Source organism: Caenorhabditis remanei, chromosome V (assembly GCF_010183535.1).
Source record: "Caenorhabditis remanei strain PX506 chromosome V, whole genome shotgun sequence".
Lineage (NCBI taxonomy): Eukaryota > Metazoa > Nematoda > Chromadorea > Rhabditida > Rhabditidae > Caenorhabditis > Caenorhabditis remanei.
The window spans coordinates 6,427,839-6,488,786 of record NC_071332.1 but is presented as its reverse complement, the minus strand read 5'-3'; the positions used below and the strand labels follow the sequence as shown (position 1 = coordinate 6,488,786).

At 38.2% G+C, this 60,948-nt stretch overlaps 11 protein-coding genes across 11 annotated transcripts; 3 read left to right on the top strand and 8 right to left on the bottom strand.

Annotated features, from left to right (window-relative positions):
- Positions 1–4,710: 4,710 nt before the first annotated feature.
- Positions 4,711–5,704, bottom strand: GCK72_017721 (uncharacterized protein; the record flags this gene model as incomplete). The annotated part of the gene is made up of 6 exons (XM_003112603.2): positions 4,711–4,857; positions 4,908–4,983; positions 5,033–5,115; positions 5,159–5,308; positions 5,526–5,612; positions 5,660–5,704. 6 exons carry the CDS (start codon positions 5,702–5,704, stop codon positions 4,711–4,713), a joined length of 588 nt encoding a protein of 195 aa, XP_003112651.1.
- Positions 5,705–7,448: 1,744 nt separating this feature from the next.
- GCK72_017720 (uncharacterized protein) lies at positions 7,449–8,746 on the bottom strand (the record flags this gene model as incomplete). The annotated part of the gene is made up of 5 exons (XM_003112411.2): positions 7,449–7,598; positions 7,649–7,741; positions 8,418–8,515; positions 8,569–8,620; positions 8,666–8,746. 5 exons carry the CDS (start codon positions 8,744–8,746, stop codon positions 7,449–7,451), a joined length of 474 nt encoding a protein of 157 aa, XP_003112459.2.
- A 6,189-nt stretch (positions 8,747–14,935) lies between these two features.
- GCK72_017719 (uncharacterized protein) lies at positions 14,936–15,938 on the top strand (the record flags this gene model as incomplete). Its single annotated transcript, XM_003112428.2, has 2 exons — positions 14,936–15,151; positions 15,201–15,938. 2 exons carry the CDS (start codon positions 14,936–14,938, stop codon positions 15,936–15,938), a joined length of 954 nt encoding a protein of 317 aa, XP_003112476.2.
- Positions 15,939–19,126: 3,188 nt separating this feature from the next.
- Positions 19,127–27,872, top strand: GCK72_017718 (uncharacterized protein; the record flags this gene model as incomplete). Its single annotated transcript, XM_053732225.1, has 25 exons — positions 19,127–19,228; positions 19,281–19,424; positions 20,272–20,355; positions 21,352–21,450; positions 21,493–21,551; positions 22,026–22,200; positions 22,292–22,444; positions 22,499–22,582; positions 22,625–22,759; positions 23,372–23,515; positions 23,559–23,682; positions 23,728–23,809; positions 23,902–24,076; positions 24,120–24,272; positions 24,319–24,402; positions 25,021–25,164; positions 25,473–25,596; positions 25,647–25,776; positions 25,822–25,996; positions 26,048–26,200; positions 26,246–26,329; positions 26,376–26,495; positions 27,346–27,489; positions 27,533–27,656; positions 27,703–27,872. 25 exons carry the CDS (start codon positions 19,127–19,129, stop codon positions 27,870–27,872), a joined length of 3,165 nt encoding a protein of 1,054 aa, XP_053581138.1.
- A 1,341-nt stretch (positions 27,873–29,213) lies between these two features.
- Positions 29,214–31,797, top strand: GCK72_017717 (uncharacterized protein; the record flags this gene model as incomplete). The annotated part of the gene is made up of 10 exons (XM_053732224.1): positions 29,214–29,288; positions 29,339–29,482; positions 29,615–29,738; positions 29,785–29,914; positions 29,963–30,149; positions 30,204–30,356; positions 30,405–30,488; positions 31,198–31,341; positions 31,458–31,581; positions 31,628–31,797. The coding sequence occupies 10 exons, from the start codon at positions 29,214–29,216 to the stop codon at positions 31,795–31,797; spliced, it is 1,335 nt and encodes a 444-aa protein (XP_053581137.1).
- A 1,013-nt stretch (positions 31,798–32,810) lies between these two features.
- On the bottom strand, positions 32,811–33,342 carry GCK72_017716 (uncharacterized protein; the record flags this gene model as incomplete). The annotated part of the gene is made up of 3 exons (XM_003112698.2): positions 32,811–32,841; positions 32,888–33,213; positions 33,262–33,342. The coding sequence occupies 3 exons, from the start codon at positions 33,340–33,342 to the stop codon at positions 32,811–32,813; spliced, it is 438 nt and encodes a 145-aa protein (XP_003112746.2).
- A 341-nt stretch (positions 33,343–33,683) lies between these two features.
- Positions 33,684–36,900, bottom strand: GCK72_017715 (uncharacterized protein; the record flags this gene model as incomplete). The annotated part of the gene is made up of 9 exons (XM_003112665.2): positions 33,684–33,944; positions 33,992–34,828; positions 34,877–35,056; positions 35,113–35,573; positions 35,618–36,011; positions 36,059–36,172; positions 36,222–36,662; positions 36,711–36,806; positions 36,862–36,900. 9 exons carry the CDS (start codon positions 36,898–36,900, stop codon positions 33,684–33,686), a joined length of 2,823 nt encoding a protein of 940 aa, XP_003112713.2.
- Positions 36,901–40,517: 3,617 nt separating this feature from the next.
- Positions 40,518–42,604, bottom strand: GCK72_017714 (uncharacterized protein; the record flags this gene model as incomplete). Its single annotated transcript, XM_053732223.1, has 7 exons — positions 40,518–40,649; positions 40,701–41,051; positions 41,108–41,181; positions 41,236–41,751; positions 41,961–42,083; positions 42,138–42,291; positions 42,377–42,604. The coding sequence occupies 7 exons, from the start codon at positions 42,602–42,604 to the stop codon at positions 40,518–40,520; spliced, it is 1,578 nt and encodes a 525-aa protein (XP_053581136.1).
- Positions 42,605–43,868: 1,264 nt separating this feature from the next.
- On the bottom strand, positions 43,869–52,092 carry GCK72_017713 (uncharacterized protein; the record flags this gene model as incomplete). The annotated part of the gene is made up of 6 exons (XM_053732222.1): positions 43,869–43,940; positions 47,300–47,387; positions 50,078–50,249; positions 50,872–51,103; positions 51,287–51,432; positions 51,858–52,092. The coding sequence occupies 6 exons, from the start codon at positions 52,090–52,092 to the stop codon at positions 43,869–43,871; spliced, it is 945 nt and encodes a 314-aa protein (XP_053581135.1).
- A 4,463-nt stretch (positions 52,093–56,555) lies between these two features.
- Positions 56,556–57,325, bottom strand: GCK72_017712 (uncharacterized protein; the record flags this gene model as incomplete). Its single annotated transcript, XM_053732221.1, has 2 exons — positions 56,556–57,050; positions 57,101–57,325. The coding sequence occupies 2 exons, from the start codon at positions 57,323–57,325 to the stop codon at positions 56,556–56,558; spliced, it is 720 nt and encodes a 239-aa protein (XP_053581134.1).
- Positions 57,326–57,359: 34 nt separating this feature from the next.
- GCK72_017711 (uncharacterized protein) lies at positions 57,360–59,670 on the bottom strand (the record flags this gene model as incomplete). Its single annotated transcript, XM_003112305.2, has 7 exons — positions 57,360–57,418; positions 58,606–58,703; positions 58,755–58,852; positions 58,911–59,000; positions 59,096–59,271; positions 59,316–59,454; positions 59,503–59,670. The coding sequence occupies 7 exons, from the start codon at positions 59,668–59,670 to the stop codon at positions 57,360–57,362; spliced, it is 828 nt and encodes a 275-aa protein (XP_003112353.2).
- Positions 59,671–60,948: the final 1,278 nt, after the last annotated feature.

Sequence of the window (60,948 nt, the reverse complement as noted above, 5' to 3'; positions counted from 1 at the left end):
CTGCTAAACCCGCCAGACATTTCGCGAATTCCCAGTTAACTCTTTTCTGATAACACATTCCATATTCTAATTCCCCAATGACTGAGATCTCTGAGACCGTGACGTTTTTGGAAATCTGAAACTTCTGAAAACATGAGATACAACTTCTTTCGTCTCGTTCTCGTTTTTCTTGCTGTCATCCACGAATGTTTTCTTCGTTAAACGTTTAGAGCAACAACGCAGAACGCAAAACTTTTCAAGCACATCAGAAGAGCACGAAAACTGGAAAAACACGACGACGATGGAGGAGAAGAAGGGGAAATGTTGAGTGACATGAACAGATTGAAGAAACTTTTGTGAGGATGAATGTTGAAAACATCCATGTGTTGCGAAAAGAAGAAGGAGAAGAAAAGAACAGCTGGGTGGGTAGGGTAGCGTGCCAAATAGTACGAGAAACACGTCTGAAATTGAGTTTGGTTAGAGAAAAAGAAGAGAAGAGGGTCCAACAAAAAAGATGAGAATAGAGAACACGGAACACAATTTTTTCGAGTGAGAGGAGGTCTTGAGAAAAATTGAGAAAAGGAAAAGAGGGGAGAGAAAAATACAGCTGTTTCATTATAGTTGTGCAACTTTAAAAGATGTTTTTCACCCGAAGCACACGACGACAATTGGCTAGGGACTGAAATGTGTTTTTGTTGGAAAGGAAAGAAAAAGAGAAGAGCAAACATATACTTAAATCTTTTTGGCTGAAACAGTTTTGAAGAATTAGGGGTTAACCAGGCTGAACGAAAGCTTCCTGTAATCTCAATGGAATCAAATTTTACTGTGGCAACAGTAGGAGGCATCCAGAAAGGAAATTACATTGAGATCACATTTTGTCTGGAATTCTACAGTAACCCTACGATAGCCTGACTTTTGAACGATATGATAACCCACACACTCAGAAACCTTTCAATACGGGATTACGGTAGTTATCCCTATCCTACTGTACTTTGCCCTCTACACCGTTGCAAATTGTTTCTTTCATTGCTCTCGAGTTGTTTTTATTAGTCCCTTCCCTCCGTCCTGTCATCCATCTTAAATGGGTACTTACTCTCCTAAAATAGAAGAACACTCTCTCCTCTTTATTTTCATCTAAAAGTGTTTTCTGAAACAAAATTGTTTCCCTGTTTCCTCCATCCGTTTCGAGACCCTCCAAAAATAAATCTTCTGAAATGTTTTTCAGGGATTTTACTTACTGATACGTTGTTCGTAATCTACTTTCTTATTTGGAGCACATCGAAAATAGTCGATGTTTACACTTTTTTATCACAAGTCACAGAAAACTGGAACACTTTCAGTGTGATTTTCCAGGAAAAGACTAAAAGTGGATTGGAATGTATTTTCTGTTGTTTTGATAACACTACCTGAAAACATGGCTTGGATAATCAACTGTACTATAAATGGTGGGCGCTGGAAAATTACATATTCTTGAAAGAACAACATTTTCTGAGGTATCGGATAATCTGAATGTCTGGAAAAACAACTGTTGCGAGAGATGTTTCACTGATCAGAATGATTCAGAGACACGAATTGGATTCTTAGCGAAAATTAATATTTTGTAGGTTGATTCAGATTATCAAATGAATCAGTATGTGACAACATTAAAGATATGAAATTTCAGTCAAAATTATATAGATCAAAAATGAGTTTAGGGTTACTGTAGCTTTAAAACAAAACAAATGTTCATTTATATTGTAAACTACAATGCATAATATTCACTTCCGCATCTCATTTGTTTTTATTGAATTCCGATATACTTCTAAAATTGTGAAAACACTGGCAACTTATGCTCACTTCAGGTCCTTCTGTACTCTCCTTCCCGTGTTTTTCCTGTTTTCTCGTCATTCCAAATTCATTTTCTGGATATATACCTCCGTGTTCGAGAATGAATTATTGAACAGGCTTGCGTAATAAGGTGTCAACTCCACGTTTCCTTGTTTTTCAAGTTTTCTTTTTTGTCGTCAACTCGATTGGATTGTGTTTGGTATTATACGTGTCAGCAGACATCACCTTCCTCTTTCTCTCCTGGAAGATTTTTGATCGAGGCCGTTCACTATTTCTTTCGAGACTAGGAAGTGTTTTCAGAAGTGTTTTCAGAAAGTTGGTATAGCTCACTGCTGACGATTGAGACAATTAACAGGAACGAACAAAAAGAAAAAAAAAGAAGAAAGAAAAGAAAAAGCAGCTGACGTTTGTTTCAGATTGGCTGGAAATCAGTTGTGTGTGTGCACAAACTTTTTGAACAAAGAAGAATCTTCTTCAACTGTTTGTCGCCCTGAGACGAAAAGGATCACATGTCAAACTGGAAAACTCTCATCAGATATATATCAGTTTAAGTATCCAACTGACAGACTTTCAGACGGAATGTCTAGGAATGTTGAGCTGAAACTGATACACAAGAAACTCTGGAAATGTATTGGAAATCAGGAGAGGGGTTGTTTGGTTTTCAGTCATAAGATAGAAGTTACACCGAGTGACAATCTGAAAACAAACGTTCAGTAATTTCGACGTTTTAAACGTCGAAGGCGGTTTTAGAACATACAGAAACAAAATTTCCTGAAACTGGCGAGTATTGGCAACCAGACAATTAAAGCCGGTAGTTTGGATTCCAAAAATAGGAAAAGGTATTATTTCTGAACCTCCAAAACTTCTGATAGCAAGATTCATTGGTTCCGAGAAGATAAGGTGTTGAACTAGCTGATTTCAGAACTTTTTAACTAGACGACTTTCGATGTAAAATTCTCAGGTCCTCTAACTCACCAACTATTAAAATGTTTCCTCCGTTTTCAGAACCATTTTACTACTACAGCATCTGTAATAGCCCAGTCTCGTAAATCTTCGCATCTCCGCTTTAGGTGTCTTTGTTGTATAGTTTTCAGAATTCTTTATGTTTTCTCAAGTTGTGAAATATTGTTTTCTGATTCCGTAAAATGCTGAAATTCTTCGATACAAGTGAAAACAAAAGTGAAAACACACGCTTCACTAGTCATTTTCGAACAATGAAAATTCGGTTTACACACATCAAACTAAAAAAACCAAATTGTTTTGAACACACACCGTGTGTGGCTGCCAATTTCGTATAACATTTGAATATGTATTCGATTGTGGGCTTCATTTCAAAAACAATGCTGCTGTCTCTTGTCACAATCGAATTTTTGTGTCGTTTGTCGGATACGACGAACGGGATGGAAGAGAAGGGAAGGCAACACAAAATTTGGTGTTGGAGGTGGAGTGGCGGAGAGGAAAAACGAAGAGAAAGGAGCCTTGTAATTCCAATTTTCGACGTCCACTTTATATGTATAGTAAGTCGAAAACACGACTACGGTAGATGGCCAAACACTCTGAAATTCGCTTTCTATTTTTCCATGTGTCGGATGGAACATCGTGGGCATAATAGCGGAAGAGTCATTGAGCAAATTGAAAACATGACTGAATGTGAATGACAATTCAATGGTATTAGATGAGACAAAAGGAATGAGGTTTTGAGAATTCGTTCTGGAAAAAAGGGATGTTCCTGGGATCCGAGTGGAAGCTGTTTGATCTCTTTCCAAAAACTTCTGATTCAAAGAATGGTCATTATGTTTGAGTTGTAAATATCCAATGAACTTTTAGGGTATATGAAGAAAACCAAAAGTTTCCAACCACATCAAAGTTCACATCGTAATCCCCATGTTGGCACTCTCTTATCAATTCGTTACACACTTCTATGAAGCATGAGGCGATTTTACAGTTTCTTTCCTTCCAACTAGACTATTTCTGCTGCTTTTCGTAACGCTTTGATCAATGATTCATGTCTTAAAATTCCAGAAAACTAGTGAGGCACGCTATGAATCAGCTATCGAAAGTCGAGTTCAAACTTGTAAAAAAATCATTCGAAATAACTATTTTAAACGAATTTGATAACTGCAACTGAATATTACACCCTCAACATACAAAGTCAGATGTACCATCATTACATTCCTGAACAACCGATAACATGAGTGAAAACTGTTGAATTTCTTATTTAGTTTTAAATCATGAAACGTCATTGAATGAGCGAAGCGAACCGAAAATTCTTGTTATACGGAATTTCATTTCGAAGCTGGGTTACTGTATTCAGGTGATTGATAGGACAAACCCAGGTTAAACTCAAGTGACGCTTGAAGAGCAATCGGAGATCGAATGATGAGAAAACCAAATAAATAAGGTTAGGAGAAAGATGATCTGAGTATACCGTCTGAAGACATCAACAAATGAAAGTCCTGAACTTAAGTTCGTTAGAATTTCTGTTCAGTTCTGGATAATAATAATTGGGCAATTGGAGATTAACAAAGTATGAAGTCTAGATAGGTGGTCGTTTTCAGTAGGCACTCTGAAATAAATCCACTGATGAGATTTTGCATGTACTATTGCATAGCATACTTGTGATTTTGACTATGGTCAAAGGCTTCTAAACCGTTCAGATTTTTACTATTATAGATCTTTTGATCCCAAAATTACATCGTTATTCTGGAACCTTGATATAATATTTTTTGTTCAGAAGTATGTTTATCTGAATAAGTGACTATATTTGATATAAAGATAAGATGCAATTTATTGACTGTCCATCAATAGTGTGAATATTACAGAGATCTTGATATGATTAAAAGAAAACAGTCAGACAAATATAAGTTATGCTATAATGATAATGATAATGAAAGTGAAAGAATTTCAAGCAAAATATGTAGTTCTTTCGACAAGATCTGGATGGGTTGGCTTCTCGGACAACTGGACGAAAGTACGATACTTGCAGCTAATTCCCAAATATAATACAGACACGATAGTTCCATTTAGAAGTGCTTGAACTATGGAGATGACCTGGAAACGTCGTATTAGCTTCCTTGCTTTGAGGTGAACAATAAAATTACCACAAGTGCTCGAAGTCTAGTGTAGTACCAGAAAGAAGCTTGTTGGAATTGTGCTGGAGTGGCGAAGAAGGCATATCTGAAATGTTTTAATGTTCTCTCCAGTTATTCACAATTGTTTCTCGTACCCAGAAATATCGTTAGCATTTTGAATACAAACGAAACTGACATATGCGGAGAGTGCTGCTGCAAGGCCCATGATTGCGGCGTGCTGAAAAAGTGCTTGTATTGTTTTATTGAGTCATAGTACTCACAAAGAATGAGAGAATCATTTGGTTGTCCACCGCAAATTTGATAATTCTCTGGCCAGCTGATAGGAAAATTAGTGAAAGGAAGGCAATCAGTAGGGAGAGAGTTGATGACGGAAAGAGTAGAAAAGCCAATCGGGGGCTTATAAGAACCTTCTGTAAATGTAAGAACTGTGATTGACGAGCAATTTGTTTGAATGAAGTTTTTATCACGAGTGACAAGTTTCACTAATTTGCAGCTATGGAACTTTCAACTCTAATTACTGTGTAAAACCGACATGCTTTCATGAGATTTTTCGGTGTAGAATTAAAAAAGGAATTTAAATTTCAATAGATGTTTCTAATCTGCTTCCACTTTTCCATTTAAACTCACATGATCTGGAACTGTATAATATAATTTAGAAACAACAATGAAATCGAAGATAGATGAGGTCAAACAAAGCCCAGCAATTGAGACTATCTGAAATTTTCTTTTTATTTAATGCTAATTTTGTTGAAAATGCTTACCACAAGAGCAATGTTGCAGACAAAAATCAATGTTGAGGTTCGCATTCCGTCGTCTGAAATAGATTTTTCTCTGACAAGAATTCCAAAATAGTTGAAGCAAGAGAAGAAAGCAAAGAAATAGCAAAAAGAAACTGTGTCTCTGAAAGCAAGGATAGAAAAGAAGTCGCACTTTTTCCATGTCATAATCTTCTATAGTTCTCATATTTTAGTATTCATGTTCTTTTTTCAAATCATTTTACGCAATCTTGCCATTTTAATAGCGTCAAAAGAAATAGGTTAATTAGAAAAAGCAAAAAATGCATAGGAACTTTTATTCTTTCCAAAGAAGTTGTCAGGGATAGAAACCTTACAAAAATCAATTCGTTGTCAAATATTTTAGAGTTGGTTTTGATATATAAAATGATCGTGATGTTTATGCAAATGTTTGTTTTCTCCAACCTTATCAAGCAGGGGTATTACTATAGAAAATTCTTTAAGTGATATGGAAAGTTTCAGGTGTCGCAGTTTGCTATTTATGATGATCAGCAACATATTCCTTGCTGAATTGAATTGAAAACATATAACTGAAACAGAGCCAATCAATCGGAAAACTTTGACATCAACTAGCTCATTTCCAACAGAAAAGGAATGAAAAATTGCCGAAATGCCAAAAGTTTTTTCACCAGAGGCTCCGTTACCAGGAGACGGGAAAGAATGAAAGCTCAGAGCTGAGTCTCGTGCCCCTTTTTGGTGCTGATCTTTTATGTTTGTTTGAGCAGAAGACGAGAAGAAGAGAAGGGAAAGAAGGCAATGTTTCACGGGAACTGAAATCACTAGATGGGTTCTCTTATCATTGAGGTCAGAAAGAGGTTTAGTTGTACTTGAGAATAAGTGAGAAGGGAGCAAAAGAGAGCACTTTTTGATACTACCTTTAAATGTATACATTTTGTTATCTGAAACATTTGGGGTGGAAACGACGAGGAAATAAAGTCATAACGCTTCCGCAGTGTTTCAAAATAATATTTTCTGTTATTTTCAATTGAAAACAATGGGGATATTTATGGAAAAATTTGGAACACCAATCAGCATATTTATGCATATTTAGTTTTTTGTTTTCCAGGGAAGACCAGAAAACAGAGAACTAGAACAAATCAGAATATGGACATGATCTATGGTATCATAACTGCCTTCTCAAAAATGGCAATGTATATAGAAAAGAGAATAAGACGGTATCATAGTGCAATGAAACGGAAAGAGAAGGGGGAGAAAGGTATCCAAAATAAAGGACTTGTCATAAGCGGTAGTGCATAGGTAAATAGTTAAATAACGGGCGTGACTTCTGTTACCTGACAAACATTGTTCTCCTCTACTCCAACAGGCACCTGCTCTCTACCGGGGGAGATGATGGTACCGCCCGTTGGGTGGCCCCCGTAGTGACACTGAATGCACTCAACAAACACGGTTCGGTTTGCGTAAATACTCAAAATATGGCATCTGGTAACTTTTGGAGAGAAGAAGATTGTTGATGGGTTGGAACTGTAGTTATAAAGTGAGAGTGTCTGTCCAAAAAGAAGATCCGATTGACTGGTGCTCAGTTCGTAATGATGAATGATGCTCTATAAAAACATGTATCATGTTTCATATTTGTCTGAAAAAGAATTTCAATAAAGCAATCCGAAATAAAAGTTTTTTATTGCAAATAAAGTCATGATCTACACATTGTTATACCCATAGAAAACAAAAATGTTTACACATCATAAATATATTAAAACGGTCGTGGCAAGACTGCTGATTCTCAATGCAGATTTATTCAGAAATGTTGCTCCAGGTATTCGATTTCCGTATCCTCGCCGCCTTGTCCCCATTCGGAAATGAACAGATTGCTCACGTTGTTGTACGTTTCACGCCAAGCCCAAAATGCGGAAAATATCCAAATGGAGAGGGTGAGAATATGTGTCAGCTGGAAATTAATATAGTTAGGAGATGAAAAAACAATAAGAAATTTCTCACCGATTGCATCGAAGCTGGCTCTAGAGTAGTGACGAAGCTCGTGGATATTGAAGCGAGTGATAGGAGAATTCCAATCATATTGAAGACTGATTCCTGAAGAAGGGAGATGTTTTCAAGTTTTTGAAACATAATTTTTATCAGTCAGAAAACCAATTTGCGTATTTTAACGAATAAAAGGGGAAGTATCATGTTTTCATTGTCAGATCATAATACTATAGGATTACTGTAGCCGACACGAAGTTGGGAACTATAATTCATGGCTTGCAAAATTGAACGTGTGTTACGACAAAAATTTTTCAAAAGAAGAAAGATGCGCACATCTAGCGTTCACGAAAGCGTCTAACTTTGGCTGAGCCTAAAGCTAGAAATTCTCTCGCAAAAAACACTCAAATTCAAATTTGTTACAGACTGATCAGAATCAGGAACGGTGCAAATGAACGGAAAGACAAAAAATACAGTACTATGTATAATGATCCAAATCTGAAACGTTTAGAAGAGCTCAAAGCTCTCAACATATTTCTTCCGACGAGAAGATGCCCCATTGCCATAAATGGAACAACATTACGACGAGACATTTGCACTTCGAGATCTCATAATTCATTTCAGATTGATCGATTTGAACCAAAAAATTTTTTTTGGATTACCGCTTTCCGTTTTCAACTACCGTTTAGATTTAGACAGTTCCGAGGTTTTCCAGAAAACATATAATTTTTTGCTCTGCTCACATCCGGAAGCAACCATAAACAAACCGGAAAGTTTAAAAACTCACCACTTTCAACCAATAAAACTTTTGTACAATAAACCAAAGTGAAATCGATGCCACCCCGATTTCTAGAATATCATAAATTGCCAGGAGAAAATTGCTACCTGAAATCGAAATCGAAATTCAAAAACTCTCCGTATTTTTCCATTTACAGTACCTGAAGTTCTCTGTTTGACATCCCATCCATATAACGATAATATTAGAAGAATCTGAAAGGGAATTTGCAGTTTCCAACTCTGTGAATAACCACTTACAATCACAGTAATCTTTGAAATTGAGAGAACATTGAAGGGATAAACTACAAAATATTTGTAGAATTTGTTATCTCCTGGCATCACATTCCAATCGTTTCTGAAAAATAATAAAGAATGATGCGAAAATTGCAAAAAACGCGACGAAGGCAATTTAATAAATGTGTGAGAAGAAAATGAGACATACTACATCTTTATAAATGTCTTACGAGAAGAAGATGAAGCAAGAATTGGTCAAATTATTCAGAGAGACTCTCAACTTGTGTGTAATTGATTCCTTTTTCTATGTTTTGTTTCTGTCTGACTTTCTTCTTTTTCATTATAATAAGATTGAGAAAAGGAAATGAAAATGGAACATGAGAATTTTTTATTGTTTTCTTGAGACACTTCTGTATTATTTTGTGTCGTCAGTTCCAATTCTTCACAAGTAAACGGGAAGACGGTGAAGCTAGAAAAAAGAAAGGAAATCGAAAACTTAAAATTAATGGAGTCAATATAAGGTTGAAATGTGTGGGAATTTCATAAACTTCGCGAATGAATTTTGCATGGTTCTCACTAGACGGTGCTCTAAAAATTACGAATGAGAACTACGGGAATCTGAGACGAATGCTGAAAACATGAATCTGATCATTGGAAACTGGAGATAATTTCTGAAAGTGAAAATAATACGCGTCAGTTTTTCAGGGTCAATATGCTTTTTGAGTTTCAGAAAAACTGATTTATAGTGTCTTGTTTGAAAATGACTATTTGAAAATCACTAAACTTTGTAATTTGACTAAAACGATATTCTGAAACCTCACGACGACAGTTTCCAATAATTGAAAAATCTGTAGCAGCTCAGATATCTAAATAAATTCTGATAGGATTGAAGGATTAAACTTTCTAGGCGACTAGGCATGCCAAAGTTTTTCTCAAAAATGAAACATTAGCTCGGCACAGTTTTTACACTCCACCGGAATGCACTTGAAAAATGTATATTTTCTCTCTGTCTCAGACTCACAGTTCCGCACACTATTTTCTTTGGTTACGGTAGAGCGCGGTTGTAAGAACCGTGTCCTGCTAATAGAAAACCAGTGATTTCCACAGAAGAGAAAGTACAAAACAACAAAATAATTGTTCAGCAGAAATCAGAGACGGCTCCAAAGAACACTTTTTGTGATGTAGGTCCTCCTCTTCCTGACGCCTTTTCGATTAATGACTCTCTGGCGAGAAAATTGGCGGAAACGAGTAGAAAAGTGAATGGACCCTCCTTCTTCCATCTCCTTTCTTCACATAGAAGAAAGAAGTTCCCTTCTAAAGCTCTTCATCCCCAAAGTTGTATTTCTCTGGTTCTCAAAGAGGAGAAAAAAGAAAAAAGCGAGAAAAAAGTGCTCAACAATTTATCATTTGTGGCAAAAAGATGCGACGCTTCTCGACCTCTTCTCCACTTTAACCAACGACTTTTTATTGCACAAAAAAAGAAGAGGGATTGCTCTTTGGGACAGACAAAAAAAGAAAAAGGGAGAGGAACATAGAAAACTTTCACCTCTGTTGTCTTTTTCTTTTCTCAGCTTTTTCTTCCCTATTCTTTTGTATTTTGGATTTTTGAAAATGAGGATGACGATGCGTGGGAGAGGGGGATGCAGAAATAGAAGGTTTTGGAATAGTTTTTTTGGGAACTGGTTGGTATGATTATGACTGTGACAGAAAAATTAACTGTAATCTTGAAATTAATCATATGAGCTATTAGATGAAACGTAATCATAAACTTTATTGTTTGGAGGTCAGAAAAATCACAGCTACAAGAATCGGAGGTATCCAGGAAGGGCTATTAGGAAAACGTAGTAAACTAGAAAACTGAAGATCTAGAATTTAATTAAAAATTGAATATAGTGAGATCATCCTACAGACGATAGCTTCGAACTCAAATCATCGTCACTATGTTGATCTTCACTGAGCGCTAACGATTTTTGAAAATCTTCACGAAAGTCTATTTCTGATTTCAGGAAGTTCAATGACTTCCTGTTATCAGAACTGGTTTCAATATAATGTTGGAATTTTAAAAAAAACTGTTTTTTTAATTTCTATTGAAAAATAAAACATCTTCGAGTACCGATAACTGTCCAGAAACTTCAACAAACTTAATTGAGATGATTCTCACATTAGAATATTTTACCGTTCAGGAACCGCTCCTATGATTTTAAAACTAGCCCTAGTTACAATCTCATGAAAACTCAAAAACTTTGATTAACAGGGCATTTTAAAACGATCACGTGACGAAAAATGATGTTACAAACGAAACTAATAATTACTTTCTACCACGAAAACGAAAACAATAAACCTACGCATTGGCGAGAATACAATGTATGTCCTCCTAACCAATATAAGGTGGAGATCTTATCTGATTCGATCATCGCCGAGAAATTGTCACATGAATATGGGAGAATTTGAAAACAAAAAAGGTTTGTTGGGGAAGATATTAAAAAACCAATTCCAGATGGCCTGTTGCCTGGGGCGACCTTATGAATTCGCTCATTTCAGAAGAACCAGGAATTTCAGAGTCTTTTTTGACAATTCACTTCCTACTCACCAAGACTCAACAATCCTGTTTCCAAAAATGTGACTCAAAGAGATACCAAGGTCCCCGCCCCACTCGAAAATATTTCAGGAGCAGGTTGACAATTGGAGCTGTGAAGCGGAAGAAAAGAACGCCAAGGGTTGGTGGTATGCTTTTTGAGAGGATAGAAAAAAAGAAGTTGCTTCGAAGTGAAGGGAATAAAAATGAAATAAAATTTGGTGGTTCTCCAACTCTCCGAAATCCAAGACGAAGTGGCACATTTAAGGGAGTGAAATTCTATTTTTGAGTGATGATGACAGCGGGTTGAATGGGAAATTGAGTAGGCGAGAAAACAAGACGATGTTAGATTATATAGAGACAACGAGACTTTTTGACGATGACACAAACGACTAAAAGAGTGCTCACTTAGGGTTACGAGATTCGAAATGACAGAGTTTTGAAGTGGAGAAAGAGCATGTGATATTTGGAATCAACTCGAAGGAAAGTACATATTAGTTTAGAGAAAGACATGGATAATTTTCGAGTTTTGGTTAAGAATTTGGAGACAAGTGGTTTTCAGACATTCAGAAATCTGATGTTTCTGATTCGATCTGGCAGGTTTTGGAGAAATTGTGAAGAAGGAAAAAGGGGAATTGGGTATGGAGAAGTGGTTAAGATGGTTAGGGATCTAAAAGGAGAAAGTTCTTTTTTGATCATTATGAAAATAAGGCAGCCCTGGTCTTGCAATATTGCTCTACCGGACTTGTTTTTTGAAAATCAGCTGAAAAGATCTAATTTTTCTTTTCTATCAGAAAACAAAAAATATTAGTTTCAGATCGAATTAGAATTTTCTATCAGCAACTTTTAAAAATATATAACTTTCAGATGTAAAAAGACTATCCTAACTCTGATCTCGGGGTAAGCAGGATACGGAAATTGAAAAAATATCGGAAATATTCTAAAAATTGTATTTTGTGGAGTAAAAGCACTTGAAACCCTTGTTTTCAGAATTTAAACTATACAAAAAGCTAGTTTCCGAACCAGAAGCATTCAAGAATAATCTGAACCTCCCGACTAAAAATAAACTGAAACTGAAACCACATGCATTTCTACTATACTCATTTCTTCTCTACATCATTGAATTTTTCACAAAAAAAAGGAAAATTTATTACCTTGTTACATGAACTGGATGGCAGCTACTGCATGAATATTACATGTGGAACTAGACTAGCAACACAAAAAATTCAATTAGTTTGACTGACTCGAGAGAATTTTTTTGAAATAAAGAAACGGTGATGGAATGAGAAAATGAGAAAAGAAAAGTAGATCATCGAAATGGTTATTGGCAAGCTGCCAGAAGTGGAAGAAGAAAAGAAGAGTGAGTGGGGGAGTGCGTACCTCAATTACTTTTGCTCAGCATTCATCAGATGTGTGGTTGGAAGGAAAACGAGGAGAAAAAAGGAAGAAAACGAGAAGAGATTCACGACGATACACGTGAGCAAAAAGGGGTTTCTCAAGTACTCTTTCGGACAGAGATTCACAAAGAACTTCCGACAAATTTCCGAAGAAGAAACCAAGAAAGCAACAAAGAGAAGGAAAGAAATACAATGAGAATCAGACGACCCCCTATCTTCTATGGATGAAAAATAGGGGAAAAAGTTCCAGAGAAAATAGAAAAAGGCGTCGATTTTGTCGTTGGTTGGAAGCAGAAGCAGAAGAAGGCAGTGGAAGAAAAAAGAAGAAGACGAACACACTTTGTGCGAGAAAAAACAACAAAAAACAGGCGAATAATATGACAAGTTTTGGGAGAAGTGGTGGTCGGGAATGAGAGAGTTTTATTTGTTGCAGACCCTTTTTGAAATCTAGTTTCAGGCAGATTTACATGACAAAAATATTGTTGTTCGATAGATACACAATGCATTGTCCGTTTTTTTCCGTTGAAATAATAATAACTATTCAAACAAAAATCGTGTTGGAAGAGAGAGAGAGAGAAAGGAGTCGATCGATAAAATATAGAAAAGAGAAAAGAGGAGAAGCAAACAATACGCTTTGGTTGGAAGCATGAAAAAGTTGAAGAAGAAAGAGTTGACCTTTGGGACCTTCTTGTCAATAAATTCTGCATCTCTTTTTTTGCTCTGTTGAATATTTTTCTCATTGAGCATGAATTGAATTTTTGAAACGACGAAAGCTGGGTGGTAAGGAGATCTTTAGGTTTTTTATACGAGAAGAAATTGGTTTCGTTTTATCTGGAAAATCTTGAAGGCACCAATTGAAAAATGAGGAACATTCTTCGTAGAATTCGTAACGAGCGCTCTCAATTTGTTTAGTTTTTCAGTATAGTTTTTAAATGAAATATTTAAAAAAATATATTAGTGAAAAATTTAATGATTCAGGTATTCTAATCTACTCTGATTCTCTCAAAAACCGTCTGAGATTTTTATAAATCTGAAAGCTTTCGAGAGACTTTTGTATCTTGTGAAGTTATCTTTACAAATATGCATATGTTTTATGTTGCTGGTTTAGGTTCAGGAGGTTTTCAGCAAATCCCTGTCTTTGCTTTCTAGAAAACCTTACCGCCTATGAAGAATCGGCTGAAAGTTATTCAATTAACATACATTCCACCATGCTCAATTCTTTTAAGCTGAGCAGCACTGCTCACTATCTGGAGCTCTCAGTGTGTCATTGAGTTGGAATTATATACTCTCAACAAGTTTTTACAAAACTGTTTTGTTTCAGAAAGTTCATTATGATGATAATTACAGTACCATCCAAAAAAGTGTCCATTTTCTGTTATTTTCACAAGGAATAGAAAACTTTGAATGTGGAAATCTTGACAGTCGCGTCACTGATTCTTTCATTGTTTTTTTTGCTGTTAAATAATATGTACGCCAAACGTAGACATCCGCTTTTGTATTTGACAACTTTTTGAATCTTCTCAAAAGTTTGTCATTTCTGAATATTACCAAAACAATGTGTTCTGATTTGAGGTCTTACCAATTTTTTCTGCTCAATTACCCTAACCCAATTACCTGTAACCCCCAATGTACTTCCTTTTTGAAAACTGATCAAGATTCCACCGGTCACTAACTTCGTGTCTCCGATCTATCTTCCTTGAAACTAATTGACACTGAACACTTGAACACTCATGTTGTTTACCACGGATCTGCCAATATATCTGCAGAAACCTTCACAGAATAGTTCCGTTTTTCATCAGATTACTTTCTTACTACTTTCTTTCCGTTATCATTCATCTCTCTATTTACCGCGAGAGAGAATCGAAAAACACTTCCTTCTTTCTGCCTTGTTACCTCATCTTCTCTCTTCTTTCCATCTTCACAATTTCCAATTTTCACTGTCACTTCTCATCTATCCCTTCTTACTTTTTTATCACTTTTCCAAACGGTTTTTTCGTCTCTCTTCTACACATAAATATCATTTTCTTCTCTGTCTCTTTGCTGCCGTATTTCGAGGTCAAACTGAGATAGAAATGGCAGAACACAGAGGGGACACAGACAAAGCAGTAGAGAGATGAGAGAAGCGAAATGGTTCCTGGTTTGAGTTTGTTGGCATCCGCCTTACCGTACTGCATGCTATCAAGGTATTACACCTCGAAAAGTATAAAAAGGTAGACGATGCGATGGTCAAATCACTTGACTACTCGGTCCAGTCCCTTTAGTCATTGTAAGTTTTCATAAAACTTTCATTATTGATATGGTTTCAAGTTCTTTTATTTCTAGATGTCGTCCGAGGATCCAAAACAGATCGCTTACGAGACTGAGTCTCTCCGCAAGGTTGCATTCTTTGGAATTGCCGTTTCCACCATTGCCACTTTGACCGCCATCGTTGCTGTCCCAATGCTTTACAACTACATGCAACACGTTCAATCTTCCCTTCAATCCGAAGTTGAATTCTGTGCCCACAGATCCAACGGACTCTGGGACGAGTACCAAAGAGTGAGTTGAAACCCGACGAACCTAGAATCTGCTAAACTTATGATTTCAGTTCGAGGGAGTCAGCGGAGTCGCCGGAAGAATCAAGCGTGAATCATACCACCGTTCCGTCGGAGGAGCTCGCAGAGCCTCCAAGGTCCGCAGACAATCATACGGTGGAGACGCCGCTGTCGGAGGATTCGGAGGATCTGCCGGAGGATCATGCTGCTCTTGTGGAGTTGGAGCTGCTGGACCAGCTGGATCTCCAGGACAAGACGGAGCCCCAGGAAACGACGGAGCCCCAGGAGCCCCAGGAAACCCAGGACAAGATGCCTCTGAAGACTCTGTTGCCGGACCAGACAGCTTCTGCTTCGACTGCCCAGCTGGACCACCAGGACCAGCCGGAGCCCCAGGACAAAAGGGACCATCAGGAGCCCCAGGAGCCCCAGGACAATCTGGAGGAGCTGCTCTTCCAGGACCACCAGGACCAGCCGGACCACCAGGACCATCCGGACAACCAGGATCCAACGGAAACGCCGGAGCTCCAGGAGCCCCAGGACAAGTCGTCGATGTTCCAGGCACCCCAGGACCAGCTGGACCACCAGGACCACCAGGACCAGCCGGAGCCCCAGGACAACCAGGACAATCCGGATCCGCTCAACCAGGAGGCCCAGGACCACAAGGAGATGCTGGAGCACCAGGAGCCCCAGGACAACCAGGACAAGCCGGAGCCCCAGGACAAGACGGAGACTCTGGATCCGAGGGAGCTTGCGATCACTGCCCACCACCACGTACTGCCCCAGGATATTAATTCTATCCAAATTGATATTGACATCAATTTTCTTTCTTCCATTATCTTGCTTTATTTCTTCACAACCCCGATTGTGAACACTAGCACCATGTAGAAATAAAAAAACTCAAGCATTCAATTTGTCTGTCTTCTGCATCTGAAAAAACAATACTACAAAGAACTAGACGAAACGGTTACAACAATTCATTTCCTCTATGTCGTCAAGAGTCTGTTGTTCTTCACATTAAGGGGAAACTTCCAATCAAGGCCATTAGGATCCAAGTTGTCTACTGTCCTCTCTCTTCAGTAGTTTTTTTACTTTGTTTTTGAAAATCAGAAATCGACAGTGAGAAACTTAATAAGTAAGTCAAGTCATAAGAAAACAAGGTCAAATTTTATAAATACGAAAACTGAAAATCATGAAAAAACTGAAATGAAGCGGAAGGGTCAGCTGAATTGAACTACCTTGGTCTGTCGGAGAAACCCATTGTTTATAAAGTTTTTAATTGTGTTTTAGTAGTATTTTCCGTCATTTCAGTTTTGATTATTATCAAACTCTGATGTACAAATCAAAGTATTTAATTTTCCACGTAGTTTTCATTTTCGAGAGATTCTTTTCTAAAAGAAAAGAAAATTGTTGAGGTGTTTCCCTTTATCTTATCAACACTGCAATTTTCTCTTTTTTCGGACAAACAACTACCAACTTTCATTACTGTGAGACAGTTCAGCATTATCAGATCGTAAAAGGAAGTAAGAATGGCAGGGTTTCGAGAAGATCTTCAATTTCGACTGCGAGAGGGATCTGGGAGAAAATTGATGTGAAGGAGGACACAGGGGATGAGATAATCTGAAAATCTGAAAACAAATATGAGTTATGTCTGCCAGAATCAGAATAAAAATATTTATCGATGAAGTTGGAAATCATGCGAACAGGTGAATTGAAATTCAGAGTGACATGTAAATTTGTTTGCCAGTAGGTTTAGAAACCAAGCACATAAAGTGTACTGGATATTATATTTCTTAAAATGCTGGGAATTTGGTGGTTTTGACTAGAAATGTATTACAAAACGTGGTGAAATCATCAAACTTTAGCTCACAGCGCACAGAATGCAGTTGGAGCACACAGATAGACATTCTTTCAGAATCAAAGTCATGTACGAAGGATTGTTCTAGTAAAGTATCTCTATAATATCATGGAGTTATCGGTTTTCTGCAGAAGGCGCTGATTATATTTAACATTACGTCTGGAACTGTTTCAATTAGATCACAAATATTATGGAGACTGTGATGTCAAAAATCCGAGTAACTGCAAACATACTCTTTATTTTCAGCTTCTCGATTCAAAATGTTTCATAGTTTTTCACTGAAATTTTTCATCGAATATGTCTAAAAATCCAAAACATTTTCTCATAAATCACCTGTGTGACTTCACACAGCACAGCGTCAATGACCCTCGTCTATATCCGTTTCCAATTCAAATCAACATATCTAATACACATACAAACATCCCACAGACCCTGTCACCTCGAAAGAGAACCTTCAGTAGCACGAGCTAGTAATAAACCAGGAAATGAAACGACGACGAAGAAAATAACTAGAGAAGGGACGACCTTCTAGATTTTCACATCCTTCCCCCTAACCGTACACTATCAAAAGGTATTACACCCCGAATCGTAGTATATAAACGGACGGCGTACGCTTAATGGCACTTGACTTCCCGGTCCAGTCTATTTCACTAATGTAAGTTTTAAACTATTCTGAAGACATTGGGTCAATATTCCTATTCTTTATTTTCCAGATGTCGTCTGAGGATCCAAAGCAAATCGCCTATGAGACTGAGTCTCTCCGCAAGGTTGCATTCTTCGGAATTGCCGTTTCCACCATTGCCACTTTGACCGCCATCGTTGCTGTCCCAATGCTCTATAACTACATGCAACACGTTCAATCTTCCCTTCAAGCCGAAGTTGAATTCTGTGCCCACAGATCCAACGGACTCTGGGACGAGTACCAAAGAGTGAGTACTTTCCTATTAGTTTTCTAAAGTAAAGTTTCCATTTTCAGTTCGAGGGAGTCAGCGGAGTCGCCGGAAGAATCAAGCGTGATACCTACCACCGCGCTGTTGGAGGAGCCCGCAGAGCCTCCAAGGTCCGCAGACAATCATACGGAGGAGACGCCGCTGTCGGAGGATTCGGAGGATCAGCCGGAGGATCATGCTGCTCTTGCGGAGTTGGAGCTGCTGGACCAGCTGGATCTCCAGGACAAGACGGAGCCCCAGGAAACGACGGAGCTCCAGGAGCCCCAGGAAACCCAGGACAAGATGCCTCTGAAGACTCTGTTGCCGGACCAGACAGCTTCTGCTTCGACTGCCCAGCTGGACCACCAGGACCATCGGGAGCTCCAGGACAAAAGGGACCATCAGGAGCCCCAGGAGCCCCAGGACAATCCGGAGGAGCTGCTCTTCCTGGACCACCAGGACCAGCTGGACCACCAGGACCATCCGGACAACCAGGATCCAACGGAAACGCCGGAGCTCCAGGAGCCCCAGGACAAGTCGTCGATGTTCCAGGCACCCCAGGACCAGCTGGACCACCAGGACCACCAGGACCAGCCGGAGCCCCAGGACAACCAGGACAATCCGGATCCGCTCAACCAGGAGGCCCAGGACCACAAGGAGATGCTGGAGCACCAGGAGCCCCAGGACAACCAGGACAAGCCGGAGCCCCAGGACAAGACGGAGACTCTGGATCCGAGGGAGCTTGCGATCACTGCCCACCACCACGTACTGCCCCAGGATATTAATTCTATCCTATTTTTCATTCATAACGCTTTATTTTTCACAACGTCACTCAAAAGTAGACTAGAATAAACATGACGGTTTTTTATTTCCTTTTACAAAGAATATTACAACGCATTCTAATGAACAGCTATTGTCTCCAGAAGAAGGTCATTAAGATGACCTTTCGAGTGTTCTTCAAAAGCTTCACGACGTGACAATATAGCAATTCGTCAACTTCTTTTCTTGTTATGACACAAACAAAATGAATAAAAAACGAGCAAACGTCAGTCGAGTTCCTCCGATTTTAGGGGCCAATAACACTTTGACACAAACCAATCAGCCTCTCAATATTCACCTGCTCTTTCAGAAATCACGAATTCATTTTTCTCCATCTTCTAATATTCAAGTCTTGATTTTTCTAATCTACCAACTTATGTTCTTTCTGTTGTTTTTGTTTTTTCTTGTTCAAATCTTCAATGCTCATCTGATTAAAAATGGAGAGCCTGAACCAATCAAGACCTCGCCTTTAGAAGAAGTGAGTCATCCTCCATGAATATATATTTTCAAATATTGTCTATCATTTTCAGATTGATGCTGAGATTCCCCCAGAACAGAAAAATGCATTATACTATTTTGTCATTTTAATGTTTGTCACATCAACCATCGTTTCAACTCTCCTAACTGGTGCCTTCCTCGTAGCTTCCATTTTCCTATGGAGACGTTTTAAGCACGTGAGTATTTAATTTTCAGCTATATTGAGTCATACTAGTCTGATTAATTTGGTTCAGCAAAACCTTTTGAACTTCAGATGAAATTTTTCTGGTTCCTTTCCATACTCACTCTATCCATATTTGTCTTGTCTATACTCAACCTATTGATCAATGTCCCAGCAACATTATTTTCTCTTCTCACTAAAGATTTCGTCAAATCAGGTCTGTTTTTTTGCAATTTTCATTCCATCATCTCTTTTTTTCCAGACGTTTTTCTTTTTATGTCCTACATTATAGACATCTGCCATTACACTATCCTCTTTTGCAATTTGGTGATCGCAATTCAACGATGTTTCGTCTTCTTTTTTCGAAATATAGCTGATAGGGTTTTTGAAACGTATCATTCAAAAGAGAGAAAACGAAGGAAACATGTTTAAATTTTCAGACCATTTATATATTTATGGATGATTTCCATATTTGTGTTATCACTTTTAGTGGTTTATGCAATGATGTATAACAATTGCAGATATAAATATACTATGGCAGATGAACATTATATTCTAAACTGCCAGACAGTTACTGTAGTCAATTTACCGCCACCAAAGGGCATTCAAATTGTAACTACTTTTTATAAAGTGCCAGAACTATCTATTGAATTTTCAGATGGAAATAGCACTTCAATTTTTGCTACCTTGTATAATTTGTGGCATTTATATCGCCCTATCTATAAAAATAATGGTTATGAAAAAGTCACCGATGAAGAAAACAGAAATCACAATTTTGAAGCAAGCGTTTTTTATCTTCTTCTGTTTCCAAGTAATCAAGTTCTTCTCAACTTTCTCTCTTTCTAATCATCTCAATTTCCCAGATATCTTCTGTCGTTTTTCTTCTCTGTCAAACTGTGAAATTCGGCGTTGCCACTGCATTTCTTATCAAACGAGTTATCAATACGGTAACCGAAAATTTATGAAATAACGGAGAGAGTGACCATTTGATTTTCATTTCAGATGGAGATATTCGCCGGCGCTGCAACTCCTTCTTTCTTCTTTTTCACATCAACAGAAATCAGAAAAATGGTTTCTGTGAAATCATCGGTTGCTGGGTCACAAGCGAATTCAAACAGTCGACTACCTAAAAGAAGTTTATCGAATCTTGGATCTGTGGCACCATGAGACGATATAAATTTGAAATGTTGAACAAAACGGGATTTTTTATTTATTTTACATGAAAATGAATCATCATTCCATTCTGAACTTACCAAAGTAACTGATAAATTTTGCTAGAAGACAGAAACCAATAACCTTTTTTAATTAATTGTTAAAAAATTTTCGTTTTTTGAATTCTAGGTTTCATGTCAACACAAGCCACAAGTTTTTCAAAGCAATTATACGACATGTGACACCGAAACTTTCCGTTTTCGCTGAAAGAAAAGAAAACAACCTGGTTTGGGTCAAAGCAGTAGTCTAAAAAATGTAGTTCACGTGGTGTTTGGTCGCCAAGACTGAAACTTCAATTTGGATGCATATAAAAATAATATTCCCTGCAGCAGTTTGCAAATCGAAAAGATCATTTTTTGGTCTACAACGACATGGATTTTAGGAGAAATCAAGTGGTTCAGCTGCCTGTTTCAGAGAATATTTGAAGAAACATCATGTTCAAGAACTTCTGAAATAGAATCGAGTTGAAATGGCGGGGGTTTACACAAAGATAAAGAATATTCGAATCATGAACTCGTTTCTTTTTCTAGAATAATTGAAAACATATCTGAAAAATGACATCAAAGTAACATTAATCATGCGTTGGAAATTTTCAATTAATTTGGAAACCGAGAGTTTCCGATTTCAGCTGTTCTCGCCCGAAACAAATCATAATCGTGGTTTTTCAAAGTTTATTTGGTTTATTGGACTAAATGCTTTCGCTACTTTGTATTTTAATTTTCATTAATCAGATTTTTGGAGATGAACCTTTATGTATTAACGGTATTGACGCAGTAATTTGTACACCTTTCTTCAAGAAGAATGACTCGAAAGAAACATCTCTCTCTGAAGTAAGCAGATTTCATGAATCGGAAAAATTAATAATTTTTCAGGTCTCTGCGGAGATTCCCCCTGAAGATAAAGACGGAGTTTACTACTTCATTGTCACTCTGTTTGTATTTGCAACATTTGCTTCCACTCTTATGACTGGCGCCTTTTTAGCCATGTCTATAGCTTTATGGGGACATTTCAAACAGGCATGGAAGAAGTTTCATTTAAACGTTCATTCTCAAATTCTCAGATGAAATTTTTCTGGTTTCTGACTCAATTAACAATAGCTGTATTCATTATGTCCTCCCTTAACTTTCTCATCAATGTCCCTGCAACTTTATTCTCTTTGATTACTAAAGAATTCGTAAAATCAGGTAATTGAAAAAGCGAAATGCAACTCCTTCAGAAAATAAAACTTCAGATGCATTTTTCTTAATGTCAAATGTGATTGACTTCTGTCATAATGCAGTTCTTTTTTCTAACTTATTGATTGCAATCCACAGGTTTTCTGTCTTCTTTTCTGTGAAAATCACTGGAAAGTTGTTCGAAAAGTAATTGCTTTGAAACGAAACCCACCTAATTAAAAACCTTTCAGACCGTTAGTTTATATCTGGATGATACTTGTCTGGATACTTTCGGGAGCTGTCGTTTTATCCATGATGAGCAAAAACTGTAGATACGAGTATGACATGGCTGTATTCGAACACTACGTTCTGAAGTGTCGTACTGAAAGTGGCATCGCAATAAGTCCATCGTCGGTGATTCAAATGGTAGAATCTTTGCAAATATATAAAAAATATTATAGATATGCAATATTATAGATTGCAAATATTATAGAAATTAATGAAAGATATTTTCCAGATAGAGATTGCAATGCAATTTGTTATTCCTGTGTTCATATTGGCAGTTTATATCGCTCTAGTTGCTAAAATTTGTACAATAAAACAAGGCGCTCAAAATAATTATGAATCGACCATTCTAAAACAAGCAGTTTTTATTTTTGCTCTATTTCAGGTAATACTTTCTTTCCTTGTTAAATCAGCATTAATCTGTATTCCTTATTTTTAGATATCTTCTATCGTGTTTCTTCTCTGTCAAACGCTGAAATTCAAAGTAGCAACTGCATTTCTGATAAAACGAGTCATCAATACGGTGAGTCGATGTATGAGTAATTATCATTCGTTTGAAATTCAGACTGAAATATTTGCTGGAGCCGCTACTCCATGTTTTTTCTTCTTCACATCGAAGGACATCAGGAAACTTGTAACTGTGAAAGTTTCAGCTACAAGTTCACAAAATAATTCTAATAGTCAGCAGAGAAGATTGACTGTAAGGTCCCGCTGATTATTAGGAATTATGTCAACTTCATTTTTTGATCCTACATGAATTCCACGAAATTCCACGAAAACAGATTTCTCAGCTGTTCGACTTAAAAATTTAAAATGCACGTCATGTTCTTGAATATTCTAAAATAGAATAAAGTTTTGGTGACGAGAAAGTTTCATTTACAGATTGGAGCATACTGCAGATGGAGACTGTTCACTCAGAATATCTTTTTTTTTCTTTTACAGATTACTTCTAAAGCTTTCCTACCTGAAATCAAAAATCATTGGAACCAGTTCCTCATATGCGTCAAAGCTTTTCAATTTACTTAGAAACTGATAATTTTTTATTTCAGCTGCTCTCCCACTAAAACAAATTTTAGTTGTAGTTTCAAGTTTATTCCATTCATTGAAATAAATGCTCTCGCTATTTTGTATTTTTATTTTTGTAAAAGAGATCTTTGGAAACAATATCTTTGGAAAAACTGAAACTTTATGTGTTACTCTTTCAACTGGCGAATATATTTGTATTCCTGCCGACAAGATCAATGACTTCAAAGATACATCTTTAGCTGAAGTAAGAGGCTTTCATGAATACGAACTTAGATATTTTTTATAGATCACCGCTGTTATCCCACCTAAAGATAAGGATGCAATCTACTATATCATTGTTTCTCTGTTTGTGTCTGCAACATTCGCTTCAACTCTTCTCACTGGCGCTTTTCTAGTCATGTCTATGATTTTTTGGAAGAACTTCAAACAGGTTTAGAAGATGGTATCATTATTCTTTTTACTAAGACTTTCAGATGAAATTCTTCTGGTTTCTGACTCAATTAACGATTGCTGTATTCCTTATGTCTTCCCTTAACTTTCTCATCAATGTCCCTGCAACTCTGTTCTCTTTGATTACTAAAGAATTTGTGCAAACAGGTAGATTTTAAAGATCGAATTCAGCTCTTTCACTGAGTCTTTCAGATGCATTCTTCTTAATGTCAAATGTCATCGACTTCTGTCATAATGCTGTTCTTTTTTCCAATTTATTGATTGCAATCCACAGGTTTTTCGTTTTCTTTTCCGAGAATATAGCTGAAAAACTATTTGAAAAGTAATTGCTTTGAAACAAATTCCACCTAATTGAAAATCTTTCAGAACGTGCGTATATTTTTGGATGCTCCTCGTATGGATTCTTTCTGGAGTTGTAGTTATATCAATGATGATTAACAAATGTAGATACGAGTATGACAGCCGTGTTTTTAAACATTATGAACTGTTATGTCTCTCTGAAAAAGATACTGTAACAGGTCCACCGTCGGGAATTCAAATGGTGAATTGAAAGTCGTATAAAAAAAAGCAAGTCAATGTTTCAGATGGAGATTACAATGCAATTTGTGATACCAATATTCATATTTGTTGTCTATATCGCTCTAGTGATCAAAATTTTCACAATGACAAAGGCAACACAAAACAAATATGAAATTACTATTCTAAAACAGACAATTTTCATTTTTGTTCTATTTGAGGTGATATTTTTTCGATTAAACATTCCTTAACATTTTCGCACTTCAGATCAGTCCAATCGTGTTTATTTTATGCCAGACGGTAGAGTTCGAGACTGCAACTGCATTTCTAATAAAACGAATCATCAATACGGTGAGTTAATAAATGAGGAATCATCATTCAAGTTGAATTTAGACTGAAATATTCGCTGGAGCTGCTACGCCGTGCTTTTTCTTCTTCACTTCAAGGGAAATAAGGAAACTGTTAACTGTGAAAATTTCAGTCACAAGTTCGCAGAATATCTCAAACAGTGTACCGAGGAGACCAATTTTATGACCTCATTAACTTTTTTGTGTAATTTCTAATGCGCTGAATCTCCCTGGAACTAACGAACTTTGTGCACCCAACGTTCCCTCTTTCAGTTCAACTTTTCCCAATCTTTTACCTCCGTAGACAGCTGATTATGCCAGCTTCAATTCCTCTAAATAGAGTTCTTAACACTCTTTTTTCTTCTTGTGTGTGAGGGAGAAAATATTAATCAAATCCTGGAAAATTGCAGTTTTTCACACATAAAACACGTAGATTGAGTGAGTAACGAGTTCCCTCAAATTGACTTTTATTCAATACTATAATATACTTCTCGTTATGTTTCGTGTTCTTTGTTTTCTCTTCTCGATAATTATAACGATTACGGTAGCAGCGGATGGTGGGAATTCACCAATCTTCGAGGTAAGATTGCGACGATTTCAATTATGTAATGGAGAATTTCAGCTAATTGAAAATGTTCCACCAGAAGAGAAGGATTGGATCTATTATCTGGTTATAACGACATTTGTGCTTTTCACAGTTCTATCGACTTTACTCACAGGAACATTTCTACTGTCTTCCGTATACTTCTGGTCCAGTTTCAAAGCAGTAAGTGGGACTTTTGAAAAAGGTGTTTTGGAGATTCTGAGTCAGTTTTAAACATTTCTTCTGATATTCACACTGAATGAGTTATGAAACTTTTGAAAGATATTCCTGTATACTAGTTACGGTTTGAAACTTCTCACGCCTTCATAGTTTTCTACTTAATCTCCAGAAACGTCACAAATCAGAATTAATACTTTCCAAAATTCACAAAAAAACCAGGTATTACACCTTCACAATCCTTGTTGGTACATTTATTATTCGCACCGTTTCGACTTTAGTGATCTTGTGTGTAACCCCGCATCAATTTCCAGATGAAATTCTTCTGGTTCCTGACCCAACTCACTCTTTCTGTATTTATTTTATCTACTCTCAACTTGGTCATCAATGTTCCAGCAACTCTATTCGCTTATCTCACTCAAGACTTCACCAAATCAGGTAGTTCAGATAGTAATTCGTCACCATTCACTCATTCCTAGTTTTTCCAGTTTTCTATATTGCAATGTCTTACATTATTGACTTCTGTCATTATACAATTCTGATATCCAATCTCGTTATTGCAATCCAACGATTTTTCGTTTTCTTCTTCAGACACTTGACGTATAGAGTTTTCGACTCGTAAGTGGTAACAACAAAGTTTCAGTAATAATTATAAAATTCCAGACTGATCATTTTCGGATGGTTACTATCAGTATGGTCTGTATCTGGAACTGTTACTATAATTATGGCAATGAACAACTGTAAATACAACTATAAGAAAACTCTTAAACATTATGTGTTAAACTGTCAACCATTAAAAAGTGTTGTGGATTTACCACCACCAAAATGGATTCAGATGGTGAGGAAGTCACTTGAAAAGTGATTTTTATAGAAAGTATTATAATTTCAGCTGGAACTAATTCTCCAATTCGGAATCCCATGTCTCATTTTAGTCATGTACGTTGCGGTGGTCATTAAGATTTCAATAATGAAGAAGACTTCACTTAACAAAAATGAAATCAGAGTCTTGATTCAAGCCATTATTATTTTCATTCTTTTCCAGGTGATTTAAATGATTTAAAATCTTTTTTGAGGTTTCTATTTCCAGACTTCATCGTGTGTTTTCTTATTTTGTCAAACTCTCGAATTCAACAGTGCCACTGCATTCATCATAAAACGACTCATTAATACAGTAAGTGTCTCGAACGCGATTCAAAGTATCCATGAATCATTTTCAGATAGAAATATTTGCCGGTGCTGCAACTCCATGCTTCTTTTTCTTCACTTCCAAGGAGATCCGGAAACTTCTTTCAACCAAGATTTCAGCTGTCAGCTCACAAGGAAACTCACATGTGAATGTTAGAAAACGCACTTTAGTTGAAATAAATAATTGAACTTTGTTATTTTTATAATTGTCACGTTTTGGAGATGAATCAGATTTGAGAAGAAGAACATTTGGATTTTTGAAAAGCTGTATAAAAATTTCAATATGTAACGATGACAAACAGGAAATGCACAGAGAGATATGTAACATTGACTCAGAATGAATTCATTTTGCCCCCATATCAGCAGAAACTCGTGTCTACAAGAGATTACTGTGATTCAGAAAGAAACTTCCAGCTTTACCTGTCTCTCAACCCATTTTTTTCCCAAGCAGACTCATTCCAAAGTCAGCTCCTTTCAATTTAGTGAAAACTGAAATTCCTGTCCATCTTTTCAGATACTAAGAGTCTCACACCAGAAAAAGTTTAACCTACTGCAATTACATACTGCAATTCTGGCGTTTTCTTTACCGCTCAAATTTATTTTTCCTTTCCTAAACCGTTGAAAACGGAGCTTGACTATTTTTGTGTTCAATCGAAAACATTCTCTATTCTTTGCTCTCACCAACGTACTCACTTTTTCGTCTTCTCTTCTGACATATAAGTATCCCATAAAACATTTAATCCGCACTCGTTCCCTCCTACTTCTGGATACCAATTCCAATCAACTCGGCCATAAATATTTTGATTTTCATCTTGTTTCCGCACAAAATCTGCTGTAAAATCGTCATATTTTGTGATTTTATACTTTCGATGAGAATGTTTCAAATTTTTTTATGCGTCTTGTTTCTTCAAAATTCTGTATTTGCTTATAGTCTGACTAAAGACAGACTATTTGCGGTGAGAAATTAGCTCATTTAGCATTTCTCAATGTTTGAAAGTTTAGCTTGATGCGGAGGTGCCTCCGAATGAGAAAGGGTCAATCTACTATCTGGTGATTACGCTATTCGTGGTGTCTATCATCGCATCCACTCTTCTTACTGGAGCATTCGTGGTGGTGCTTATTCTTCTATGGGGGCATTTCAAAACAGTTAGTTCGATTTGAGCGAGAGACCATTATTTCTAATTTTCAGCTCAAATACTTCTGGTTTCTATCCCAACTCACTCTATCTGTATTCATCCTATCTGCATTGAATCTGATTATTAACGTCCCAGCTACGTTATTCTCATTGATCACTAAGGATTTCGTATCTTCAGGTTTCCATCATAGTGTTTCTATGCATCTCAACTTTTCTTCTTCCAGATATCTTCACCATTTTATCGTATACAATTGACTATCTTCATTATACAATTCTGATATCTAACCTCGTCATTGCACTCCAACGATTTTCAGTTTTCTTCTTCAGACAACTGACGTACCGAGTATTTGATTCGTATGCCAATCAGCATAAACCACAGAAAAAAAGAGATTAAAATTCCAGATATGTGGTTTACATCTGGCTACTAATGATATGGATTCTTCCTTGTTCGGTTATGTTTGTGATGGTTCTCAACAACTGCAGATATCTTTACACACTCTCTTATAGATCTTTTCACGGTCATTTCCTACTGGATTGTCATATACCGAACAGCTATGTAGATAATCCTCCACCTGTATTGATACAAATCGTGAGTTCCATTATGGATTCTCACATTTCTTTACCGAAGGTTCAGATGGAGTTAACACTGCAGTTCGGAATTCCTGTGTTCATTCTTGCTATGTATATTTCCGTCGTTATGAAGATCATTACAATGAAAAAAGCATCTTTGAACAGACACGAGATGAGAGTTTTGATTCAAGCCATTATTATATTCTTCCTGTTTCAAGTATTACTACAAGAAGTTTTACATTTATCAATCAAGTTTTCAGACAGCTTCCATTGTTTTTCTATATTGTCAAACTTTTGATTTTACTGTTTCGACTGCTTTCCTCATTAAGCGGATCATCAACACAGTTTGTGAAAAGTAGAAAGTCTCAAATAGAAATTTACCACTTTTCAGCTTGAAATAATGGCGGGAGCTGCAACTCCTTGTTTCTCATTTTTCACATCAAAAGAGATTCGGAAAATGCTTTCAGCAAAGATAGCAACAATCAGTTCGCAAGGAAGCTCTCATGTCGTTGTACGGAAGCCAACACTGGTCGGTGTGGATAATTGACCCGAAGGACGGAAAACAGAAGTCATAAGTAACGGTTTGTTGGAAGGCGTCGAAAATCGAAAATAAATAGTGGTAAAATGTAGATTCATGCAACTTTCGATGACATCAGTCGTTTTATGAATATTCTCTCTATTTCATTCCGATGTGCTCATATTGGTTCTAATTACAATAAAATAAAGATATTTCGAAATTTAGTGTTCTCACAAATCAAAAGGTTCACAATAAGGAATCGCTGAAATCTCTTAATTTGAGTTGGGTTTTATAAATCACCTGGGAAACAAAGTTTAAAGAAATTCGGGACAACTTTCGAAGTTGTCGGATCAAACCTACTACTTTCTCTGGAGTTTTAAAAAACGGATGATATCTCCTTCCATCAAAACCAACTATATTCTTTAGCTTTTTCTTCAATCCCCAAACTCATTTTGTAGTTTTTACACTCTCATTTTCAATCTATAATTATTCTTCAGCTACTTGATCTTTCAATTCGCACTCTTTCTTTCTCTCTGTTCTCCTGGATACCAATTCCAATCAACTCGCATAAAAATTGTTTGATTTTCTTCTTGTCTGCCCAACTGATGTAAGTTCGTCATATTACCTTATCGAAAACCTTCGAAAATCATGTTTATCACTGTTTTCTTCTTCTTCATCCTTCAAACTTCGGTATTTTCTGACAATGAAGTTAAACTACTTGCGGTGAGTAATTAACTCTGTGAGTATTATGTAGTACAGTTTCAAAATTTCAGCTAACAGCTGAAGTGCCTCCAAATGATAAAGGATCAATCTACTATCTAGTGATCTCTCTGTTTGTAATGTCAGTCTTTGCATCAACACTTCTTACTGGAGCATTCCTGGGAATACTTATTCTTCTATGGGGACATTTCAAAACGGTGAGGAAAAATCATCAATTAATTCAAGCAAATGTGTAGCGTCTCGAAAGAAAAGATACAGGCATTGTAGTCCTATAAAATGCCGATTAACATTTAAAAAGTTCTAGAACATCCAATTTTTTTTATTTTCAGTTCAAGTACTTCTGGTTTCTCTCCCAACTCACTATTTTTGTATTCATCCTATCTGCATTGAATTTGATTATCAACGTCCCAGCGACTTTATTCTCATTGATAACTATAGATTTCGTATCTTCAGGTTTCCATCATAGTGTTTCTATGCATCTCAACTTTTCTTCTTCCAGATATCTTCACCATTTTATCGTATACAATTGACTATCTCCATTATACAATTCTGATATCTAACCTCGTCATTGCACTCCAACGATTTTCAGTTTTCTTCTTCAGACACATGACGTACAGAGTATTTGATTCGTAAGCGAATGCGCATAAACCACAGAAAAAAAGAAATTAAAATTCCAGATATGTGATTTACATCTGGTTACTAATGATATGGATTCTTCCGTGTTCGGTTATGTTTGTGATGGTTCACAACAACTGCAGGTATCTGTACATGCTCTCTCCTAGAAAAGTGAATGGGCATTACAATCTGTATTGTCCAACACAAAACAGCCTAGTTGACACTGCTCCGCCAGAGTTGGTACGGATTGTGAGTCTCGATAAGCGATGAGAACACGAATTTAGATCCAAATTTTCATTTCAGATGGAGTTAACACTGCAGTTCGGAATTCCTGTATTCATTCTTGCTATGTATATAGCCATTATTATGAAGATCATCACGATGAAAAAGGCGTCTTTGAACAGACACGAGACGAGAGTTTTGATTCAAGCCATTATCATCTTTGTTCTTTTCCAGGTAATAATTTCAGAGAATTTTCAGTATTCTCAATCGATTTATTTCCAGGCATCTTCTGTTGTTTTTCTATATTGTCAAACTTTTGATTTTACTGTTCCAACGGCTTTTCTCATCAAGCGAATCATTAACACAGTTTGTGAAAAGTAGACAGTCTCAAATAGCCACTTATAACTTTTTAGCTTGAAATAATGGCGGGAGCTGCAACTCCTTGTTTCTCATTTTTCACATCAAAAGAGATCCGGAAAATGCTTTCAGCAAAGATAGCAACATTCAGCTCACAGGGAAGTTCGCATGTTATCGTACGAAAACCAACACTAGTCGAAGTGGAGAGTTGAATGGATTTCATTCCTGTTTGAATATATAATAAAGTATTTCGAATAAACTACCAAAACTAAAGAATCTCATAATCCATTTATCGTTTTGTCTTGATTCTTGAATTAATGATTACTTTGATTTGTCAGTTCGGAATGAAAACAATATCCTAAAGTGCCAGTCGGTTCTTTCATCCCCAAACTCAATTTCCAGTTATCACACCTCTAATCTATAAATACCCATGTGCTAGTTGATCTTTCAATTCGCACTCTTTCTCTCCCTCGTTTCTCCTGGATACCAATTCCAATCAACTCGCACATAAATTTTTTGATTTTCTTCTTGTTTTCACATTAAACCAGTCTGCCCAACTGGTGTAAGTTCGTCATATTTCCTGATCGAAAACCTTGGGGAAACATGTTTATCACTGTTTTCTTCTTTTTCTACCTTCCAACTTTGGTATTATCTGACAACAGAATAATTGCGGTGAGAAACTATCCCAATAAGCCTTATGTGAATATTTAAGTTTTAGTTGGAAGCAGAGGTGCCTCCAAGTGAAAAAGGTTCAATCTACTATCTGGTGATTACGCTATTCGTAATGTCAATCATCGCATCCACTCTTCTCACTGGAGCATTTCTGATTCTACTTATTCTTTTATGGGGAAATTTCAAAACGGTGAGAAACAAACTTTGAAAGGCTCGAGCACGAGTTTCGGAAGTGAAGATACATTCATAAAAGCATCTGAAACCTATCAAAACATCCTGATCATATTTGGATTTCTTTATTTTCAGTTCAAATACTTCTGGTTTCTCACTCAACTCACTCTATCTGTATTCATCCTATCTGCATTGAATCTGATTATTAACGTCCCAGCTACGTTATTCTCATTGATCACTAAGGATTTCGTAATTTCAGGTTTCCATCATAGTGTTTCTATGCATCTCAACTTTTCTTCTTCCAGATATCTTCACCATTTTATCGTATACAATTGACTATCTTCATTATACAATTCTGATATCTAACCTCGTCATTGCACTCCAACGATTTTCAGTTTTCTTCTTCAGACAGCTGACGTACAGAGTATTTGATTCGTATGCCAATCCGCATAAACCACAGAAAAAAGGAGATTAATATTCCAGATATGTGGTTTACATCTGGCTACTAATGATATGGATTCTTCCTTGTTCGGTTATTTTTGTGATGGTTCACAACAATTGTAGGTATACCTACATGCTCTCTTATAGATCTTCAATAGGACATTATGTTCTTGATTGTCCGGCCCCACATAGCATTCTTGACACGCCTCCGCCCAAATCGATTCAAATCGTGAGTTTCGTTGTGGGCTCTACCCTTCATTTACCGAAGGTTCAGATGGAATTAATTCTGCAATTCGGACTACCTGTGTTCATTCTTGCTATGTATATTGCAGTCATCACGAAGATCCTCACAATGAAAAAAACGTCTTTGAACAAACAGGAGACGCGCGTTTTGGTTCAAGCCGTTGTCATATTTTTCTTATTTCAGGTATTACAATAATTTTTACATTTATCAATCTATGTTTTTCAGACATCTTCTGTTGTTTTTCTATACTGTCAAACTTTTGATTTTACTGTTTCGACTGCTTTTCTCATTAAACGAATCATCAACACAGTTTGTGAAAAGTATAGTCTCAAACGGTCACTTATAACTTTTCAGCTTGAAATAATGGCGGGTGCGGCAACTCCTTGTTTCTCATTTTTCACATCAAAAGAGATTCGGAAAATGCTTTCAGCAAAGATAGCAACGATCAGTTCGCAAGGAAGCTCTCATGTCGTTGTACGGAAGCCTACACTGGTAGATGTTGATTGAATTATTTTTAAATTATTATTTCAAAATGAACCGGTTCGATTTTCTCCGCTATTGAGTTCAGTTTTACTTGAACTTTTATCGAAAGAAAGTGATTTATTAACTGAAATGGGTACACACTGGAGAGCTGCACAAGTAGATTACAAAAACCAAAAGAGTGAAATTTTGAAGAAAGTGTACAAACCGTACTGTGTGATTCAATAAATAGTATGGCCTTTAGAAAAAAAAGACAAGGATACGATTTGGTGATGGGAAATTCAAGATCGTTGTAGACTTCAAATTTGGTCTATACCGCTTCTTTAGTTTGCGGTGACGAGGGTGTAGATCATGCTGAAATATAACATTTGAAAAGATTATCAGAACATACTAAACTTACGCGTAGAGGTAATAGAAGAATGAGATAAGGTAGAAAGCCAATTTGATCCAGGAGATGCGAAGTGTTGATGAAAGAGTGGAACGGTTGAGAATGGTAGTTGGATCGTAGATTCCTGGACCAGACATGACCGGACGGTTGACATAGGTGTAGATGTGATAGAATGCGAGAGGAAGGTTTGCAAGAATTGAAATGAGTTGCCAGCTGAAAATGAAGAGTACGGTGAACGTTCCATGAATGAGGTATTCAGGGAGGATGAGCTGATTCAGATTACGGCATTGTTCGATCGGATTCTTGTAGTCCGTGCGTAACTCGTCAACGCAGATAACCTGAAAACAAAGAGGGAGACTAATTTTAAAATCATTTCAGATGCTTACCGTGTATATCGCGAAGAAAATACAGAACCCAACGGCGATGAGGGCTAGAAGATAGCAAAAGGCGGCGAATGTAAACGCCATCTGGAACATAAAATGTATATGCAATCACCACATGTAAAAGATAAAGCTTTGGAATGAAATAAATAGTGTCGGAGTGAATTATTACACAACCGCTTATCACAAATGCAAAAAAGAGGGCTATGATCGGAGTGTGGAAACAACGCAACGTATTTATTCGGCAGATTGTGTATTTTATTGGGATGGAGTGAAGAGTAACAGAGAAACAAAAGGATATAATGAAACAGTTTGTAATTGAATATAAAAAGTTTGTAGCAAACTGCCCAACAAGACCCAGTAAGACGAATACCGGTTTTAAAAATTTCAACAGATAAACTACGATCAAAAAATTCAAAAAGAAGAGGTCATTCTTCTTCACCTATAACAACTTCATCTTCTACGATTAGCCCTTCGTGGTGTTCCAAATGATGATCATTTTCATATATAATGCAGTCCTCTTGAACAACTTCTCCATCATTCGGATCTCCCACTTCCACATCGTCCAACTCTTCCGGCTCGTATATGTTTGGCATATCGTCATAGAATCCCCTTTCATGACTCTTTCGTCTTGTATCTCTTCGAACCACAGGTTCTGTTCGTCCATGATAGTTCAATTCATTTTCAATCTGAATAAGTTATTTAAATTTCCCTTCTATGAATGTTCGCAACAAACCTCAAGCATTCTATCTGGACCCAAGAAACCGAGAACGTCATCGTAATCCAAAGGTCCGAAACCATCAACATCAAAAGCTTCAAGTATCAGTGGATGATAGAGTGGTTGGGCTTTACTCAAATCCCAAACTTCTTGTCGTTCTTCTTCAGTTGTACACGAGAGAACAGGACAAGCTGATGCTTTTCTCCAGAGGCCAAGGCCAGAATGGTATCGAAGTGAGTTTCGATTGAAATGTGACGCGCACAAGTAGTGTCTTCCAGGTTTCTCGAGACGTGTAGTCAGATACCGATAGATCCACGGTTCACGACACATCGAGTTTATCCATTTTGTACGTAGCCTCTGATCTTCCAAACCCGGGAACGGTATCATGGCCGTGCAGTCGTTGGCATGACCACACAACACACATTCAGTTTGTACTCCGTACATGATTCGTCGCTCCGCGATGATGCTGAACGGATCCATACCATCTGGGAAATGAATGTTGCAAATGAGTGCGGTGCGATTAGCTTTTGCAATGGAGCTTAGCGCTTTCTTGATAATCAGTTTTTCAGAATGAATAAGAGTGTCGACGAGGAAAGTTCTTTCGGCATCAGAGTTTGGGTTTCGAAGAGGTACCATATGTTCTACTTTCTTCCAGTCATCACACAAAATGCATTTGCACACAGAATTTGGTCCTCGTGGTGTTAAATCAAAGTCATCTGAGTCCATTGACAGAGGTAACGCTTTCTCATCGAGCACTACTTTTCCTTCCTCATTCACCAAGAATGCTGCCCTATTGAAGTGATAAACGCAGATACGGTATCGAGTGGGTTTCGGTCGCATGAACCGACGACGGAGCTGAAAACAGTAATCTAATAAATATTCTGTTTCTATGAATATTCTCACCCAGACTACTTTCTTAACATGAAACTTGCTGGATTCTTCATCAGGAAACAGACTGTCCACCCATTTTCTTCGCGTTTCCAAATTGTGTGGTATTGGCACCAGAAGATTTTTATCACTCATACACGAATCACATAGAACACAAAACGTTCGGTGCCATTCTTCCATTCTTTCTGGCAGTTGCTGAAATTACATAGAGAAAATACATTTACTGTCATTATTTGAAATTTCCGACTTACTCTGTAATCTAGATGAGCTTGACAAACATTGATCGGACAGAAATGATAGGCTTCGGATAGAGAACCTTCCGTCTTTCTCTTCTGCCACAACGTCTTCATTGATTCTTCAAATTCAGGGGGCCAATCCATGATTTCCAACCATTTTCTATGACGATACTCGTCAAACGGCCACGTTCTGATTGTGAATTTGAACGGGAAGATTGGTGGATACTCGTTTCCGATCGGCTCCACTGCACTGCAAACTTGGCAGAGGCGTTTTGAGTAAGGAATATCTCCTAATTTCTCAATCATTTCGTTTTCTTCGTCTGAATCATCCGAATATTCGATTTGATCATCAATTAGGTTGTTTAGTGGCTTAATATCGGTTACAGAAGACGAGGTAGATGGTTCCATCTGTGGGACTGAATTGCTGATTTCAGTGTCAATTTTGCTAACGGGCATTAGGACTGGAGGCACAGACACTGCAAAAATAAATCATTTGACAGTTAGCTTGATATGAACTTACTCAAATCGTCTTCGGGATGTTGTACAGGGTTTTGCATATAGTGGATGCTCTCTTCTTGAATAGCTTCATCTTGTTCTTCATCTCCGGTACCCAATTGACTCAACAAGTCAGCATTTTTCCACATTTCTCTCTGCCAAAACAACTCATCACGGCATTTGTCTACCAAATATTTCCGTTCTCCTCTTTTGTCGGATGCCACAAGTCTTGGATCAGGTAATGCGTTACGAAGAAGACGCCATTCGCCAAATCCATTAATTTCAAAACTACTGTCAGATATGTGATAGTCGCATAAAAATTGCGTGACCCCTCCTCGTAAAGCAGCCGTCAGCCTTCCTTTATAGGCTTCGTTACCAGCGGATAAGACATCGATCCAGCGACTTCTCTTACATCGATTCTGAAAATTTCACAAATAAAACTACCGAAACTAGCTGAAAATCATACTCGTATGAATGGTAGCATTGTGGCGAGAGGCCCATTTCTTCCACAAAACACACACTGCAGATGTATAGCATCAAAATCAAATTGAATATCTTCTATGACCGAGTGTCTCCCTTCCTATAAGATAAAAATAGTGAAGGAGTGAGGGGAAAAAACAATAACGAACCACTGGACGAACATCAAGAGGAAGAAGTTGGTTTCCTTTCAAGTGCTGACAGCCGGGCGGGAAGTGTGATTCACAGAATTCGCCTCCGTGCGATCCTTCACACGCCATCTCTCTTAACCACAACTCCGCAGACCGTTCTTCGTCAAGATTCGAACGAAGAATCCATACTTTTCTCATTCTGAGATCTCCAGGTAGAACACGAAGCTTTCCGACTGTCTTTTTTCGACAAACGTGACAATATTTCATGTAATCGTTGCGACGTGTATAATCTTGTTGCTTATAACGATCATAGTATCTTGGCTGGGCGGTATCGACGTAGCCAGCGGGCTGCGGTTGAGTACGAGCTCTTTTTCTACTAAATAATTCTTTCATGGTCATATCCGGGTTGTGATGTTCCAGAAATTCCAGATGATTCGTCAAGAACGGCGTTCGGCACGACGTCTGAAAAAATATTAACTTTTAATCAATATGTGAATACGTTTTGCTTACTCCTTGCTCACTTTCTTCGTCGAATTGTGTTTCAAAGTCGTTCGGGTCCTCATCTGCCATTTTATCACGTTGTTCATCGACAATATTATCTTCATCCTGAAATCTTTCCCGAATTTGACTGAGTTGTGACAACATTCTCGATTATTCTCACCTCTTCCGGATGTGTTGATGTACTCGGTCGTTTAGACATCTGAAATACGAATTAATTAATACATTTCCTTCTTGTTAACTCAAAAAGAAATGTAAAAAAAAGCTTAAACACTGCAATTGAGAAATCATCAAATGTTCCCACAGAGAATTGCGTTGTTTGTGGTGTGTTGGGAAAGCAGTCAAGACTCCGCCCCTTTGCAACACGGGCACGCGCTTTCCGCAATATGCGCGCAGTTTTATCGATCTTTTCTTTTTTAGAAGGCAGCATCGGAAAACCCAGTAAATTTTAGACTAGTTTTTGAGTCTTTTCTGAATGTAAATCTGTTTATAAAAAATCAGCTCCAAATTATATGTTTATACAACTAATTTCAGGCCTATTTTACAGACAATTTTCAATAAACGGAGGGAAATTTGCATTCTCAAGCATTTCTAAATATAATATTAAAATAATTTTTAATTCCAAACTTGTTACGGTCCGGGACGGGCAGAAGACAAAATTATTTTCTGCCCGGCTCGTTTTGGTGTACATGTATTTAATCGAAAAGGGGCATGAGGGTGTGAAAGCAGAAATACGTGAACTCTTGTTTACAGGAGTTTTTTCACAGCATGTTTGAAAGGCCACGCACAGTCATTCAAAGTGATAATGCGCACAACAGACATAGCTGGCGCGCTTCCCGTTTTTTAAAGTTTTGCGTCGCCTCCCTTTAAATTCTACCGTAACCCGAAATTCAATTAATTGAGCTTGCGAGCAAAATTACCGAGTTCTATGATAAAACGAGTGAATTAGTCGAAAAAAAAGGTGTAGAAGTGAATATGTGCCCATCAAACCATGATATACAGCTTTTCAACGCCAAAAAGTCAGTTTTATTTTTTTTTGGAGAAACAAAAAACTCTCGAATTTTCAATAAAAAGTGCATTTCTCCTGCTAATTAAGTATTTCCAGTTGCTGTTATGCTATTTTGAATCCTTTCAAGTACTTCTAGACCGAAAAATTAACAAAAAACTGAATTTTTTGAAAAAAGTTGAACTTAAAAATTGTTTCAATAATTCCAGTTCTGAATATTATAACACGTATTTAGGCTTAAAATGTTCGCAAAAGTCATCTTCATAAATGTTACTTAACGAGAACAAATGAAATCACTCAATTTTTTCGTATTTCTTCTGAAAGTGGCAAAAAATGGTTTTTTCAGTTGATTTTCTTTAAAGTCTTTCAACTTTTTTATTTTTCGACAATGTGAGAGAAGGTTACACTCAAACGATGTATTTTTGTCCGCAGAACATTTGTTACTTCTTTTGAACCAGCGAAAATGCTGAAATTTCGAGAAATCGGTATATAATCGGTTTTAAGCTGAAAAACGAGAATCGCGCCAGCGATCGTCGCAATCGCGCTCTGTCGCGGATTATCACTTTGAAGGACTGTGCACGTGTTTCACATTCTTCATTTCCCATAAAACGTTTGTAATTTTGTGGCGATTGAATTTTGCCTACAGAGAATTCACTGATGACCAAGCTGGTTTTTTAAGCTATCCAGCTGGAATCGTTCACATGGTACAAGAAATGGTTGTATCTAAAACTAGCAAGCAGAACGAAGCAAAATACGGAATTCTTGTTTAAACTTTTTTCAGAAAAATTTTTCTTTCACCTAACACTACATCGACTACTCAATTGAAGAAAGAAGCACAGAGAACATTGCATATTTTTGTTTTATAAAAGAGTGAAAGTGTCAATCATTATTCTATCGTTTTACATAATTGATTATTTCAAAACATGGACGCCTTCTAGAAGTAGTGATCTAGAAGTAGTGATTACTTTAAAACAGGGACACCCTGGAGCTTGCTCTGAGTCCGCCCCTTGGCCCTGCACACTAGAAGTAGTGATTACCTTAAAATAGGAACGCCCTGGAGCTTGCTCTGACTCCGCCCCTTGGCTCAGCGCCCTGGAAGTAGTGATTACCTTAAAATAGGAACGCCCTGGAGCTTGCTCTGAGTCCGCCCCTTGGCCCTGCACACTAGAAGTAGTGATTACCTTAAAATAGGAACGCCCTGGAGCTTGCTCTGAGTCCGCCCCTTGGCCCTGCACACTAGAAGTAGTGATTACCTTAAAATAGGAACGCCCTGGAGCTTGCTCTGACTCCGCCCCTTGGCCCTGCACACTAGAAGTAGTGATTACCTTAAAACAGGGACGCCCTGGAGCTTGCTCTCACGCCACCTGTAGGCTTAATCAACTTTTAATTCATTTCAGCAAAGCCCTCGGGGGTTACCGCCTTATGCTGCGTTCAAACTATTTTTTTCCGCGCGGAAAAGGTTTCCTAATCAACTCTTTTTTTTTCCTCGCTTTCCTCTGCTCCTTTGAAATAATCAGGGGCGACCTGAGCATTTCTTTGGAGGAATTCTAATTAAAAATTTAGCTCTCCCTCCCAAAAATGCTCATGTTCTCAATGATCATTTCTATCGCTAGAAATAAATTTGCATGAAAATTTCGAATTTTTCTACTGCCAACGAACCCTCTGGTTGATTCGATCATTCGGGTTTCTTATATTCAATTACACGAAATACGAATTTTAAATATCGAAAATGACGTGAAGTTATTATAATCATGATTAAGATATTTAAACGTGTCCACTTGGAATAGTGGTTAGTGCTGACGGTGCGAATCAAAAGGTTCTTGGTTCGATTCCTGTCCAAAACATGCGTGTTTTGTATGATGCTCAAAATCGGCATCATACACCCTCATGCCCCCTCGAAAAATACCCCAAGCCCCAAATCGGGGGGATACAGGCGCGCCTCGTTTTGAACCAAATTTCGAATTTTTTTCTAAATGTTTTGCTTTTTTTCTTGACTAAGTCTAGTTTTTGACTAAAAATTCGATTTCCGTCAAAAGATGAATATATTTGGTAGTTTTGGAATTTTCACTCTGAATTTTCGAAAAATTTCGAGAGAAAGTTCAACCTGGGCCGATTTTTGACAAATCCCTTTGATTCTAATTCTAAAAAAAATCATGAACATTTCATTCATGAAGAACTTCTGGATTTCTCTTCGATTCGATGTACAAGATTTCAGGCTGATTCGTTCACAACCATGGCTACTGGAACCTTTCTCATTCTTTGCTATGTAGTGTAAAACGATTAAAAAATGTATTTCACATTCATTTCAATTCCAAACTTATTCGACAGAAAATTTGATCTTCAGTAACGATATGGAAGTTGATAGAAATGATAGGAAGAAACGTTGACATGGAAATATGCAGTCAGAGGAGAGCTTTTGCGTTAGTAAAACAACAAAGTTCTGCTTGGAAATAGGGTAAAAACGGAAGAACATTTGATGGATGAATGGGAGTGGAGATACCGCGTAATAGGAAATGGGGGTCGAAAGTATAGATGGATGCAGTTGTGGGTTGATGAACGTGAGATTCCAGAATTTGAGTGAAAATGCACATGTGAAGAGCACTGACCTCGTACTTCTGATAATCAACACGCCATCACACAGAATGCATTTGACAGTTTTTAATTACACGATTGCAAGGATAATTGATACTTACAAAGTTATTAATTGAAGGAGATGGGATTGAGAGGAGAAATGGGCGGATTGAGAACTATGGTACAATTGAATACGAGCAAAACATGATTAAATAGTAGACGAATAGGATGCCAATAGTTTGCTACTGTACTCGACACACTTCACGATCGCCCTCTCCTTCTGCACTCGTTTGACCATGCCAATCGGCTAGTTGGCATCGGATTGTGTCAAGGTCTTTGTCGAGATCAGCCAATTTTGTACATTGCTTTGCGAGCTGAAAATAGAAATATAAATATAGTAAGTGATAATTTGTTAAGTTTCTTACCGCTGATTCAGCAGACATCATCGAGAATGGTTTCGATTCATCAGCCTCGAAATCTTCATCATCGTCCATCTCACTTTCCGACATCACATTCAGCTTGACACCAAGAAGACGAGCAACATCTGGATTCTCTCCACGAGCCATTCGATCAACCGTATCTTTTAGGCAGACAACCATTGCTCGGCACATAGTGATATGACGATTCTGTTCACGAATCGATCGACTCATCATCGGTGTGATATCGTCACGTTGTTTGGACGAGTTGAGGGCAAAGTTCGAGAAACTTTTGGTGAGACCACTAGATTTCGAATGAGATAATGGTGACATGTTGTGCGATCCCAACGTAGAATGAGCCTGAAATTTAGATAGATTTACTAGAGTTCATTCTTTCAAAAAAAAAAGTTACTCACTTTCGTGTACGGTCTAGCCAAAGAGGGTCTTATGTCTGACATCGTCTCCATCTCGTCAGCCAGTGGTGTTGATCCTGAAGAGCACGATTGCTGACAAATAGTTTGTTCAAGCCTGAGTGTCGACACACTTCTTTCCAACTCCTCGACCGCTCGCTTCTTCGCTTCCAGCTTCTTATTCAAATTCTCATTCTTCAACTCGAGATATCCTTTCTCTGATCTCATTCTCTCGAATTCAGCTTCTTTTTCACGTAAGCGAGTCAACAACGTCCGGCTCTCCTGAAGTTCTCGCTCTTGTTTCCAGATCTTATCACGAAGATCATGATACTCCTGCTCGTTGGCATGATCTCCATTCTGAGCAGCAGCTCGTGTCTCGTCTAATTCTCCTTCTAATAGCTGAATCTTATCGAGACACCGTGACAAATCATCTCTTGCTCTTTCCGAATCGTACATTAGTCCCTTGATTCTCCCATTGTAATCCTCATTGAGACGTTCAATTTTCTGATACGCTTTCAGCAGTTTCGATTCAAGGGATGTCACTTTTCGCTCCTTCGTCGCCAACTCTTCACTCATCTCCTGCACTCGAAGCTGTTCACTTGTCGACATATTTGTGCTTCCATTGAAGTGAGACGATTTGGACGACGAATCTGCAACAATTGCATTCTCTCATAATTCTATTATCAAATCAATGTCATGTTATCCATCTTATGCGATTAGAAGCGATTATCTCACTACTTTCACCTAATCGGCGGCATCCCTTTATCAGTTCAACATTTATTGTCTCCAGTGACCTCCCACTGTTTCCCAGGATAATTTTAAATTTTTTCCGTAACAATCATTATTTTAGAAGACTTACGTCTTGACTGATTCGGCGTGGAATTCGAGCTCTGTTGTTCCTTCTGTGACATCTCTAGCTCTCTGATTTTCTTCTCCAAGTAGGCGATCCGTGCATCACTGGCAGTTGTGACTGGACCATCAACTGGAATACCTCAACAAATGTTTTAGTAAAGCTGAAATAAATTTCAGAACATACCAAGGCGTTCTTCTCCTGGATGTCTCATTAAAAAGTTAGTGTAGGCTGGAAGATTAATCTGTCCACCACCACCACTGCCACGTCGCTCGGTGCGCATTTCATCTCGAGATTCGCTCAAATGTCGACTTTTGTGAGCCAATGGAGCAACTGCGACCTGGAAAATATCAACTTGAATTGAGAATATTTCAAAGCAAAAAATAATTCTTTCATTTGAAGCCATCTACCACAATCCTATATACCTCTGGTCTCTTTTTTCTATTCAGTGCAGGACTGCCTGATTGAGCTCGTAATTTCGACGAGCCACTGATCGTCTCAATTTGATGATGAGACGAGTGATGACGTGGCGCTGGAGGAAGATGACTATTCCCATTCTGATCGGACGTTGGCGACGTTGAGCCACCCGTCAACCGTTCTATCATTTTTGTATAGAATCTGCCCATTGCTCCACCACAACAACAAATGTTCATCCGCCACACAAATAATTACGATATTTCATCAAAACTGTTTTTTTCGGAAATAAATTTTCGACGAAGATGCGAAAATTATTATGCGTTTTCTGTCGTTTTTCCTATATATTTGTATCTACACGTAGGTATGAGGTTCGTTTCGCTGGAAAAAAAGTGAAATGGAATTCAGGGAATGAAATATTTCAAGATGAAAAAGGAGAAGGGGAAGAGAAACGAAAACGGGGAAAAGAGTGAGCGGCGGACATTAAAGACATAAAAATAAAAGCAGAGGAAGAAGTAAAAGAAGCCACGACGATCGCCTGGAAAAACGAACGGAATGAATTGATCGAGGACTGATAGGGAAACTGACGGAATACATTTGAGAAATGAAGGCGGCGCCAGCCAAAGAAGTGACCATGGTGGCCATAAATTCTCCCAATTGCTAACTGGTCCACCAGATGAGATAGAGGTTGAATGACCCGAAATGTTGTGGGAATTATCACAAAACTTCTTCTTTTTTCACTGATCATTTCGATCGTGTGTGGGTGGAGGCGCTGGGAAAACGAAGAGCGAGAGAATCCTTGAAATTCATTTCATAAATGTGTGAGATTATTAGAAGAACACTGAGAAAAAACTGGTGATCTGAATAGCAATGAAGTAATGGAGAATGGATATGTGAAAAGTTGAATTGAACTGCGAGAAAGAAAAAAGCCTTCTCCGATTTCGAATTGCAACCAAGATAAGAATCAGTAGCAGCTAAATGTGTGTGGGAAGGACGACGGAGACAACTACTAGTTGATGGCAAGAAGGATGCATGTGAAATGGAAGAGCGAGTTCTTCCCCTTTTTTGTGTTCAATTGAATGGAAATTTATTTAAAAAAAAAGAACAAGAGCCGCGCGTGCATACTTCAAGTAATGCTTTTCAAAACATTTTTCTCTCAAAATGGAGAATCGGAAACGGAGAAAACAATAGGAGCGTCTGGTACATGAGTCATGAGTTACGAACAGTTTCAAAACGATGTCTGATTGTGTCATTTCTTTCGAACATTGGAATACAAAAAGGCCCTATTATCCTTGATTTCTAGGTCAGTATCACACAACTTGAAAACAATTTGAGTAATCGGAAGACGGAGAAACAATGAAACGAGTGACATTGGAAGCAGAAAAAGAATGGTAATAACATTAAAACTTCGGGGAAGAGTCTCGGATAATCCAGAGAGGACTACCTGTCAAAAAAGTTGAAGTTTTTGGGGAAATAAGATCGCAGAAAGAGCAGAAAGAGACTCTACGCGCAGAGAAGCGTGGATATCATGAGTAGCTCTGTGGCAGTGCGGAAGTCTACAGGTAGCGAATCAACCTGGAACAAAGATTGACGGCCGGAAAGAAAGAACAGAGATTCACAGATCGAGAAAATTTTCGAAAGAAAAAAGACTGTGTGTATTGGTAGAAACAACAGAGTGGAAAACGACACCACACATACGTTCTCTCTCGTTTTTATGCTTATGATGATGATGGGCATATAGTGAGGTGCAACGCACCGCGTGCGCGGAAAAAAAGACAAACAATCTTCTAGGCAATGATGCTTCTGCAAGATGGACAGACAATCGAATGACCGTACGGCTCTTGAGCTAATACAGAGAAAAAAACAAGGATGGGCAATCGAAAATGTGATAACCAGGAAGATCTATTGCGGAAGAGCGATAGATGGTGGCACGGGGAGCGGCAACATTTTCCCTAAAGTGTTGCCAGTAGAGTCAAAATGTTTCGAAACAAAAAAGAGGACCCGTCATTCCAGAAATATCTAGAAACATTTACTACCGAATACTATGGAAAAAGTGTGAAACAACAATCACTAGGCGGGTAGTAAATGAGGCATGAACTAAACTAACAGAGATAATTAAACGAGTGATAGAATAAGTCGAGCGTGTTCTTACAAAGTGATTACAAGTTTTTGAAAAGAAGACCATGAAAAAAAGTATTGTGTGTTTTATAATTGCAACAAAAGCAGTAAAAATGGGCATTCTAGTAGGGCGAGGAGGAAGGAAACGTCGAGAAATTAGCATATTGAAGAAATAGATGAACTCGATTTGAAATCGAAAAAAAGGTGGATTCTACCAGAGACCGAGACGAAGAGAGTGTGGAAGAATTAGAGGAAGAGGGATTGTGGAAAGGGTGTGGTATAAAGGGCGAGGAGGAAAATCGAATTATTCGAACCGGGTCTCCACAATTCCACACATTTTTTCCCCTTCTTCCATATCCTCCAAAAAAACAAAGAAGCGGTATGTATTTTTTCGGAAGCTTCATGTTGAGACTCTAATTATAAAGTTTAGCAAGGAGGAGGAGACGGCAAAAGGAGATAATTATCCGCGGCGGTAGCGGTGAAAAATGAAAAGAAGTGGAAGACAATAAAGGAAATGCAGAAAGAAGAAGAAGAAAAAGACATAAAACCGTTTGACGGAATGAAATTGAAGACCGGGAGAACGGATATGTCAGTCATATGGGCAGCCAGGACATCATCGATAAGGATCAACAGGCATGGAAATGTTATGAGGTTGGGATTTGAGTGACAATCGCCAGAAACTAGAAGCTTCTAATTTTTTGAGAAGTATTATGCACAATGTGCACAAGCCGCCGTGGTGGTGTGTAACTCGACACCTTTTGGCCCACTTCGATCGAAGAGGTGACACATTTAACGATTCATATATCTGTGCATAGGGGTTATGTGTTCATTGCGCACTAGGGCAAACCCAAACCACCACAGTCGCCACATGTTTCAATGTATCGCTCTCTTTCTCTCTTTGTTAAGAAATGACATAGATTATATCGTTTCGATCAGTAGGGCAAATAGTTTAGTATCAAAATTGAGGAGAGGAGAAAAATTAGAAAAGAAGAAGAGCCAACGAGGGACAACAATAGTGATGGCGCCGCCACCATCACGGACAACAGTGGAACCCGGCCAAAAAAACTTGACACTATTTACCCAACGATGGAAGCAAAAAAAGAGTTTTCGTGATTGCCGAAAGAGAATTGAAAAGGGGGATTGTGTGTTTGTATTTTTCTTCTTTTCTTCGTGTTAGAAAAGATGATGACTAGGCTGAAATTGAAAAAGAAGAAAAAGAGAATAGCAACGAAGAAAGAAGAAAGATGGAAGTAAAGAAACACTCATCAATCAGAACGCGAGGTATACATACATAATCTAGTTGTTCTAATTAATGGGGAAAATGTGGAAAAAAGTGGTGACTGTTTCTCTCTCTGACCACGTTTTCCAATAAAACTGAAATTTCGAAGGATCACATGACAGTATAACTCGTCATCTACAGGAATAGACAACAGGAATCTGAGGTTGGTTGAGAAGGGACGCGTCAGAAAGAGTAAGTATCTGGCGACATCTGCTTCGAATGTTTTCCTCAACACACCGACGTCCTCATACTCAAAATCTATGGAAACGTATAAAATCAAAAGAGAAATAAAGGAGTAGTGGCCACACATTTTGTCACCGTCTGCCTCTATTGTCATATGGCTCTTACGATTAGTTGTCTGCTAAGACGGTGGAAAGCTCTGATGTCTACAATAGAATCAACACAAAAGGGGGGGGGGGGTGAGTTTTACTCAATAGAAGCAAAAAGGTTTCTATTTGAACCCGAGCTTCGTATGAAAACAAAATATGCAACTTCTGAAAATATATAACTGCTGAAAAAGATTCTGTTTCGAACTATAAATAGTGTAATTATGATTGAAGATTCCACAGTTAATTTAGATTAGAACTCGATTATTTTTAATGATTGCGAAAATTCCAAAAAGTGAGTGTTTTGGGAAAACAATGTGATCGAATCAGAAAAAAAAACAAGAGGTGACAAGAGAATTTATCTGGAGAGAGAAATGAAATGAGATATAACTAGAAACGGAGAGACGCAGATAGTCAAAGAGTAGAACTAACTAGGAGATGAAATGCATAGAACTACACAGAGTGTGAGAGAAAGGAAACATAGGAATGAACAAAAAGAGGAAAGAAGTGGAAGAGGTGCGTTCATTTTCAATCCACAACTATGTACCATGCGTTTCCGAACAGTAATTGGCGTTGAATAGAAAAAGAAATGGGTGTGGAGAGGTGGGGAGGAATAATAAAGGTTCGGATTCAGGTAAACACTCGGTTCCTATAATACAATGGATACAAATGTTTACCGCGTTTTGTAGAAGAGAAAATGTTTATACATTTTGGAAAAAGAAGCATCTTTTGTTATTTATACTGACTTTTATGACTCAACTATGAGACTAAACTCTAGAATATAGATACAAGCGGCCTCAGATTCTGATTTCGAGCGAAAGTCGGAAATAAAATGTTTGACACTCCTTGAGACAAGGAGATTATGCCCTAGTCAACCCTCCGATTAACACCAAAAAGAACATAAAAAGTGGCCACCCCGTCGTCGCAGTCACCAAATTAGAGATTGCTTTTGCCTATCGGTCGGTCGGAAACTGGGTTTTTTTTGCAGCAAGTGAGTGAACAGTCGAGGACAAATGAGGCGTTCAGTCGGCATGTATAAAAAGAAAGTGTGTAAAAATAGTCAGCGATTCAAACCAACCGAAAAAAACTTTGACACCTACAAGGGCAATGTTCAATTTCAATGTGAAGAAGAGGTGACCTCTGGTTCTTTTTATAGATCCTATGGTAGATGGCTTCAGTTGAATAATTTTGAAATTTAAAAAAGAACTAACCTGATTTTTCGGAGTCGACGTGTTTTTTATTCCTTCCACAAACGAATTTCGGACTGGATTTGCAATGTTGTGGACGCTTCGACGCTGACTGAAATTTATGAGAATTAGAATTTTCATTTCATTATTCTATTATTTTTAGTTCTAGTTTTTCATCAAAATAACCTCCTTTTCCAGTTATGCCGATCTTTGTGTCGCATATCTGCTTCTATTTCCGAGCATTCTGTGTCGGATATAGTGAACAGTGAGTCATTACAGGAACATGATGGACGGATGGACCACCGTGCCGAATTCTCCGTTTTTCCGGACACTAATGACATGGTATCATTGGAACTCTAGAAGCAGTGACGAGATGATTTCAGTTTAAAAACGAAGAATCTCGAGGAGAAATATTCAAAATGAAGGTTTCAAGTAAAGAAAAGAGAAAAGAAAAGAGATCGAAGAATGATGAAAGAAAAGAAAAAGGAGAGAAAACATTCCTGTCTGCAAGTTTGCATTCGAAAAAAGGTTCAAGGTTACATTTTTGATATTCAAAAAGTTCCCGTTCTTACACTTTCTCTCTCGACGAAGAAGCTCAACGGAAGTTGGTGGGAATTCTTTCGAAAAATAGAAAAAAAAACTACTGCGAAGTAAAAGAAGAAGAAGAAGATGAGACAAAAAGAAGAGCCGAGCAGCAAAAAATAAATGAAAGAAGGGAAATAATGTCGGAGGGAATGACCACTTATACTAAAGTTTTTGCAGTGTCCAGACGAAAAGTCAGTTGGTCAACAGTGTGTGATCTTGGAAACTCGAAGAACACACAGGAAAAAACTAAATCGATTCGTGTGGGAAGGGAATGGATGGGAGCCAATTTGGGACAGGCCCGTGTCTTCTTCTTCTCCTTTTCCTTCTTCTACTCGTGCTTTCATTCCGGACGAAAACGTGACGGCTGGCGGTGGAGGAGATGGTTAGAGCCAACAGACAAGACGAGCGCACACATGAATTAACTGGGATTTAGATGTGTAAGGGCACCATCTATCTTATTTTCTGAACGTTCGTGTCGTGAGAAATGTGGTGAATCTAGAATTATTTCCTACTTCTCAAAACTTCAATAAGAATTTTCAAATTCTAAAAGAGACATGAACGAAATGAGAAAAGTGATGACGTTGGGCAAACAAATATCGGCGTTGGGCGGTTGTGTGAATCAGTTAAGAAAAATGTCGAAGAAAAAAGTGTCGTAGAAGTAAAAAAAGAAGGGAACATACGGTCTTTGGGGACCTCGTCTCCTGACGAATCATCAGTACCGTCACCTTCTTTTACGACATGTCTCAGTATCCCGTTGTGTCCGCACTCTTCAGGATGAATGTCGTCGTTTGTAAATGTGCATGCAACATGCGCATTTTATATCGGTTTACTAACCCGAAATGGGAAAAGATGGTTCTTCTTTTACCACAGCCGCTCATCTAATTCATAACATTTCGGTGAGGGAACTACGAGAACAGATGTGGAAAACTGACTAATTTTCAGAATAAAAATTGAAAAAGAATGAGATGAACAGAACACATTGTTCATATCATTTGATCTGAATGAATTCCGAAAGATAAATTGGACAGGAAATAAAACAAATATCAATCTCAATGACGCGAGATGAATCCTAACAACAAACATGAAAGAAGGCTGACAGGAACTGTGTGAACGTTCAGTGTCTTTCGAGGCTCTTGGATTAAACAATGCTTTTGACACCATGATAGAAAAAGATGTGCACTTCTTGACCGAGAAGAGGTTCATTGAAGGAGGAGGAGAAGACGATATATGAATAATGAGGACAAGAAGAGTCCCAATTAGATGTAGCTCGAGGGCGAGACCCATTCTCTCACATATGCACTCCTCGGTTCCCAGACGAGAGATTCGCAACATTGACAACATCTGACCAATGTGTCAAAGAATGAAAAATGACATTTTATACTCAACTCAGAGAATATCTCAAGGGAACTCAAACTTGGAACAAATGAATATCAAATGTGATAGGTACCACTCAATGGAGTATTTCACAATAGTTTCTTACGAAAACTTTGAAGCTTTTCGGACCAAAAGGGAGGGATTCGCAAGGATTCTGAGGAAAACGCTCCTAATGTCCCGACTGAATCAAATTTACGTAGGACACATCAATTTGGTTGATTGCTATTCATGGAGGAGCAATTGAATACGAAACGATTTCTAAAGGAAAAAATAACAAGGAATCCGTGGTGCTTATGTCAGGAAAAGAAATGCGCAGAAGAAGAAATATCGATGAAATATGATTCTCGACGAGCAGACGTCGGTGTCTTCACAGAGTGGTAGGATAGAAATAAACTAAGCGGAGAAGAAGTTACATCGAAAGAAGGTTTCCTTCGAAAAACAACAAAGTAACCGCCTCCGGAGCAATAGAGATCGCCACATTGAAATCCGGGTCATGAAGTTTGATTGATAGTTTGAAACATATGAGTTCTATTCTTTGAAAACCAATTCAAATCTTCTTACTGCTTGAGAAAGCAATCGAAGGTTTGGCGGTTTCGATGAAAAAAAGACACCGACGTCAACGAGGAAAAGGGATAAATCGTGAAACCGGATTTCCTGTACTCATTTTATTCCGCAAGTGGTGGTAAAAAAAAGACAAAAACTGTTATTCACAGGTTTTTATCTCTCTTTTGATCAACTTCTATGAAGAACGGTTTTTGTTTTTTGCTCAAAAACTAGCCCTTCTTGGTCCACAAAAACATATATATTATTTTAGTTTTAAGTTAAAAAAAAAGAAAAACTCACTCGATACTGTACTGTGGTCCACTACTCGAATCGCAAATCTGATTGACACTGGCCACACGAACTCGACTTCCTACATGATGAACTGGGGCGTTGACAGCAAGATCCGATGGTGAGAATTGAGATCTCGCTCCTCCATTTGGTGATCCATTCGAAAGTTGGTACAGAGCAGATGCTGAAATCTCATTGTCCGGTCTGATTCGATTACGTCGCCAAGTGCTCGCCCGCCCGTGTGACACTGATCGCATAAACTTGGTGCTTCCTCGAATTAGCTCGACATTTCGCGGCTCTCTAATTGACTGCATTGTGACAACAGTGAATAAAAGCGTGATAGCCACGCGAACAGGAAGAAAGTAAAAATGTCACAGAAAGTGAAATGAAAATTGAGTACTTGAAATCTAGAGCAAATACATACAAACAAAACTTTCGCTCTCCTATCACACTTCTCTTAAAGGGAAAAAGGGTGATTGTCAAATATATACTGATAAAGACTATAAACACCACCAACGCCAAAAGAGACGACCGGGATGGAAATATACGACGTGTGCCGTCAGTGGGTCTGTATGTTTGTACGTGTGCTATGTGTGCTCACTTCGATTCAATTCAATCGCAGGCCGATTCACACAAAACTTTCTCTATATTTTGTTTCTCCACACACTATCTCTATGCTCCTAAAGCTCTCACTGTTTCTGTTTCGTTGTGTCCACTCAGAGCACACCCACTTTATCACAAACAGTAGCTCGACTCTCTTCAACTCTCTGCGCTCAGTAATCTAACAAGTTGACAAGAAAACTCACATCCGTTCAGAGCTTGAAGGCTTCGTCGACGATCCACGTCTATATGATGATGTTGAACTAGATCCTTCTCATAACTCATGTGATGTTGCTGTCGATGTGGATGAATGTGATTCTGACGGTTGTTAATCTGTTGTGCCGGGTTGACGATGGCGGTTGGGGCGATGACACTTCCGCTAGTACTGTCACAGGCGGCACGAACACTTCCATTCGGGTTCAGGGAAAGATCACTCGCCTGGAAATTTTAGATTTTAAAAAAAAACTGATTTATAACAAGAATGTCCAGATTTCAGAAATTGTAGTACCACCTCTTGGGAACTCACTAGAAGTGCTCCTAATTAAACTGGTTTTTTAAAAAGTATTTTAAACATTTTTCAGAATTATGACTTTTTCAATTCAAAAACCCATAAAAATTCACCTGAAACTGTGAGTTGTTATACGATCGAACACGTTGAACATCTCTCAATGACTGTGTTGAATGACATCTTGGAACAGCGTCTCTCGGCTCGAATCCTGCTTCAACAGCATCACGACGTGACGTATCTCCACGTTTACGAAGACGAACTGCAAAAATTACTTTGTTTAATTCATTTATATAGATATTTTTCTAAATCGCCCCCTCCCTAGATTAGTTTCACAAGATCTTATTCTACAATCGAAATAATCGAATTTTCTTTCTCAATCCGACAAATTCTTCCAATTTGTACATTAATGACAAGACCAGGTAAAAAATAAAGTTGTTGATCTCGATAGCATTCCTCCAAGCCACAAGATAACCCTCTCTCCCAATCTTCCGGTGTAATTTGTTAGAAGATGCCGCTAATCGGTGATAAAAATACATTGAAGATGACCACTTCCCGAGAACCCCAATGAGTCAGTGAACGAATGACAGACAATAATTTTTTAACGATTCGTACACGAATATTTGTGGTATACCAATTGTTCGTCAGGATTACACATACTATCATGAGTTAGTTGATGAAACTTACGACTCCCATGGCTTTTCCGCCGAATCGGTGTCTCCTCGTTATATTTATCATTGGGCACGTAGATCTCCGGGATACTCCGATGAACAGCAATATCCGAAGTGGAAGAAGCTGTCGAACAAGTGGGAGAGGACAACGCCGATTTTGGCGCAATGATTACGGTAATATTAGGCATGAATCCAGTACAATATGCTCGTATGGTAGATAATACTTTACATCCGGCACAGACTAGACACATTTTCGTTCGATTAATAGCATCTAATAGTAGTTCGAATATATCAAAAAAGCAAAGAAATACAGCAAATAAACAGGTCGTAGGTGGTAATCGTTAATCACTCTGAAAACAACATAACTCTACAAGTGCTATGTTTTCTTCGTGTAATCAATCACCAGGCATGAGTCGATCAGCAACTACAAAGCTAGGGCTCTCATCTGACAACAAAAAGAGTGAAAGAGGAGAGAAAGAGATGCCGAAAACTATGCAGGTTCGAAAATGAAAAGGATATTGAGACCTGGTGGGGGGAGAAGAGAGAAAAGGGATGCTCTCATATCATCATCACAAGTAGTTTTGTCGCCGCGTCCGCCCTCACTTTAGGATCAATCAGTCAGGCGAAAGAGCGGATTCAATTGGGTCCACGAACAACTTTGTCGTTTTTCTCTATTTTACACACCGGCTATTCGTTTTCATCTTTCTTGTCATGTCCTCTTGATCCTCCATAAAATATTGAATCATTTGTAGACCTACCAGTGACAGCGAGCTGATCACAAACACATGTGTCAAATGGTTTTTTTTCCTCACTCCTGTTTACCCGAATCCATTTCCTTCTTCCTCAATTCGGTTTTTTCTTTTTCTCTTTGCGCTTGGTCACCCTTAATCTGTGTACCTTCCGGAGAGAAAAAGAAGAGACCATCTGCTATTGCATAATTAGATGACAGGAGGCCACCAAGATTGACTATCATTAATGTTGGAGTGATGCAGCATGATTCGATGGCAGATTTGGAAATGATACAACAAAGCATATTCTTTATCAGATCTATTTTCTACAATTACTTTTAGCATTCAATTTTCGATGATCTTCTGTCTTGGTCGGTTTTCCCCTCAAATTGACCTTTGAGTAAACGAACTAATGTAGCGGAAACTGATCAATCAGAACTTGTGTTCTTGATCGCTTTCTAGTGAGAAACCGATTCCAAACTTCTCTCATTCCCTTCAATAATATCAGGAGGACACCCCAAATTACGACATTCACACAATAAAGAGGTTGTTGTCGGAGAGGGTTCGGTTACCAGAGTCAAGGCCAAAACAAGTAAGACGAACAACCAATATTTACCATCTTGGGATACACCTTACACCAAACAGTCTTCTACAGGCATCTCCTTTTCCCTCTAGTTCAATCTCCCTCAGAGCATTTCTCCCAATTCAAAAACGTTTGTTGTAGAAAACCCCGTGGAGGAGCGCGTTCCATTCATCCTCTTCCTTGAGGAGATGAGAGGTCAGATAACCAGAAAAGCGCGTCAGAATGTGAAAATATATTTGGGGAAAGAAGTGGATCCCACATGAAGATGACCACAAGCCTATCGTAGATTAATAGCGATAAACACTCCCACACGAAATTCGTCGAAAATCGAAACGAAACAAAGGAAGAATAAAAAGAAAAACCTACGTTTGATGCAGAACGGTGCTACAGTTTTAGCCATATGTCTTTCTAGCAAAACAGATAGCAAAAGAAGGACAAAACAGACAAGAAAACGATTCGAAAGTGATTGTTCTTCCCAAAACTCCGCCCACATTTAAACGATAACACATTAAAGACGATGGTCTTCGAATTCTCCTAATACTTATTCGTTTCCAGTGGCTGACGACTGTTAACCGATATGGTTCTCGGAGAAATATCATAATTGGTGTTCGGTTGGACGGCAGGTTTCTTTGGTGACGAATTGCTAATAGGCATAAAGAAGAGAAAACATACATATGCAACATAAGGTACAAAAAATATTGTGGGGCACAAAAGAGACAACGAGGAGAAGCATAATCTATTCAAATTGATTGGCAGGTCATATGGAATTATTTATGAATCGGCTTCCAGAATTTGAATGCGTTTGAATTCAAAAATTGGGAAGGTTTTACTGTACAGTTAAAATTTACAAACAATTCCTCCAGCTTCACTAGAAATCTGAGAAATCTCATTCACAATTTTTTAGTGTCTCAAGTTACATGCAACTACTAATTGGTGCAATTATTCTTTCATAATGGATTCGAGGAGACAACTCACCTTCTTTGTCATTTTTTATCCACCCAATTAAACTACTGCAAAGTGAAGCCATGTGGTTGATGAATTCAAAAAGTGTTCGTATTCCGGAGAATACTAGAAACACTTTTTGTGATCACGACGACAATGTCTTCTAAATTTAGAAGAAGGAGTTGTACTGATATTTTCGGTAAGCAAAAATCGCAGCGGGATACAATTGTTGATTAGAACATTTCCTAGAAAACGAGAGTTCGGTTATAAATCAGGCGGGGATAAGGTGAACAGTGAGAAAAGAAGGGCAAAATGAGAAAAGAAGAAGAAAGATACATGTATACGGCGGTTTGTAAACTAAATTATTCAGATATGAGGATAATATCTTTGCGGCTGTGGTTCTACCTTTCTCTCATTTCTCTCTCTGTCCATAAAAGATGACCAACGAGGAAAAAAGGAGAGAAACGGTCAAGACAGTTGCGGATATGCACCGGTGTACGATGCTAGCGACGTAACGGGCATGGCCAAGAATAAGACAAGAAGGAGGCATACAAACGGAGTGTAGAAGCAAGAAGAGACTCAGCAAGTGTCTGGGTGAATGCATTCTGTGGATGGGTGAACGAGCGAGAAGGGACATTGACCAAAAAAGGCGTGGCCATCTTTTACGGATCGTGAGGTGCCGCTTCTTCTTTTTCCAGCTGAATGAATGGGTCTAGTTCTCACTGAAATGATCATCCTGAACTAGATAACATCTATAGGATGTTTAACCTGATAACTTTAAAACTTTGAATGAATATCAAGTAAGATTGGAAAGTTAAGATAAAACATTCAACCTTGTTAGTCCAGACACCGTCTTGCAAGCTGAGTACACGGGCCATTGAGGTTATGTGAGTGAGGGGAAGTGATGACGAATCGAGTATGACAGATAGGTGCCGTTCTCTTTTGCCATGTGAGAATAGGACACAGGTGGACAACACAAACCAAGAGTGGAAGAGAAGAGTAAAGACGCCATTAGTGCTTTTGTTGTGAATGCGAAGGACTCTCCATTTCACACGAAACCACTAAAAGCGTTTTGGTAATGATTTTAACTGGTTCAAGACTAAATTTATATGAATTTTACAACAGTCTGATTCGTGCGGTTCAAAAAGACAAAAGTGGTGCGGCATCAAAGCAAGAAATTAATACAATACATCTAAAACCTTTCAAATTGATATACGTAATGATCTCATTTGGTTTTGAAAAGGAGTTTAGCAATTATGACATTCACGAAATCTGCCTCCTAATGTCTCATCACACATTAAATGTTGAGGAGAAGAATTGCAGACAATAGTAGAATGAGGATATGAGTACTCGCGCTCACTAAAACGTCCGAATGATTTACAACTTGAAGATGACGTTTATTGCTAAATGTTGCTGGTTGCAAACAACCCGCGGCAGTCTTCATCATGATGATCCTCTACCAGACACCATCGGCAGATGCTCCGTAACGGGGAGTAAAACCACAGGCGCCAGAATAAAAAACTTTTAGAAAAACCAACAAGGATGAACCTTGTAAACGACAGATGCTGTGGAAATAGTGTCTAAAACGGAGAGAACTGTTCTTTTCATCGTCAAATGAATTCTACGAGACAGATGGCTGGAGCCAGCTGCGCCTTGGTTTTTTTCAATCTTTGCAATTTGCAAATCGATTCAGTAAAATGATGGAGAATTCCAAAAATTCATTGCTCTGGAGACCAGTAAATAGAAAAACCTACCAGTTACACTCTTGATAATACTCTTCTTGCCCGATCGAGGAGACGGTGGTTGCAACATCTTGGATATCAATTCAGATGATAGAATACGATCAAAGCATCACAAGAGAATACAACAATTTGAATCGGGAATGGGTATGTCAGATAAAAGAACTACTTTGTTAGAGTCGTTGAGCACCAACATGAGGGGTGTGGCTTCCACTTCGTTCCTCTTTTCTTTCTACTGCACACGTTTCAATCGGTCTATCATAATTCAACTTGTGCTTCTCCGCTCGGATCCTTCTCCGAGAGAAGTGCTTCGTTTTTTGTGTCCTCTCTTTAACTCATTAGAGTGGAGGGGACCCCACTGAACCCACAGAGATAACGCATGAAATCCGGAGGGAACGACGCCTGCTTCAGGGGTCTCGTCGTCGGCGACCACACACAACCAAGAGCGCGCCGACGACACGTTATGAGCAGCCATTTGTCAGAAAATTATAATGAACGTGTGCTTCGCACGCACTTGAGCGCAAAGAAGAAAGAAAGAGGCATCAACGACTTGAGGACACAATAAATCCACTGGGAATTGCTCTCTCGGTAAGAAACTTCACAAAGACAAGCAATTTGGATAACTTGTCATCAGGAGAGAAGAGAATAGTACAGGAGGTCGTAGAAAAAGTACGAAGCAGTTCGGTTTAATAGTTCTAGTTGGAGGAGTTAGAAGTCAAAAGTCACACAAGTATACCTGGAGAATTCAAAAACTGACGGAGTGAATGATTCTTCTGATACTTTGACATTCTGCAGTCTACGGAGAATAGTCGACTGGTTGACGCAGAAGAAATCACTGATTTGACATCATCGTTATCATAATCGAAATCGTCTTCAAACGTGTCATCTTCGTTGGTCATCATAAAATCTTTTAGAGTTGTTAAACTCGGCGAGGACGGTATGTAGGTTTCCGTAGAATCCTCGTAGTAAAGTCTTCTTTGCGACAAAGATGTTGGCTTCCTTTCTTCGTTGAGAACTCCAGCGGACTGCACATACATGCTTTGCGACATCAGAGAGTTCAAAGGATCTTGACTTTTCCGATGAACGATTGGAGGAAGATGACTGAGACTGCCGTATCCAGAAGACGAAGTTGTGTGACGAATTCGACGTGGAGTACTGGAATTTGAACGGGAAGAATATTCACTGCTAGTATTGCTGAAGTAGATTCGAGCGCAATCCTAAAAGAACGTTTGTTAAAAACTGCGAAAACTAATTCTGTTGAGCTTACCTTGCTCGAATACTTCCGATGTCTCGGTGAATCCCCATCTCCACTATCCGAGCTACCATCCTTCGGTGATGACGCCGTTGATGTCGTCGAAGTCAGCGCAGTTCCATATTTTGGATAATCCGGGAGAGCCTTCCTCTCTACAGAAGATGTTCTACCCAGCGTTGATCGAAGCGCTTTAGACAATGTTTCCCTAACAGATCCGCCCGTACTTCGTGTTCGAAGCATCAGGCGTTCACCAAGTGAACCAGTTGACACACGTTCACTGCTCATTTTGTTTAATTACGGCAAGATCTGGAATTCGATGAACAACAATGATACCTGGAGAAGAAGAACGAGCGGAGAAGAATAGAGTTGAACAGAAAGGTTTTTCGAAATGAGAAACAGAGAGATGTTCTGCAGAAAACAGAAAAAACCAACGCATGTATTGATACTTAGTGATGTTTTACACTAGTGACAGATATTGATGGAACTCACTTGATGGATTTTGTCGGGAAAATTTTCATTGAGCTAGACTAACTTGAATGTTACGGGTAAAGAAAACTAACGAGAGTATATCTAGAGACGGATATTCACATTGCGCGGATCGAGACGAGAATCGTAATCAAATTCAAAAAAAAGGAGGCGCGAAAAGTCCGGCAGATGGGATGGATTGGACAGGTGGTTGTGGCGCCATGAGAATTGAAGAAGATGTGAGAAACAAGTGAAGATGACGTTACAGAAATTGTGGGCACATTTTCAATGCATTCTATACAACTTTTTGTTCCACATTCATAACACATTATGATGGGCGATGTCAACGATACAAAACATCTGGTGGGTAATACAGAATATAAAGTTGATATTAATCCAGAGATTTGCTTTTCGGTTTTTGAAAGAGAAACAACTAGAAACATAGGGCAAAAACCAAAGTGAGGGAAGACGGAGACAATGGAAACATTAAGAAGAAGAAAAAGAAAGGAAAGGTGAGATCTAAGGAGGTCCGAGAGCACAACCAAGGAGGAGCAGACGGCTCGAGTGACCGGACAATAGGCTGACAAGCGCTGATAAATGACCGCGACAGGCGATGTATCGAAAAATGACCAGCAGATATAAAAGAGATAGAAGCAGAAGAGAGGTTCCCTCTCTTGATTGAATAAAAGTGCACTAACACACACCTGACGGGGAGTTGTTGGCCCCTGATGTGAATTTAATAGAAACATCAGGTGTGTCTATTGTAATACGAGACCTTCAGTTGGAACAACACTAACTTTTTGTCTTGTAAAAGATATAAATATGTATGAAAATTGGACGTTTAGTTTTGGTCGGCTACCAACACATGCTGGCGCTCACCTCCGATTATCCAATCGGAGATTACGATACAAAGAGTGGCTACTCTGCCCCTTCACCGACCTCATTATTATCAAATGTAAACATGAGGAGCTTCCCGGTTATTGTTATTCAAACATACATCATGTAACCTCTTTGAAAAGCACGTAAATATAATATTAGTGCTCGGCAAAACTTACAAGAAAGACGTTCGTGAAAATGACTTCTATCGAGCTCCGAACGCCGTCTGTCCAATGCTGTGAAGGTGCTGTTTCCATCGAATGCGACACTGTGGCGTCTAGAAATTTAAAATTATTGAATTGATTCCAGTATTTCAAGTTTGAGTTACTTTGCACGAATCGGGCGAAGCGATCCGCCGATAACTGGAGTAAGTCGTAGTTTCAGCTGTTGACTGATCGCTGATTTTGAAGCACGAGCACGTACGCTCTGAAATAATTCAATTTAAATTGAAAACCAACAAAAAAAATAAATAAAGTTAACTTACATCAATCCGATGATTTTCTCCGTTACTCGATGATGCAGACGATGACGATGCGCTGGCTATCGATTCGTTGCCATTGTATACACGAGCGTGCTGAATTTTTCGTTCGAAATATGTTATTATTCGCTTAAGTTTGGTTTTCATCGAGTAAATATTGATAAGAAATGATTAAAATATGGACTACTAACCTTTCGAACTTTTATGAGACGCGGAGTACAATGACGGTTACGAGGCTCGAAGATTGTGTTTTTCGTGAGATTATCGGGCGAGTACGTGGCATTTTTATCGGTGAGATTGTCTTCGGTTTCTTCTGGAATGGGAGATGGTGTGAGGGTGTTGACACTGCGCCGGCGACTCGGTATACCTGAAAAATAATTTATTGTGTTTGAAATAGGAGTTTCCACTCACTGAGAACATCATCGTCCGCTTTCACTTCTCTAGTACAAAAATCAATTGGTGTCGCGCGATTCTGAAATGCAGCGGCATCGTACGAGACATCGGAGAGAATATTCGACATGAAGTGTGACGTATTCAGAAGAGGTCCTTCCTAAAAATTAATTATTTAGTTCAATTTCAAGCTTCAAAATTAAAATACCGGAATAGCAACACTCTGATTGAGTGTCTCATCAATGACATCTTCTGAAGTCGTCCTGGGCGATATTTCGATTGTAGACGAGGCGCTTTCCGACGGTCCGGCTGTCAGTGCCAATTTGTTTTTCGGTTTTTTATTCATACATGCTAGATTGTTGATAAATTTGAGCATGCTGAAAGAAACTAACTGTTATAGAAAGAAGAAAGAAGCTGGGAAAAAGGGTAACATGCGAATTACGATTCTCGAAAATTGGGTTATTGAAAACAAACTCCTTTTTTTCATTTTATTTTGCAAAATTTCCAACGAAAAGAAAGCTTTTTGGACAGAAACCAAAGTGGAAATCATTAGAAAAGAAAGAAATGTGGATTTTGTATACCAATTAACTGAAAAACAGAAAAAAAAAGAAAAACAAAAAAATATATTTTTGAATAAAAATTTAATTTGCAAGCGCGCTGCATCGCACAGCCACACATTACGCGGGATCATAAATTTCAAAGTTGCACTTGTTTCCTGGGAAAATACGCCGAAAGGTCAATTGACAGATGTCTTTTTCATGTAACGGAATTCGGAGAAAAGAGAGACAAAGAACAACGGCAATTTATTGTAATTCGGAATAAACATGAGGAGAACACTAGTGATATAATCATATAGCTTCTAAGCAAGAATTCATTCGACCCTGACTCTCATTCAGCTGATATCCATTGAAAAACGGAGTTTAGGATCCGAATTATCGATTTGATATGGCACGTTGTAATCATCGTCGTGGTCTTCGGGTTCTTCCACTCCAAGTGGTCTGACTTGAATACTTTTTTTTTAACGTTATGAACTACAGTAATCATCACGTGTCTTTATTTTCTTTATCGATATCGATGATGCTCCTAATTAGAACTGATCAATATAGAATTAATAGAAATAGAGCTGGCCGAATCAAAACTTCCCAAGTTTGAACCGACTAAAACGATGGTTCCGCGATATATCAAAGCCATTAGATCTATATACAAAAATATCATATTTCGTATTTTTCAGTTGAGAATGCCCACCTTGGAGAGTGTGTTATAATAAAACTGATTGTCCCACAAAGCAAATTTTCCATAAACCATACAGAACAAAGGTAGAGGCTCATTTTTGTAGATGACAACTTTTTGTATCCCTAGAGAGTTATGGTCATTTTTAGAAGACAGTTCGAAAATCACTCTATTTAACACTGAAATGTGTTAATTTGAGAAAAATATATTCGCTGGTCTGTAACTTGCTAGAGAGTGCTCGTACAATAAAGTTGTAAACTACAAAAATGAAGCTCGACCTCTGTTCTGTATGGTTTATACATAATTTACTTTTTAAGACAATCACCCTCTCAAAGTTGATATTTTTCAACTGAAACAGGCCGACTTGCATATCTTACTGCACGGTACTGTAAGTCCTAGTACCATCTTTCCAAAAACTAACCAG